The 72,089-nt window shown below is 41.3% G+C and overlaps 1 long non-coding RNA gene across 2 annotated transcripts; it reads left to right on the top strand.

The window, feature by feature from the left end:
- The first annotated feature begins 12,511 nt into the window (after nucleotides 1-12,511).
- Nucleotides 12,512-69,714, top strand: LOC147149867 (uncharacterized). Of its 2 annotated transcripts, none has more exons than XR_015086198.1 (5): nucleotides 12,512-13,660; nucleotides 20,620-20,721; nucleotides 26,771-26,904; nucleotides 44,709-44,799; nucleotides 68,271-69,714. It is a non-coding gene; the product is annotated as an uncharacterized LOC147149867 (long non-coding RNA). The 2 variants fall into 2 exon arrangements; XR_015086199.1 differs by having other exon boundaries at nucleotides 26,771-26,909.
- The last annotated feature ends 2,375 nt before the right edge of the window (nucleotides 69,715-72,089 follow it).

Here is a 72,089-nt window from a genome sequence, read left to right as displayed (position 1 = left end):
AATGTTGTTTAAAACCCCAAATTTGGCTTCAAATCCTAATCGAAGATTGAACCGATGAATTTAAACAGCAACCGCGTATCAAAATCCTAACACTGGCTTAAAACCCTCATTTGAAACCTTATCCTTTGTTTGAAACCACAATCCAGACTTGAATCCCTCATTTGAAGCACCATTCCTTTGTTAAAACACTATCTTAAAACCTAACTTTGAACCCTAATATGTGTTTGAATCCTAAATCTTAAAACACCATAATTGCTTTATTGATTGGTTTAATTATGTTTAGTAAAGTTGAACAATGTCAAAGTGACACTTGCTTACTTAGATTTTTCTCTAGGCGGCCCTCCAAGGAAAAAGTTTGGACAACCTGTCTTGAAAACTTCAATTGAAACACAAACCCTTTGCTTCAAAGCTCAAATTGAAACTCTAATTCAAGACCCTAATTTGAAACCATAACATTTGCCTCGAAGGCGAATTTGAAAAAACATCCGTCCAGCCACGTAACGACACAGCTTGTTTATTTGCTTGCGAGTTAGCCGAAGTGGCCACTATCTGTAGACACCGGTCTGAAGGTTTGCGGTGATTATCATCAGCCTCCAAATCAAAACCCAAGGACACATCCTGATGGCAGAAGCAACGGCAGCTTCGCTTGGTGGCGGTGAAGACGTGAGTCTCTCGCTAGCAAAGCCGGAGTGACGTCTTTTTACTGCCGTCTCATCCCAAATTCACTTTGAACAATTTGAAATGATAACTTCTCTTTTGACGCGGCGTCTCAACTCCTCCAAAAAAATAAATAAAAGTAAAAGGGAATAGCAATCACTTTAACCCGGACGTCTTGATGTGTCAATCAAGGCAGTGAAGCTGAGTAAATAGCTCATCATGTACATCAGTTATTCATCACAAAGTCACAACTCCTCCGCTTTCTTCCTGCCAAATACTGACATGTGTACTTCAAGTATGCATGCTTAAAGCCTCATTCAAAATTAATAACTTCATATTAATTAGACACCAAAGGAAGAGAGGGGGTGATCTGGATAGGACTGGAAATCGGCGAAAGGCATGAAAAAGGGGCTGCAGGAAAAAAAAACAGTGCTTTGTTCCAGGGCCGCTGTCCTCTTTGTTCATCAAGACTAATTTGCTCCTCGCCCAGCCCATATTTCCCTTTTATTGTATATTCATTTTTAGTGGCGGGGTTGCCCTCTCATTTGAAATGCTAATTGGACGCATTTTAATGTATGCAGCAGGCTGATACATCAACGTCCTTGTAACCACGTCGGACGTGATTTGTACTCGCAGGTCAAACTCCTTCATCCCTCGGCCCAGCAAATGTTTCCCTTTTGGGGGGCAAAAAAGTTAGCAAGATGCATTTAAATTCACACCAACAACCCGTTTTGTTTTTAATGTACTACATGTGAGTGACTGATGCAATTCATGTGGATGTATTTGTGTTATACTAAGCGAGTAATACACTCACACTTAATATAAAAGAGTAATGTCATCTACATGTGCGTAGAAACTCAAACAGTGTTTGTTGTAATCTATGCTCTGTTATTTGCTGAAAAAACGTTTTTATGTTGTTTATGTTGCTGTTTATGTTTTATGTATGTAAGCGCTAAGCAATTAAAGTGGTACTGTGGCACAATTTTCTGGCAGCTCAGCGCCAAGCAACTACGTTGGAGTGAATTGAGGAGTTTAATTTGGACAAAATGGTGGTTGTGTTGCCATCTCATGGTCATCTTGATGCCAAGTACCGATGCTGAAGTGAGTTGAGTCATGAATTGGAAAAATGGGCGATTTTGCTACCGTCTTGGGGGCATCTACAGGAAATGACTACTTAACTAACCCTAGTTTGAAACCATCGGCCTGGCTTGATATGCTAATTTTAACTTAAACATTAGTTTGAAACCCTAACCCCGTGGTGTGGAACACTACTTTGAACTCCGAATCAGGTGTTAAAACCCTAACCCTGTCTTGAAACCCCACATTGAACCCAACACAAGGAAATAAAAACTCTTTAGGCAGTTTTAATATAAGGTGCCAAAGATGGCAGCAAAGCGATACAGTATTGACCTGACTTGTGAGTTTTTCAGATACAATTTTTGCTTTTACTTGCGAGAAAATATTTTAGATTGGAGTGCCGAGCGCTGTATGGTAGGATTGAACACACTTTATAATCGCTTTGCAACAAGTAGCAGTTTATGAAAATAGAATCAGCGCGAGGGATCAAATTTTCTGATAGTGATAGGGAGCAATTCTTCCCTAATTCTCACAGGCCTATATTCTTTATCCTCTGCAAAGAATTACTGCAGCTTACTGATGAGTCACTCTTTTTTTCAGCGAAAAAAGGGAGGATAGGTTAAAAAAAATGTGAATCTGTGAGTATTGTCTCATGATGGGGAACATTATTGTTTATGCGTTTACTCTTTGCCACTCTTCAACCTGTTCTACTCTTTTCTGAATGTTCTATTTTTTTACTTTCCATGGTGACAGCAGATGGAAATGAGCTACAACACTCCAATTTGCCACAGAGCATCTCTACTTTTGAGTTTATTTTCTGTGTGTTTTTGTCCCTGACAAATTAAGGATAAACAAACCGGTTTTCCTGTGAAATTAGCATAAAAAATAACAGCATCGGTAACCCTGATGCTAATATAGTCTGAAAAGGGATGAGCGAGTGAGAACAATGAGCCGTCAGAGAGAAGCCTCTTCTTTTATTTTCATTAAAGCATTTTATGTTCATCCTGCCGCCGACACACTCCCACCCCTCCCACCTCGGTCGTGATTGGTGCCGTCGCCCAGCCGCGTCTGGCGTGGCTGGTGCCATTAACTTTAGCGCAGCTTTCCAGGTCACTAATTCCTCAGCCCAGTTCATTGTGACGCACGTATATAACCAGGCTATTTTGGTCTTATTACCATCCTGGTTGATGCTACACCTGATGGGAGGGACTACTGTGACAATCAATCAAAAACAGGCCATCAAGCACACGCACAAACACACAAGCTCTCACACATACTTGATTTTCTTTTTTAATAAGCACAAAATCGCAAATTATTGATATAATGTGCTTCAACGAGCCTGGAAGTGTATCAAAATGACCTAAAAAACATAGCATATTTCCTGGTTTTAAAATTCTGAATATACACTCGAAAAACAGTTGGGTCAAAATAACTATTTTTGGGTTAATGTTGACCCAACTGGTGTGTTAAAAAGGACTGACCCAGACTTGGGTCAATTTGAACCCAAAAATTGGGTTATTCAGTTTTGACCCAACTTTTAGGGTTAAATGAACACAACAAATTGGGTTATTCCATTTTGACCCAAAATCAAGGGTTAAATGAAATTGGGTCAAAACAATGCAAATAATTGGGTTATTCCACCATTTTATGTATTTATTTATTCATTTTATTTATAATGCTAAGGATACTGCCCCTTAACTAAAAATTTATAACAAGTGAAAGTTAAAAAACTGTATTTATCGTCAGGTACATCCCTCTTGGTGTTGACATAATTCCAGCAACAATAACAGTAGGGGATGATGGATAAAAAAAAAAAAAGAGGCTCAATTAAGCAAGGGCAGGTGTGGATTTTAGTACAGCGCACTAATCGGCCCTCACGCATGTGACATGGTCACAAGATAGGCAGCCAAATTTCATCTCAATTTATGTGGTGATGTTTTATGTTAACTTGGCAGGGAGGTCATTGTTTGTTTTGTGGTCCTCAGTCATGGTTTCATAAAGTAGAATGCATAGGTGTCCAGAATTGTGTTCAGCACATTCATGGTGGAAGTGACAACAAATCTAAATAAAGAAATAATGTTTAGAATTGTGACAAATTCATACATTTTGTGTCATGGTGCTTTTTAGATATGAATTGAATGAATAAGATACCAACGGGAGTCTGCAAAGTGGTATCAGTGACAATCACTCTGATTGACTGTCAGCCAGGAAATGCAATCAGTGCATGAGATAGATGAATTTGTAAAATGGTATACAATTTATTTCAGTTCTTTAAACCAAGCCTTGCTTCCTTGCGGTCATCACCAGACAACTGTCTCACACTTTCACACGGGCTGTGATGAGTTGTGGGTCCATCTTGAAGAGTGTGTTGAGATATATTGACCTCTTGAGGAGAGTTGCACTCAACAGTTTTCAATCTCCAAGCAAGGTAACCAGAACCACTCTGGTAATCATAGAAATGTTCCTGTGGATTACAGTAAACACATAAAGTTAATATGGAATATTATTTGGAGAACGCACAGTTCTTGTGAAGTGTCACATCCTACATTGGCGGCAGACTAATGCCTTTTTTTTTTAACTATTCCTGCACTCTTCCTGTCCAACACACATGCTCAGTTACAAACAACTAGTTTTCAAAAGATTACAATGTCTGAAGTACTTACCAAAACAGTGTGATAAATGAAGAAATCCAAATGTCAAAAGTGTCGTTGACTTGACCATGATGCCGCGTGTGTCAACATGAACAGTATGTCGGTGGCTGTCATGGCCGGCAGTCATACTTAATCCAAGTGTACATCTGGCACATCTGATTTTTGACCCAACATAAAACATTACTGGCATATAACCCAATATATGGTTGATTTGAATCAACAATTGGGTTAATTGATAAGAAATAACCCAGAATTTTGACCCAACACAAACAATCCAAAAATGGGGTTAATGAAATAACCCAACTGTTTTTAGAGTGTATAACTGGGAATCCAAATCTTGGCTTGAAACCATAACATGAAAAACCTAAAACTTTGTTCCATATCCCACTTTGAAACCCTAATTATGGGTCTTGGAATCCATGTTTGGAAACCATAATTTGATATGTTAACCCTGGCATGTAACATAACTCTGGATTGAAAAAATTGAACGTTGAGGTTTGAAACCTTTACCCGGATTTTAAACTGCCTCGCTACCTCACTTTTATGAGCATCCACACGTGTGCACATAAAATAAAAGAATATTGAATAATACAATTTCAATGGAATAAATATGTTGTACTATTATCACACTTTTTTTTTCATATTTTTATTTTTTTTATTTTTATAAAAATGCATTTATACGACTATGGCCTCCTAGTAAATAATATGCATGTTTCCTCTCTCTGAGGAACTACAGTACAGTATTGTTCGATATTATATGACATTGTTAATAAAAGTAACAGCATTTGAGATCTCAAAGTAAAGTAGAACAACTCAATGAATGTACATCACTGAGTTGTTCTACTCAACATGCATTCTTCAGATTGAACGTTTGTTATGAACAAACAGCATTAGACAAAGCATCAACAACAAAAACAGCAACATGTTCATTACAAACACATGCGCACATTGTATATCATAACACTTATTCCTCCACCTTTGTAGTCAGCACATTTAATGAGCTGATGTGCACACATTCACACATTTAATTGGCTTTGTCAACTTAAACGTGTGTTTGTCATTCTGACAACTTTTCATAGTAAGTCGACTTACCATTTCAAAGCACAGCCACCACTGACAGCCAGAATAGCCGATAAACCACAGCGATCAGCACAATAATCAATATATTGTCAAAATGATGTCGATCAAACCAAACATTATGATCTTTATATAGACAATAGTGAATGGCATTGAGTATTCATTAGTTGTCTGATTTTCTTTCTATTGAGACCAAGTAGATTATGCAGGGGCCGGCATTTTGTGCCTTACTCTTGTACACCTGACATAGCTGAATCACCTTGTGTGGGGTAAATTATTTATTTGGGGCTTTTCCTCTTATGATTTTATTTAAGTGTTGAAATTAATGTCTGTAATGTATGCTGAAAACACCAACAAATTGGTGTTATTATTTTCTTGGATTTCTTGGCTTGGTTGTAATCTTTCACTTGGCTGGGTAACGGGCTGCCGTTTGTGCTGGAATCTTGTCAAACAGGCATTGCTAGTCACATCAAAGGGTGAGACTTTTTGGGTTTATTATTATTTAACTGTAGAAATTATCAGTCATGATGTTACACACTGAAAAAGCATACTTAAACTAGTTACAGTGTTGATTGTTTACATTTCAAGACCAAGTGTATTTCAGCCTTATTGCTAATGAGCTGGTTTTTTCCAGAATCACCTGTGCTAGTTAAATGATTTAATTAAGGAAAGACTATTTCTCTTTACTGGTGTATTTCTGGTAATCTCCAGTATATGTATGGTTCATTATTTACGAATTCACCTATTTGCAACTTTTATTTTGTTTATAAAACACCCTAAGATGCCACAAGCTGCAACCAAAGTCCTGTCTAAAAAGGAAAGCAGTACAATAATTGGTGTCAAGGAAGTAGTTTGAAGTAAGACTTCTCGATTCTGAGCCAAGCTTTGTATGTGGAGGACGCAAATTTAATCTGGGTTGTTACTGGAAGTTATGGAGAGTCTTAAATACATGTATACGCACATTCCTGGCGCATGTTTTTAAAACCAAATGATCGGTAAGCTGTTTTTTTTTTTTTTCTTTTTATATTGTAATCCTAAAAATTAACTTTCATGATGTTATACACTGAAAAAAAACTAAAATTCATTTAGTAAATTCTTGTCTTGGTTTTAAAGACTAGTGCAACACAGGTGTTGCCGTTTTGTAAAACAAAACCAAAAAAACAAAAACAGCTCCTATGGTACTCTCTTGTCATGAATTGATTTAATGATGAAGATGGATGCTGGTCAACCTCCGCGTTGACACGAGAGAGTTGCGGGCGGCCACGGTGGCGAGAGTGGCAACAGAAGCCTATTAGCTGCGGCGCAATCAAATATCGCTAGCTTCCGGACATGCTCGTTATTTATGCGCGCTAATACGAGTATATTAAAGCAGCTAAACGGGGTTTTACCGCTCTATCACTCACAGGACGAATCAGAAGACGCATCCATCACGACCCCAGGAACTTCGCACGCCTGGGGACCACAATCAAGAATGAGAGGAGAAATTGTACAGTGAGAACGTGTGGTGTGCAATATAATCCCCATTCCCCCAGCCAATGTTTTGCTTGGACTTGTGAGCAAAAATCTGAGGCACGAGTGTTTTTTGATGGTGTTGAACTCAACTCATCTCACTTCACAACAAGCAGAAGTTTGGCATAAAGTGACCAATTCTTTCACACTGTTTATTGCAACTCACAGTTCAAGTTTTCTGTCAAATTAAACATAAAACAAAGACAATTACATGCTGTGTATTTAATACGTGACAAGATTTCCCCAAAAATGACAGTCATTCAAAATGGCAAGTTTGTTTATAATGGCCATTTCACCCTGATTTATTTGTTGTGGAGGATTTTGTAAATGTTCGAATTACACAAAATGGTGGCCACTTTTCACATTAGTATTAAAACTACCACATAGCGTTACCTGGTTAGCTTAATGCTAACAAATTATGCAAAGCTTTGAAGACGGCGAACAAATAGCATTGTGTGTCGGTGCTGTAAACCTTTAAGCAAGAGATATTTGAACAGGAACAGGCATATAGTCTTTATCCTCTCTGAAGAACGACTTTTATTAATTCTATTACTGCAGCTTACTGAGGAATTCTAATCGACTGTGTGTGAATCCATATGTCTGTTTTATATATATTGCCCTCAGGTGGCCAAGGCGTGCACACCAGCGGGAGTATGAATGTCCATTGAATTGAAGCAAAGTGTGTCAAAAACTGTTCAATTCTTGTCATTCTATTTGTTTGTCATGACTGTATGTTTTTATAAAGTGCAATATGGTTGAACCTACACCTTCTGTGTCACAGGTTTGATATTTTTTTTCCCACAAATCTTGGTCAGTCCAAACGTGAGTGTGTGTGTGTGGTGGTGGTGGTGGGGGAGGGGGGGGCGTGTATTTGTGTGGGGGTGTATGTGTTATTTTTACAAGTTATTGACCAATCTTGAGTGTTGAAAACTGCTTGCTCTCTTTGACAATGCAATTTTAATGGTTGATTAAACATGCTGGGGGTTTTTTTGTCTCCTGAAAAGCGATGACCATGATAAGGTGAGTGAGTTTATTTTAAAAAAAAGAACATGCAACAAAGTGTTGTGTTAACATTTGTATGAAACACATAGTTTATTGTCACTCGCAACAGGATGTTCAAAAGTAACATGTAGCAGCCTGTTCGATTACAAATTGTTCGTCCTATTTTAAATATGGTTTTAGTGAGTCAGTGCGTGTGTGCGTGTGTGGGTGGGTGTGTGCGTGTGTGTATGTTTGGCTATTAACAGTGCCTCCCGGTTCCCTGTGTCAGCCCATAAAAAGAGCAGATATATGATGTTTTAATACTCGCTTATAAAGGAAAACATAAAAATGCAAAATGCAATATCCAGCAGCTGTCACGTTGATAAACAAAGCTGAATATTGATACGTCTCTAAATTGGTGGATGGGAGGGGGAGTTTAGGCAATGGGGGTATTGTGGGGGTGCGCAATAATGTTAACATGAAATTACGTTGAACAAACAGAGTGCTCCGTGCTGCCGCCTGTCACCGCGCAGCCGCTCGTCGCTTTCTTAAAGGCAATAAAGCATCACCGCCGCGTAAACTCAAACGAGAGCAGCAAACGGCACGCATGTGACCACCGCAACTACACACACAATATTGCTAAGTGGAGAAAAGTTTCACTTGCGCTGGATTCCCAGCAGACGTCCCAATTCTGATTTAAGACCTATACAGTGATACCTTGACTCTTAAGTTGAATTTGTTCTGTGACCAAGTTGGAAAAACAGTGCGACAGTGTAAAAACACAAAACATGAAAAGTAGGGGAATAAAATGTAAAGAATTAAAGTGATTTTATAAAGTGTAATTACTGTATGTACTGCAGAATTTGTGTGTTGCGTGTGGGCCTTTGTGACGAAGTGAGTGACATCAGCAGCTGGAGTCGACCTGGCTGGATCGTCTGATTGTGAGCTTCCAGGCATGAGTTAAGGTTTACAGCAGCTCCTTGTGAGACACGAAACACAAAATGCAATTTTGAAATGTTTTTCATAAATAAAGTGTGTGTGTGGGGGGGGGGGGGGGGGGGGGGCAAATGGATCTGTATGAAAAAGTGTCTGTTAAAACATAACTTACCTTAATGTATGCAGTATATGTATGCAAATCAAACTCACTATGTCAACCCGACCACTGTAAAGTTACGTACATTAGCAGGCTTTTCAAATCTTACTGTTCTGACATTGAAACACTGTTTTGTTTTTTTGTCACTCAAAATATGGGTCATCACAACCGCTGTCACCTGGCACCAAGATTCATAGAAATGCTTGACCTCTGGAAGTTAAATCATGGATACATCCAAGAAAATAAAAGTTTCTGAAGAAAGCAAAATGTTTAACGCTTCATGCTACATGAACAATATTTAAAGCCAAACATGCTGACATAAAACAGAAGCAGACGGCAGTTTTGGGTCGCAGCAGGCATGTATGTAATGTAGTATCATTACATCCTTTTGCAGAAATAACATTTTGGCCTTCTCTGTAGCAGTTAACTGAAGTCATAAATTCAAAACACTATCGTTTTTATACTGACCATACAAGTAAAGAAAAACAACAACAAAAACACACCCATTATCCTCACTCCAGATTTGGAAAATGTTTTGTGGCTCCTGGTGTGTTTGTGTTTTTTTTCAGTGGGAGTTGCTCCAAATGGCTCTTTGAGTATTTAAGGTTACCGACCCCTGTGCTGCAGCGATGAGAACCTTAACGTGCGGTCTTCCCATTTTCACCTCGTCCAAACCTTTCAAACATTCGGGGAAGCTTTTAAGCGAGCCTGTCAGCGCGCTCGGCCTCAAACGTCTTCTTCCGCAGCAAACGTCTGATGGCTGCCTGAGTCCATTTGTCGGGCCGCTAACAAAGCACATGCTAACTACATCCCGCTAACAAGGCGCGCACCTTCCAGAGTTAGCGCTTCACGTCTTCGACAAATGGACTCAACACCTCTCCCGCGGCGGCGCTTCCATGGCTCTTACGTTTGAAATGCACCAATCAGGCGCTGTCAGTCATGCATCCCGGCTCGCGGCTGACAGCTTGGCAGGCGCGATACGAGAGCGCTTCATTCATTCATTCGTCCCGATGACACTCTGCCGATATCTGCCCGGCGGAAATGCGCCGACAGGAAGGAAGCGAGCGAGCGGCGCAGCCATGCGAGCAAAATTAAAAGCTTGGCCTGCAACTTTTCACATCGGGGCGCGCGTTACACCAGGCCCCCCGAATAAACAACACAATTATTTTTGTTGTATTATACTTTAATGAAGAAAAAATGGCAGTAAAGCACTACTTTTGTCCAAACGAAACTCTTCAAGTCTAATCAAGGTACCACTGTAGTGTGACTGTTACAGACAGGAGAAATTTGATCAGGAAAAGCGATGTGCTTTTTGATCCATGATGAATGTGAGAGTGCTAGATGTCGATGAGCCGCATAATGTATCGACGTAGACCGGTGTGTGAGCGAGGCTGCTCACTGGGCTTGAACTGTTACCGGAGGGGGGCCTCGAGGGCCCTCCGGACACGGCCAATAATCGCACACACGAAGATGACTCAGACGATTTCATTCGAACAAGAAAACACTAATTGTCTCTTTTGTCAGGAAAATACACAGTCTCCGTACTGTGGTTCATCCTAAAACCAGATTGATATTTCTCCAAAATATTATTTGCATTTAAAAAATGATTCAACTGGATGAAAACCAGTTTTTCTAAAATCTTACTTAAAAACGGTAAGTTGGATACAGGTCTGTAATTATTAAAAACGCTCGGGTCAGAATTGGTCTTCTTCAGCTGGGGCTTCACCACCGCCGTTTTAAAGGCAGCGGGGAAGACGCCCGTCTGAAGAGAGCAATTGACTATATTTAAAATTTGTTCCTCAAAAAATCCATAAAATGTCTTAAAAAGAAATGTGGGAATAGGATCCAAAAGGCAGGTTGTTGGGTTTACCTGGGAGAAAACTCGAACAAGTGTCCTTGCATCAACCAGGGCAAAACTTTCCAGTGTTTCCTCATGTAAATATGATTGTCCAGGTTTATTAAAACTTGTGTTTTGACGGGCTAAAAGACTGGATCTTATGTCATCGATTTTACTTCTGAAGTGGTCTGCAAAGTCCTCACAGAGAGCGTCTGTTGGTCTCTGTGGGGACTTATTAAAATCAGAACTAGTTAAAAGTTCAAAGGTGGAGAAGAGAACTCTGGGGTTGTTTTTATTGACTGTAATGAGGTTTGAGAAATAGGAAGATCTTGCCAGTTTGACTGTTTTATTGTAGGATTTCAGTTGTTCGCATAAAATTTCATAGTGAATTGTTTACTTTTTCTCCACCTCCTCTCTGCACTCCTGCATTTTCTCTTTGATGTTTTGATAGCATTGTTTCTCCACGGGGGTACAGTCTTTGTTTTTGTTGTTTTAATTAAAAGTGGAGCTACTGAATCTAATGATGATTTGAGGTGTAGGTTAAAATTGTCAACAATAAGATCACAGGGTGCAGGTAAAATGTCAGCAGGAGTGCTTTTTAAGATCTCGATAAAATTTGCAGCCACCTCAGAAGATAGGTAGCGTTTCTTCACTGTTCTCACCGGGACTGCTAGATGGTTAAAACTGGCGATGTTAAAATAGACACAGTAGTGGTCTGACACTGCCAAGTCAACAACAGAGGACACACCAGCAGACAAGCCATAGGTTATAACCAAATCCAGGGTGTGTCCTCTGTTGTGAGTTGGCTGCAAGACGTGCTGTTTAAAATCCAAGCAGTTTAAAAGGTTTAAAAAATCTCTGGATAGTGGGTCCGAGATGTTGTCCATGTGTATATTAAAATCGCCAGTTATGAAAATCCTGTTATAACTGGAATATAAAATGGATAAGAATTCTGAAAATTCTGTAATAAAAGAAGTGGAATGATGGGGAGGTCTATAAACGGTAATGCAGAGAATAGGGGGACTGCTAAAAACAAAGGCATGGTGTTCAAACGATAAATAGCTGCTAAAAATGATCTCCTTTGATAAAAGAGTATTAATAAAAATTGATGCAGTCCCGCCTCCTCTTTTGCCATCCCTTGTAGAAAATAAAAAGTTAAAATTCGGTGGGCAAGCCTCGGTGAGAGCAACTGGAGCATCTGTACCAAGCCATGTCTCAGACAAAAGTATACCATGTAAATTATTGTCTAAAATCAGGTCGTTTATGATAAAAGTTTTGTTTAAAAGGGAGCGCACGTTCAGCACGGCCAGATTAATTATTGTGCTGGACGTGCGCTCATGGTGGTATGAATGAGCAGTATTAACATATACTAGATTACCTCTGTTAAAACCACGTTGTTTGTGTGTGCAAGGGAAGCGTCTGCCGGTGATGGTTTCAATGGGAAAGTTGTCCGATAGTGGTAATGATAATGAGGGCCTGCAGGGGGAGCTAGTGATGGTGGTGGTACTGTGAGCAGCTGGTATTGGCCTGTAGGTGATGGTAGTGACATTGTCATTGCAGCGTTTATGAGCAGAAGAAGAAATATGATTGGTAAACAAAAGTCAGCTGGGAGTGGAATTGGTTACGACATGGTGGATGTTAGCGGCTAAAATCTTGCTACCAAGAGAGTTCGGATGAAACCATCCGGCTGGTAAAAAGACGGGCGATTCCAGAATAGGTTAAAATTGTCAATAAAAGCAAAGTCAAGGTGGCCACAAGTGCGTAGGAGCCACGTGTTCAAGCTTAAAAGACGGCTGAAGCGCTCGACTCCGCGAGACAATGCCGGCAAAATGCCACTCACCCAGACCGACAGACCGCAGGTTCTTAACAAGGCAAAGAGGGCGTGAAAGTCTCTCTTCGTCTGCTCAGACTGTCGGCGTATTGTCTCGTTTGTCCCTACGTGAACGATGAGCCGGGTTATGGATGATGGCAGAGAGTCAAGAACACCCGGCAGGATGTTAACTATGTCCATGACTTTTGCTCCGGGAAAACAGCGGGTGACGGAGCCGGGATAGTGAGTACGTCTAATGGTGCTGTCGCCAATTATAACGGTGGTCGGTGGGTGACGTGAGGAAGGAACGCCAAGGGACTCACCGCCGGCGGGAGATTCACGACCCCACTGTCCAGGATGGCTCCGCCGAGGCCGAGTGACGACGGTGATGACACCGGTGAGTGTCGCCGATGATGCTGGTGATGTCGACCACTCGTGTACCGGGACACCGCGTCCCGGAGCAGCCCGACGTGTGAGTGGACGGCCGGGTCACCGGCGGACCCGCCCAACATGGGGTTCCCGGCCGAGGTCGTCGCCGTGGGTGGCGGGGAATCCGAGGGAGCCCCTGGGAGCACAGCCCCAGCGTCGGACGCAGCAGTCGGTGTCTCCGACTGCTGTAGTGCAGTGATGGGAACAGGAGACTAACTCGCCAGGGCGGCGAACCGATTCCCCAGGACCAGTTGGGGGCGGTGGGGTGGCTCCCCGGCCCTCCGGCCGCGGGACACCACCTCGACCCAGGTGTCACTCTGCAGCGGTGTTGAGCAGGATGGTCCCGGGCAGGCAATCGGATCCCACCTCGCCGTGTCCGAGAGGCCAGCCGCCTCAGCCGTCATTGTCGCCGACAGGATTTCACGAGCGTGCCTCCTCATGACCACCGCGGAGAGTTCGGGGAAACGGGTCGCGAAGCAAGAGATGACCGATTCCTTCTCATGGAGCTCCTCTGAGAGACGACGAATGTCCCTTCTTAGGTCAGAAATTGTTTTATTTGCCTTCTCCAGCAGGCCATTGTGTTCGTCGCTGTCGTCTGAAGGCATTTTAATACACTAGCACCAAGCTAGCCCCAAGCTAGCCTGTTTCCGTCGCAAGCTAGCTGTATGCTAGTCCGCGAGATCAAGCGACCCAGAGATTCACAAAAATTTAAAAAATAAATAAATGAATAATAATAATTAAAAATAAGATAAAAATAGTCCCCCCCCCCCAAAAAAAAAGTAAAAACGCAACGCGCAGGTGAGGTAGACTCGAGGGAAAAAGTGCAGAAGTGCAATCGTTACCATCCACGTCCGTGATTAATCAGATGATTAATAAAAATCATATTTAATGAATGAAATAACATATTTTGGGACCCTTAATGCTTACAACAATAAAGATAAGAATAACAGCCATGAATTTGACTGTTTTACAATATTTTATTCTTTAGTGTTGATTTATCTGTCCAACAGAGAGAAAAATCAGCAATAATCTGCATCAGCCAATTTTTGTCGATTTTAAATGATTAATTCAGATTAATTTTTATGCAGTGCATTCAATTAAAAAAAAAAATTCCAACATATGCAGTGTTATCCTCACTTTAACTGTCCAAACGGTTTTGTGGCTCCCAGTGTTTTTTTTTTCCTTTTGTGGGAAATAGTCCAAATGGTTCTTTCCGTATTTAAGATTGCCGACCCATGCTTGTCTTTTTGCTTACTTCACATAACTTTTTGTGCAGAACCTTTGCTCCAACTTTTCCAAGGAACAATTAGAATTCAAGGGGTCTAATCTTGCTCCTGATTAAGTGTACAGTATATTCATGAGCTCTACCTCTGCCAAGTCAAAATGCTGTTTTCAAGTGGTCGACGACGCGTGTTCGTTAAGTAAATAAAGGCAATCAACACCTTTTGTAAAATGCTAGTAATTGTGTTTCTATGTTTTCAAAGTTGACTTTCTGGCCTTTTAATGAGAGGCCTGTCCCAAGTGGGGCCCGTGTTGTGGCTGAAAAGGGGGCTAATTAAGTGGCAATTAAGCAACTCTGTCTGCCAGCAAGCGAAACAGCCCGTTGCCGTTGCCCTCGTTAGTTCCCAAGAGGAGAAACAAAACTAGGAAGTAATCAAGTACAAATATTTTGTTACTCAACAAAAGCATTTTTTTTTCTTCTTTTCACTACAAGCATAATAAAACTATTTTGTGAGCAAAGAAGTTTTTATTTTGTTTTGCCAAGTTATTAATACTGGTATTATACACAATTGACAGTAAAAAAAAAACATTCTTGCGCTTGAAATTTAATACATTTCCGACCGAGTATGTACTCTTATTACAGTTTTTCTTAAGTTACAGGTGTCGAATTAGTGCTACTTTTGGAGTCTTTTTCACACAAATATTTATACAACTTTCACCACATCTGGTACAGTCATTTTTCCATTTAGGCCTGGATATAATTATTTCAAAGTCTGGACTTTTTTATATCTCTGTTAGGAGCTGAATTCGTGTTTATTACGAAATGGATGCATGGGCCACTTTATTTTGTTACACAAGTATCCGTACTTCCAATTAAGTACAGAGTGTGAGAACTTTTGCCACCTATATTAAAAGATAAAACTTCAATTTTTGAATACATCCATCTGCACTTGTTTTTACTTAGTGATTAAATAATTTAATTCAGTTCTTCTACTTATAAAAGGAGTATCTTTACTTCTACTTAAATACAGAATGTGAATACTTTTACCACTTATTGTAAAACAAAACAAAACTATATATGTATGTAAGTATCTATCTATCTATCTATCTATCTATCTATCTATCTATCTATCTATCTATCTATATCTATACACACTCATACACATACACATACACACGGATGGTGCACACACAGTTATAAGTTGTAATTAGCACAGAGTGTTTGTATTTCAACTTGAGTACAGTGTGAGTGAAATTCACTTTGAGATTCAAGTACATTTCAGAACCTGTGCTTTTTTAGCTCAAATACAGAAGTTGAATCGGCACTTTTGCACTTTTACCAGAGTACTTACTTACACAAGTATCTGTAGACAACCTCTACTTAGAATGTGAGGTGAGTACTTTTGCCAGCTTGGGTGACATTTTTTTTTTACTTTTGTCATGAAGTATATTTCATAGTCTGTTCTTTCTTACTTACACCCAGGTAAACATATTCAAACTGGACGTTTTACTTTTCCCAGATCATTTTTTGTTTAATAGAAGTATCTGTACTTCTACTTAAGTACTGATTGTGAGTACTTTAGTCACCTGCAGAAAGGTGATTCTTTCTTTTATATTTGCAAGGAATGAAAGGCAGGACATTGATCTGTGTTGAGATGACGGATGGTCGGCGAGGAGGTCAAAAGAGGACGCCGATTGCAGGAAGGAATGTGGCAGAGCAATGCATGAGTTGCATGTTGGCTCTAAAGTGGGATACATATGAGGCCTAACGCCAGCTGACAGGCCGTGTGATGTTTTCCTATCTTTCATTATCAGGCGGCAGGCCGGCCACCAGACATTACCTGTTGATGTCCGAGCGGGCCGGCCGGCTGATGGACAGATGGATGGGATGCTTGATGAGCGTCTGGCAGGTGCTTTGTCAGTGCGCCAGGCAATCTAACGCCGGCGGGGTCGAGCAGCAGAGGGGAGAAAGAAAGAAAGCACTCAGGCTCCGGGGGACAGCGCAATCGAATCAACGCTGGCGCTAAACGAGGCGGCGTGAGCGAGCTTTGATCACCGCAAACGGCAGCCGGTGTCACTCCAATATCAGCTGCCTCTAATTTAGAAGAATGCCCAAAGAGGAGGTCAATCTCCTCGCTCATATGCGATGACTGATAGATCCAATACCTCTGCAATCAGATAAAACTTTGACAAATGGCCCCGCGCCGGCCCGAGCCTGGGCAGGCCTCTGCCGCCGCGTCGGCGGCCGGCCGCGTCCCTCCATCCCATCGCCCCGACGGTGGCGTTGATCAATGGGGGCCGCGGTCCTGACGCGCAGGCTGCGAGACGGTGCGCTCGGCCCGACGTGGCATGATGAAAGGGCCCTGAGGATATTGCTTTCTCACAGCCAAAAGCAGAAAAACTTGATGAAACTGAGGCGACACTTTGGGACGCGTCACAACACGCCGGGTGACCACAACCTGCATTCACACACAGTGGATATGATTCCGTAAAATAGTCTCTTCAGTGAACCCCGTTTATTGTGGGGCATATGTTCCAGACCCACCTGTGATAGGTGAAACCACATCCTTAAAGAGTCTACATTAAAAATGTTTTATATAGTTCTCCAATACGCTTTAAACAAATTCAAACTCATTGAAACACACTTTTAAAAGTATTCCTAGTTCTCACTGGATAGCTGTCAAGAAATGGGAGACTATCATATAACATCACCTTAAAATGAAATGAAGACTCTTGCACAGTTCTCCAAATAAGAGGCGAAGCGTGCTTGCTTCAAGCTGTTTTTCACACCCACAAGCAAAAAAATGAAACAACCATCTCATCCATTTTGTGTAGCCCTTCTCATCTCTAAGGTTGTGGTTTAATGGGATCCTATTCCATTAGCTGGGTACACTCTGAACCCGCCAGCCAATCGCAGGGCCCATACAGACAAACAACTCACATTCACACCTAGGGGCAATTTATAGTCTTCAGTTAACCCAAGAAGCACATTTTTGAAATGTGGGAGAAAACCCATGAAAGCACCAAGAGAACATCCACACTCCACAGAGGCCGGATTCAGACCCTCGTTTGAAGACTTTAAGTCTGAAATTCTTTCCAATGATGTCATCTATTTTTTCATGTTGTCATAACATCCCAGATTGATCAAAAAGTTGTTTTTGCTCTCCTGCTGTGCCGAGGGAAAATGCCGTTATTATGGACCAGCTACCTGCGGCAACAGAACCCCCCGCCGCCTGAAACGTACTCATTCATGCATGATGTATATATGTATCTATTGATCTCCTCATTTGCATGAGTGCCAAAATGTAAACAAACGTACACAACATTAACACTCTGAGGGCCGTGCTGACTGCTCCTTTCCACCTCACTGCCTTTGCTCGTCTAATTTTCTCATTTCCAAATTCATCTTTTAAAATCCAATATTCTGTTGACATCAAATTATACCTTTTGATTCTATCATAGAACCTTTTGGCTAACTGAAATGCATAAACTTTTTTTTTCAAATATCCTTGTTATTTACTGTATTCAATTATATAATTTGGGTGCAATCGGTTTGATTCGAGACGAAACAACATTTTTACATTTTCTACCAGATTCTACTGGAATATGCATGGTCGAAAATACAAGTTAATGGTTGTTTTATACTAATGAGAAGAACTGATGTTAGTTTAAGACCATGTGTGGTAAAAAAAAATTAAAAAAAAAAAAAGCAAAAAAACATGATAAATCTTTAAAATGATCTTAAAAATGGCAAATTATGAGCAATATTGAACGGTAGTGAAAATCCAACAAGGCCCAATTGTTAAAATATTCTTCTTCCACTTCTGTTGGTGAGGTTACATATACAGAGGCTGTGTACATGTGTAGGTGCGCGTGCGGGGGTGTGCGTGTATGTGTGTGTGTATGGCAAGTTGGCAACATGTCACAAGTTTAAGCTCTTTAAATCCATGAAGAGCTTTTAAATTCCACTTGATCTTGTTCTCAACTTTTTAAATAAAGTTGTGCCATCACATTAGTACCACTGGAGGCATTTTGACATGTCATTAGTGAGGTTTTTAATATGGTTGACGCAAAATCATATCGTTGGACTGAACAACAGACTGTAAATTTCACTTAGCTTTGTGTATCGAGTTTGCTTTCAAATATGACTTTGAGAACATAATTTCATTGACTTCACCTTGACCTCTGTAGAACTTACGTTCCTTATGTCTAGTAGGTACGACCATTCCTTTGCCGTTTCACTATTTCACTCGTTACACTCTAAAAACTAAAAGTGCATATTCCTGCAGGAAACCTGTGCAAATGTGGTGGTGACAGACGGTTCTCACGACCGCAAGTGCTCTTATGAACATGAATAGGTTGTTCTGCAAAAATACACATCTTCAGTACATGACTTGGACTCTTTTCGTTTCAAAATCCCCCATGACTCTTTAAAGACCAATAGGTGCATTTTTCTGCAGGATCTTGTAAAAGGTGATGGAAACACAGACAGTTCTCAGGACTCTTTCAAACTCTCTCTTGAACACGTTTTCCACTGTCCCAAAAAAATACATATTTCTACACGACTTGGACTGTTTTACTGTTTCGAGATCTCCCAAATGACCCCTCAAAGACCAACAGGTGCCTGTTTCTGTGAGGCATTGGCTACATGTACATGTCGTCAATATTCAGGTTAAGGTCAAAATTCCAATTTCTGAAACAACCTGTTTACATGTGCGTGAGCCGACAGAGTTACTTCCACATTTGAATAACCCGATTTAAGCGGCGACACACGGACGCTGCGACGCAAATAGACATCTGCTTCTTACTTGTTATCGTCAATAAAACACAATATGTCCATGTCACTCAACGCGCGAATGAAGCAGACGGTTTCCTCCTCGCTCCAAAAGTGTGGTGTTGCACTGACTCTAGCTTTCGCCATTTTTGTTTATCACTTAACGTCTATTTCCGGTGGGTTGCACACCAAACAGCGTACATCCAAGCAATTCCTGCACTACAAAGACCAAGATTCCTTGCGGTTGCGCATGCACAGAAATACCCGTGCAATCATCGTATTCTGATTGGTGTACATGCGTACATATTCGGATTAGAAAAGGAGTAACCCAGGAGTATTTGGAATTTTAAAAACCCAAGTAGGGGTATATACGGGTTAGTGTGCGTGTTTACATAGCTTTTAAAAAGCCGAATACTATCAACATTCAGATTTTAACAGGGTTATTGAATGCATGTAAACGTAGTCAGTGTAAAAATTTGGATGGAACACAGGCAGTTCTGTGGGCTGTTTCAAGCTCCCTCCTTAACCCAAATGCACACATTTGTGCCATGCACAGTTTCAAGATTCCCACTAAATTACTTAGTATCTACACACCGGTACATCTAAAATGTATTTTAGTAGACACAGGTTCAAATTTTACACTTTATAGCACAAGCACAAAAGAACTACATTTTGAAATAATTTCTTGTGTGTGTGTGTGTGTGTGTGTGTGCGTGTTGTAAATGAATTTCAGGGTGAAATAATAACATTAAAGGTATTTTCAAAATTTGATCCGAATAGTATGTCAGGGTTGAAAATATTATGTGACTTAAAACATTTCCTGTGCAGTGATTTTTATTTCCGTTACTTGCCATTGGGTAAACTAAAACAAAACAACAACAAAAAACAGACAAAGCTTCCACTGCATTCAATTGAGAGCAAAAAGTGCCAGTCAGGCCGATCAATCATGTTGTTGTTTTCCTCAACCACAACATCTGCTCTTGCAGACGTCCTGCTGGACCACTGTGTGTGTGAGTGAGGAGGGAATCTGAGGACTTTGATCTTCACACACTCACAAATATACTAGCAATGATCGCATGAACACACGCACGCAGACACACACATCCTGTCATCAACAGTCCATACGGGCCTGATGATGTCATTTAGTTCTGCTGTGCCTGTTTTTCCTTTGTTATAAATAACAACAGGCCACCTGGTCTATGTGTGTGTGCGTGTGCGCGCGTGTGTGTCGAGGCCCTAATGATCCCTCAGGCTAGCCGGGCTGAGCTATAAGCCACAAAGCAGAGCACATGCATTCTGACCTAATGGGACAATGGAGGATTTGTATTTGTGCGTTGGTGTGTGTGTGTGTGGGTGGGTGTGCATATGTGTGTCATATTTCAAGGTTTTTGTGATTGTATGCATGGAAGGAAGGAAGGAAGGGAAGAAGGTGTTTTCATGTGCACACGTGTGCTGCCTGCCCATGACCAGTGGGGGTGTGCGTGCTTGTGTGTGTGTTAATAGGCCGATGGAGGATTGCATGGAGGACTGACGCTGGCATAGATGGATGGTCCAGGACAGAAAGTGTGCTGACAACCAGTGAATACGGGCCATCGTTGCAGAAAGGTCAACACACACACACACACACACACACACACACAACATAGATGCACACACTACACACAACACGCTACACTAATGTCAGGAGAGTAGGAAGAAAAAAGGAGGTGAGAAATGTGTGTCTCCACATTTACGTGACTTTGAAACTTTTGATCGCATGTTGAAAACACGTGTACTGTTTATTTAAGAAAGTGACTCAAAAGAACTTGTTAGGATTAAGAACTTTAAGCAACTGATGTACAGTGGAGAGGATATTTAGAGACTGCAGAATTTGGCCAAACAAATGTAAAAAAGGCCGCTAATTACCACAAAGACCTTTTCAATTTGATGTGACGCGTCTTTGTTGCAAAAGACTTGAGATACGAATTCTTTTTGGTGGCCGTGAACTCCAGTCACTTCACAATAAGCAGCACATTGGTTTCCAGATGTTTGTTGCCATACACAGTTCAAGTTAAAACAAAGAGAAGTACACCTTGCACAGCTATGTTCTAGCGGTGGTGCCCGTGGAAGTAGCTCAAAGTTGGTAGACGGAAATGCTAACGGAAGCCCGTTTGAAATAATAGGCGGACCAGCTTATAGGCGATTACTATTTGGTCCGGCCGGACAAAAAGGCGACTAGACGGACGGTGGAAGGGTACCTCGGCTGCAGGCGATAAACGAATCTGGAAATGTTAGTTAAAATGCCCAGCTCTGGAGCCTCCTTGTGATCACAAACATACCATTTTTACATGAGGCATATTAGAATAACCTTGAGTAACAAACCACATGCTGCTTCTGCTGTGGCAAAGTTGCAACAGAATAAAAGCACAGGGTTGGTAGTATGAAAGAAGCAAGGCGAGGAGTCTCACTTGTGGTCCAGCAGGTCAGATGTCCTCCAACCTCCGTGAAGGCTTTTCTCTCTTTTCTTTTCTCCTCATTTCTTTTCAGCACAAAAACACACTTTTCTGCAACGGACCGCGATTGTAATCTGAAATAAATGAAGGGGGCTAAGGTGGCGGACGGAGGGGGTTGGGGGTTCACGCCGCATTATCACCTTGGCTGAGCGCGAGGAGTTGGAAAACAACAACAAAGAAGAAAAGAAGAAGAGGAAGAAGAAGGTCCAGCAGGCAAATTCATCTTGTGCTGCTACAATCAATCTCTGGCCAAAAGAAATACACAATAACTAGGCAGGAAGAGGCCAAGATTAATGGGCCAGCGACATCTCCACTGACCAGCACCACCTCCTCCTCATCCTCCTCTTTCCCCTTCCCACACATACACACACATCAACACACATTGAGGCTGTGTGGTGATCTATGGCCACTGCTGACTGTTTTACAAGTGCATTAGCAGCGTTAATGAGAGCAGCCAGTCACTCAGCAAATGTATGCCAGGCCAAACTAGGCACTCACTAATCATTCAACAACACCCGTGCTGGGACCCGTCTTAAAACATGCTCTTTAGAGATACCCTGTATTTAGATACCGCACAAAATGTAAGAAAATAGTGCTTGGTAGATTATTTCTTTGTTGTGGCAATGATCTGGGGCAAAACAAAAATCTTAAACTGTTGGATAGCCTATTTATTGCCATTTTCAAAAGTGGCACATTTGTAAGGAAATGCATTTGTCGGATTGCATCCATGAAAGGTGTGCTAATTCTTCTCTGCCAAAGCCTAGTTTGCTGTTACCATTGACCCTTGTTTCCTGTTTGATGGATTGGACGACTGAAGTTTGAAGAAATAAGAGAAGACAATTTAACAATCATTTAACAATGTCCGTTCATGTATTTAACCATCAGGAGCCTCGCTGGCTTCGGCTATTCTGATTGCGACTAGTCTTAGAATATTCTTACCAGCAGGACCACGGCACTGGCAGCCAGGAACGAGGGCAACGGCATGAAATGAATCACATTTGGTTCATCAAGCCACATAAAATGATGTGGGGAGCCGGATCTGATCCCCAGGCTTTGAGTTTGACACATGTGCGCTATTGTGTTACAACACTAGTTCAAACTCAGTCATTCTTTAGCCAGCAATGCTACCTTTGGCCCCTCCCATCGAAGAGGCGGTCAGCACTCATTGGTGGAGAGCCATACATCAAAGAGAGTTTGTGTAACGAGCTACAGAACGCAAAGACGTATGGAACATGTCATGCGCCCACTTGCGATGCGTTTTGGCTAACAGATAGCATCGGCGTGTGTGACCGCTCACTTCGCTCTCCCCGTGCTCGCACCCTTTATCACACCCCATTCATACCCCCACCCGCCTTATATGTAAAAAAAAAAAAAAAAAGGGCAGAAGAGGGAGGAAAACAGACGATTCCCAGCCAGATAGAGCCCCTATATGTGTGTGTAAGTGTAATTAACAGTGAGTAAGTGCGATAATGTGCTGTTGGCGCACGCACATACACACACACGCACACACACGCACACACCCATACACACACACACATTCTGCATTGTGTACAAAGAATTAAAGAGTAATGTATTCCAAATGGGAGCGTCTGTTAGCGCTCTGTCTTAATCATGGCATGCAGGGAATGCTAACACTAACTCACTACCGCAGAAATGTGTGTTTGTGTGTGCTTGTGTGCGTGCGCGTGTGTTAGCACTCCATAGTACAGCAATCCCATACTTATTAGCAGTTTGCTATCACCAAATTCCCCTATCCTCATTCAGTTCTGTCACCTATTCGCATTTTTGTGCTCTTTCCATAATGCCCTGAAATGCCGTATGTCGAAGTGATCTCAACTGAGGAATGAAGATCTTTTTATGTTGGCGAGGAGCTATGTTTAGCCTGGGTTGTTAGCAGAAGTTGCAGAGAGTCTTCCCTACATATTTTTGGGGTGGCACATTTTATTTTTCCCAAAATCAAATAATCTGTGAAATATTTATTTGTAAGTGGAATGTTTTAAGATGAGTTTTAAAAGATATTAAAATGTTAAGAACATTTTGCGGGGCTGAGGGTGAGCAGTCATACATATTGAAAATACACTCACTAGCACCCGAAACCTGATAAAATAGATAATTTATTACAGGTAAAATTAATGACAAAATCCATGCATGTACTACAATTGTGATTTTTTAAAAAGTCCAATACATAATGCTACACTCTAAAAAGAGTTGGGTTAAAAATAACACAATTTGGGGTCAAAAATGGACCGATCCACTACTTGAATCAATTTGACCCAATTTTCTGAATTGTTTTCTTCAAAAACAACCCCAAAATTGGTAGTTTTGTACAAAACAACAGCAAAAATTGACTGTTTTGTACAAATCAATGCAAAAAGGTGGGTCAATTTGACCCAATTAGTGGATCAGGCCATTCTTGACCCAGAATTTTTAACCCAATTGCTTTTAGAGCGTACAGTCAACCTATGCTATTCATGGAGATTAGCCACCAAAACATGATTAAAATTTGCAAATACAGGTCGTAGAGACCCACTTAATTCACAAACAGTAATATCCAAATAAATTATTTAACCAGTCGTGCATCATTTATATTAAAACCTCTCTTACATCTATTTTACATCTTACATCATTATCCTTAACAATAAAATTCTTACAGATTATTTGAGTTTGGGGAAAAATTCATCTGAAGCCGAAACATACATGCATGGTAAATTTCTCAAAATGATGCAGAGAAAGTTCTGGAATGCTATTGGCAGTGCTGGAAGTTAACAGCTAATTAGTTGCTCAAGGTTAGCTGCTCAAGATAAGTACAGTAAGTGTCTAATAAAGATAGAGTCCTATGTGATATAAAAAAAAGAGAGTGTCTTTGTATCACTCTGTCATAAATACAATAACATGGCTAACAGGAAAGTAGCAGTTTTTTTCCCAGTTCTGTACAAGCAGTTTTGCTGAGGTCTCATCAAAATGAAATTTTTGAAATATATATATATATATATATATATATATATATATATATGTATGATGTGTTTTTCATTTTTTCATAGCATTTCAAACATTAAAGGCATCAAGCCTGCAAAGTTTGCTCTTCACCTGGGACGGTTCTGCCTTTGCCTGGAGAAAATGTGACAAATAAGAATAAACACGATTTGTATTTGAAAAATAGAGCGAGAGAATATGATACGTTGAAAGTAGTACTGTGAATCGATGAAGCACGCAACGGGAAAACAGCACTTGTAAAGTGCGATTACTGCCGACAACCTTTCACTTCACATGTAGCTCCGCACACACACACACGCGCACACACACACTCACACACACTTACGCTAATAGCAGAGAACATAGCAGGGTGTGGAATCTCATCAAAATATGAAACAGTGCATTGTTGGGTGCTAAAAGCATATTCACGTTTGTACCGGAAGATGTTGAGTTTGAAACATGCAAAAATGTGTCAATTATTTAAAAAAAATCTTGATAAAGACAGCATACATTGTTTGTCCTTTTAGCTTTAGTTATTTTTACGAATTATATTCATGTATTTATCCTATATTTTCTAAGTCATGCAGATGAATCATGCAATTTCATGTATACACAAAAGTAAAATTAACAGGAAATGCAGCACAAATTACGAGGAAAAGTAATCAGTTGAATAAAATCCCACATTCTATACCAAATAGTGGCAGAAATGCATTCAAATGCTTCACACAAAGAAGGTTTGGGAAAAACAACATGAATAACGTCAGCAAAAAGAACCAGATTTTTGAGGGCGCTCAAAAATTCTGTCATTTTGAAAGGTTCAACCATTTCATTCAGCCACAAAATTTTGTGTAATGCTGTTGAAAAGACACAAACATACACGCGCAAAGGCCATTAGTGCCTCGGTAGAGGTAATTACAGTTAGCACCCAAGGGTGTAACCTTCCTTCATCCCTGAATGCTTCACACCAGTTTGCCCCCAAATTAGTGTGTGAGCATGGCCGTTAGACATAAATAACTAACTTTTGTTTAAAAATAAAAGCGCAATTTTAAACATTATAATAAGTATTTTTTTCCTTTTAACTTAAACTTTTAAATCCTCAATGAGTAAATGAGCTGCTGTGAGCTGCAAAATTATGATCACAGTGAACATAGATCATTCTCATTTTATATTGAATAGCAGAGCTCGGCATTTTACTAAAAATTGAGCGTCCGTTATTCATCATCCGTCTGCAGCGTAGGTGCCCTTCTGTCATCGTCATTCGCCTTAAAAATAGTATCCGCCTATAGGCCGGTCTGCCTCTGATTTCAAATGGGCTTCCATTGGCGTTTCTAAAAAAATTTTTTTTTAAATCCAACTCCCCACATGCCTTTTGTGTGCATCGCTGGTCTGACTGGAACCTGGAAATGTAGTTGTGTGGCTTGATTAGCCGCTTGTCTGACAGGGAGCCTTTCAAAACTGCAAAACGCGTGTCCGTCATAAGCAGATAGAACTCGTCCATCACATAGACGGAATGCCCAGCGCTGCTGGACAGCATATACATTCTTGCTAAAATACTGATACATAACACTGAGCTCACTCCTTATGGTGACTGATAGGCTTTAAATGTGATCAAATAGGCCCTAAAAGGCTTAAAAAGTGATATGGAACTATGCTGAATTGAGTTGAGGAGTTGTATGAAGACAAAAGTAGTGTAATTTGTGTCCATCTTGTGGCATATGGGTGTCAAGGAATTATGTGGAAGTGAGTTAATGAAGGAGTTTCATTTAGACAAAAATAGTGCTTAGCACCATCTTGGTGTCAAGGAAACTATGCAGAAGTGAATTAAGGTGTTTCTTTTTGATTAAAAAAAATAGTTCTTTGCCACCATCGAGTAGCAGCTTGATGTCAAGGAACTATCTTGACGTGAGCGCAGCAGTTTCATTTATTTGTCTCAAGGCATCATTGTATAATATTGAGTGCACCATTGTTGTCATAGTTGTGACCAAAGAGGCCCTAAAATGTCTTTAAAGGTGGTAAACAGATACCTTGTGGTTTACTCCACGGACATGTCAATCACTTACGGGCTAATCACAGGTGCAACTTTACCGGCGGGAATCTGGACTTGCGAGGAGTCAAGAGTATCATTGTCATGTGTCCTCCTCAGCTTGTGACTTTTCTCTGTTGTGACGTGTCCACTCTGTGCCTTTTAGGACTTGTCAACATGTCTCCGCCGCTGATCGCGTCAAAGTGTCATCTTCAATCTGGCGGCTCGGCTCGGCGGTCTCTGCCACTTGAACACTCCTTTGACGTCCCCTGGCGACGGCGGTGCCGAGGCTGACGGAACGTAAGGTGACAGCATGCTGAGTGTGTGTGTGTGTGTGTGTGTGAGTGTTAGTGGACAGTGCTAACTACGTCAGCATGGCGCCTCGGACTGAGCACAGCGGGGTGTCGTCAAAGTGACATTGGGTCGTGGAGAGTGGGGGTAGTTCTCTTTGAAGTTATGTAATGTTCCTGTTTTTGTTCCCTTAGGTTTGGGTTTCAAAATATTTGTTTCAAAATATGGTTAGGGTTTGAAATTAGGTCTTTAAACTAGGGTTAGGGCTTCTAAAAATGGTTCCATATTAGGATTAGGGTTTGAAATTGGGGTTTTAAACTTGGGTTAGGATTTCGGGTCACAATTTACAACAGTGGCTATAAAATAATGTGTGGGTTTGCATTCACGTTTTAAGAAATCAAAGTCAAGCGATTTAATCAGAATACTGTCCCAGACTAAATGCATGTTTGCATCTGTAGAAGAGCGAGTGAGCCAGCTGTTTGTGTGGGGCGGCATGGCTCAGTGGTATAGTGGCCCAACCCAGAGATTGTGGGATCGCTCCTCGGCCATTGTGACCATGTCGAAATATCCTTGAGCAAGATACTGAACCCCCAGTTGCTTCTGATGCTGCGTCATCAGTCAGTGAATGTGAACTCAGTGTGAAGCGCTTTGAGGGCCTTAATAGGTGGAAAAGCGCTATACAAGTGACAGCCATTTGCCATTTACCATTTGTTAAAAATCATTACCAAGCAACGCGCCGCGCCACACGTGAGCAAATCATTTGTATGGATTTCACAATCGACATAGATGAAATAAAAAGAAAGGATTGTTGTGAGCGGCGCTTTCAGACAAACTCCAAAGCCACCAGCATGAGTCAGCAACCGCGCTGTCAGCCTCGGAGCACGGAAGCAAATGTGAATCAAAATGTGCAATTCGATGTCACACCTTCAAGTGGCCTCTGGAGTAGGAAGGAGAAAAGATGCTTAAATCTATGGGAGGATACGTGCACCGCCAGATTTGAAAATTTCCCCACTGTGGGATCAATACAGGCATTCTTATCTTAGATTTGACAGGGAATACCCTCATTTCAAGGTTGCTCCATCCAGATTGCGTACATTTCATGAAGGTGCGTAAGTGACACACTGAAGTTTACGGCAGGTTCTGACCAGCTAAAAAAAGTATGTAGATGCGTACCTTTTCTGACTTCAGCACACAGGAGAATGTGTTAGAGTTTGGCATTCCGTCTGACCGACAGACCAATCCGTCTCTCAGTCTAAGACGGACACCTGTTTTGTTGACATTAGATGATACATGGCAAACTTAAAAAAAAAAAAAAGAAAAGCCGGACTAAGCATAGACGGAAGTGGATTTTGATCCGTCTGTGTATTCAGAACTAAGTTGGTTAAGTCCGAACGGACATCACAGTCCATTATTTACAGACGTCCGTTTTGCTGAAGAGAGACGGAAACACGAGCCAGACTGCACTGACTGTATGTACAGTAGGTGGCGGTACGCACCAAAGAGAGAATCTTCCTCAGGATGAGTTTGTTTCGGCTTGAAAAATAGATGGCTTGACGGACAGCGGACGGGTACGGAGGATGCTGACGGCTGACGAATGACAGACCGTCAAACTTTAGTAAAATGCCCACCTCTGGTGTCAGTTGGTATTTTGGTTTGTTCATTCATCATTGGTCACTTTACCATGCATCCTACTGCCCCTCATAGGACTGGAGTTGAACAACATCACTTTTTTTTTTTTAAATAAAACAAGTCAGGCAGAAATATTTCGACTTGTTCGGCCTTGGCGAACGTCTACACTCCACTGAATGACCGTCCTGTTGCCCCTAACTTTTTTCAAGTTTTGGATTGCAGGATGGGATTGAGATGAAATCCAGTCCGTCACTACTTCAGGGCTTTTAATTTGGAAGGTTGATTTGGGCACGTACAAGTGCAAAGCAACAAACATGAAAGTCACAAGATCTGACAGTCCGTATAAAAGAACTTTCTTCGGGCAGCACAGCTCGGCTCTGTTTCGGCTCGCTCCATCCGTCACCGTGTGTATTCACAGCTGCTCTGCTGGGCTTCCCACTAAATTAACAAGCTTTAAAAACAAGCTTGACTTTTGATTTCCTGCCCTGGCTTTGCTTCGTGTTCATGTCTGGGAATTGTCCTCATGCTTCCATGCGTCTCATGTTTGGCCTGTAAGTCGTATTCCTCATGGACTGTTCCACTATACCTGCTAGTAATTGGATGTTGCTGCTTTTATGTGTGTGTGTGTGTGTGGGGGGGGGGGGGGGGGGGGGTCTGTGGGGTGTGTTGGGGTGTGTGTGTGTTAGGTTGGGAGGGAGTGATTGATTGATGAGGCGTCCCTTGTCCATTTATTTCCCGCCTATTCGGAGCTGGTTAAATTTTGGAAAAATGAGAGCATGCAGGAAAAAAGAGAGATGGCTGCAGATTACACTGAGGTGAGCTCGTACATCTCAAAACCACGAAGCTGCCGTGAATTGTCTGTGAACATTAAGTTATCTAAATGAAAATCAATAGTGTGTGCGTGCGTGCGTGCGAGTGTGCATGTGTGGTCAGTGCACAAGGACAGTGGCCAGTATAGAAGGGCAAGCAATGCTCTTGTACCAGTAGGGGATTGGTAGATGTATTGTGTATTTTTGATACTTTTCCCCCTCCCACATGCTTTAAACATACATCAACTTATTAAACACACATACACTTATGAATCATATTACATAACTAACAAACAATACAAATGACCATAGGGGCTAATAACTCAAATTGGTGTCGCTGTGTATAATTATCCCTTAAAACAACGGGAAACTGAACATAAACAGTGGAGCTACACCTGTAGCCAGATGATATAACAATACTCACTGGCATATGTTCTTTGTCCTCTGCGAAGAATGACTAATATTAGTGCGGCTTACTGAGGAGTAACTTTTGACTGTCTTCTTCATTTAGCCAGATCTGTAGCAGCTGTCTGTAGCAATAAATGTGTTTCGATTAATGGCATTTCGACTCATTTCAATGGGAAAGATGATTTGAGATATGGGTGTTTTACATTACGAGAGACCACTGTATAATCAAACACTAAAACATTCGCCCAAACAATCTATTCAATTAGCTTAATGCTGGCATATAATGTGAAATGCCATTGACAGGCTAATGGAAAGTATCACAAACGCTAGGGTAATTCTATACCTTTAAACATCTGTTACTCCGATAAACACGGCACAGCAACGCATACAAACAGAGTAAACAATACTTAAAGCCATATATTCTTGCTGCTCTGTGGGAACGAGGGCTAGGCTAAAATGAAGTCATTCAAACGTTTTGTGAAACATCAAGTCACATTTGTCCTGAAAATGTTGAATTATACAATTTGAGAGTATTTCTATACATAATGTCACACTTTCTAACCTTTATGAAGCAGTTGTAATCCCAGTCAAGCCCACAGGAAGTGATCCTTTTTCTACCTACACAATGAAAATGATGCTGACTCATTTGCATATTATCATATGCGTGCAAGTCCCAGCGCAGCTCCCACATCATTCCGGTTCGGCGGCCACTGGAGAAATCTTTTCAGCGTTCACGCTCGAGCAGCAACTCACTTGTCAGCGCTTGTAGGATCATCCCATCACGCTGGCAATTATCCCGACCCTAGAGCAACCGCCGCAACGATCCGGTCTCGTCGGGTCGGCAAACCTCGCCGAGACGTTGGTGGTGTCAAGTGTCCTTGGGTCGCCTGAAAGGTGCTATATAAATCCAACTTTTTGAAATTACTAAATTGACATTTTCATGGCTTTTCTTATCCAAATGTATCCAATTTGTACCACGTATACTAGACAGATGCAGAACTTCACATTTTACAGATGGATGATACTAAATTGCAAGCATTCTGAGTTTTTGTCATTATGTGTGGGCAGAGCATGGTGGCAAAGTTTGATAACTGGACCTAAAACCAAAAACGGTTGAGCCCCAATATTTTTTTTTCCAGCCCCGAAAACCACTTTCACTTAACAAAATGAAATTTCGTGAAACCGCAACTGAGTTCCCGTCTGCATTATTTAAATGAGTCACGTGGTCCCAGTTGGTCCTAGCCAGCCAAACGGTGTCGAGAACGGTGTTAACCTGTACCACGTCATACGTAGGCGCCGCACTCCTGACACGCGGCTGCGTAAGGAAAACAAATAAAACAGTGTTGTGTACCTTGCGGTTCCACAGACGGATGTGGGACATGTGCTCGGTATTGTTTTTATTTCTCCAATCACCACGCCGTGCGTGTGTGTGTTAGTTGTTTTTGTTTGACATTTTTTTTCTTTTATTTGGCGTCTTCTCGTGTGGTGCCTTTGTTTAACGTGAAGATTACGTTCTCGACGCTGATTGGCAGTCGCCAACGAGGGACGGACTTGGACCACATGGGTGGTTTAAATATGCAGATGGGGACTCTGTGGTGGTTAGGTGATGCCCAGCTCTGTTCATAGGCATGTCTATCGGAAGTAGACCCACCAAAAAATTCTCAAGTCATCATATCAGAAGAGACACACAAAATCGGCAATCTTGGTTTGAAGCAGCCATTTCCGGTTTATTTTTGGCCAGTTTAAAGACAAACTCCTTCTTGGGATTTTTCAGATTGCTACCAAATTTGAAATACCTACTAGACAGACAAATCTAAATTTGAAAGATGGACAGTGTTAAATTGTGAGGAGTCTGTATTGTTGTCATTATTTGTGAAGAGTGCATGGCAGCCAAGTTTGATGACTCACTTTAACACTAAAAAACAACAAAAGAAAAAAAAATGCTAACGCCACAAAGATTTATTTCAAAAGCTCTGCCCATAGATTCAGTCATAGGTCCCCCATTCTGGCAGAAATGGATGGATCAAGAATATTAGTAGTAGTTCTAATTAAATCATTGTGCCGTGGCATGTAGAGACATGTGTTTAGCCTCACAGGCAAAAGGTTCTGAGCTCTGGCCTTCCTGTGTAGAGCACATGGTGTACCCCACCTCTGGTAAACACCGAGGTGAAGCATGTACTTAAGGTAGGATACAAATGTTCTGCCGCTCCTCGCCTGCTTTGAGGAAGACATAGTGACTATTGCACTCGCCAGTTGCACCTTGTAATGTTCTCCTGTTGGATGGCGAGGGAAAAGGGAAGAATGAGAATTTCTCCATTGCTGAGGCAGTCAGGCAGAGCGGGAGAATAAATCAGATGCTCTCTGGTGACCAAACCGCGCTAACCCCCCACCCCATCTTGGGAATAGCCCACACAGATCCAGTGAGAATGTGGGAGGAGGAGACAGAATAACATGTGCCTACCTGCGCTCATTTCATGCCACGCAAACTCGACCCTCCAATGACCAGACGCACCAAAGTGGTCATTATGTGGTGAACCTGAGGGACGACAAGGGCGGGTTGCGGGTGGGGGAGTAGAGGACCAGGCACAAACCACCACATTACCACATTCAGCAGCATGAAAAGAGCTTATTATTATGTGATGAGAACGATCATGAGCTTTTGCTCACATAATCAAGCAGAATATTTTTCTTTTTTATTGAATGTAGTCGATTGCTGCCCTGTGATTGGCTGGCAACCAGTCCAGGGTGTGCCTCGCCTACTGCCCGAAGACAGCTGGGATAGACTGCAGCACCCCCACGACCCTCGTGAGGATATAGATAATGGATGGATAATGGATGGATGGATAATAGATTGTGTCCGTAATGAAATGGCCAGTGATTGCAATTTTTTTCCCGGGTACAACCAACATCCTCAGCTACCGTTTTTCATCCCACAAATGCAGGTTCCATGCAAATGTGTAGTAAGTCACTAAAGCCACCTAGCAAACACAAATTTCCTTACTTTTTGTGCTATGTTGGGAAGATTCTGACTTAGTTATGGCAGCATGCGTGCACAGTGTACCTCACAATATTTGTATATGATATTTACACAGCATGTGTGTGAATTTTCCTAACCTCATGATGCAACTCCAAGATACACCAAACACACAGCAAGTTGCAGGAAGTTGCATTTTCAAAGGCTTTAGCGTTACCATAGAGTCGACATATATTAGGTTGGCCTGTTGGTCTATCCGAGCCATTTAAAGAACTCTTACTAACGGGAATAATTGAAGTAATACGATGTACTTGTCAGACAAACCACCAAAGAACATCTAAGCTTTTACAAAAACGGTTTTATTTGGATTCAGATATAAACTTTCATCGCCGAGAGGCGATGAACACACTGGACTGGTTGCCTATAGACAGACAACCATTCACACTTACACTTATGGACAATTTCGGAAAGGAAAGGCGGCTTTATTTATATTGCACATTTTATATAACATTTAAAAGCATTTATAAACAAAAGAGTTAAAGCCATTAAAAAGCAAAGTAAATAAAAACAAAGCTAATTAAAATCACAAACAGAACGTACTGTGCAAGAACGAGATTTTGGAAAACATGATTTTAAAAATGCTTTGAAAGACCTTAATCATAGCTAACGGTGAATAAAAGCATTTACACTTTGGACTGAATTCACATCTGTTGGCATCTTATTGTAGTTGCGTGCACCATAACATCTAAATGCTGCTTCACCAAGTTTGGTTTGAACTCTGAGCTCCACTGGGTTTACAGTATATCTCATCCAATTTAGAGTCTTCAGTCTTTTGATATGTTGAAGTGGGCATTAGTAGAGATGTCCACATAAATTATGATGCCAATTGATTGCCGTTTTTGGACGTTACAAGCAATAAAAGTACAATGATTTCCAATGGAGGGTTTGGAATCGGCTCCTCCGGCCAAACATGGATAGAACGCTAGGGGGTGCGGTCATTCTCCTCATTAACAAGGGGCGTTATTCATGGAGTTACTTATTTACTAATTTCTCCAAAATGAATGGATAAAAGAGAAAATGGAAACTCTTTTCATTTTCCTGATCAAAAAATATATAAAATTAACTTGTTAGTGAATACGTGGCCATCCCGGCCCCACCGTCCCTTTAACTTTAATATTGAGAAAAATATATGTTATATACTGTACACATAAAAAATAAATATCATCTTAACTGTAGTATGGTAACCACTTAAAAAAAACTCAGTTGAAGGCCTAATACAAAGTCAAATGTGCTGCATATCATTTTTAATTTAGGATTTTCGGGGTCTTTTTTTTTTTTTTTTTAAGAAACAAAGTAAAGCGATGTTAATCTTAAAAGCAAAATAATGAGAACAATAATCACAAAACGAACTTCAAAATTGAATACATTTCATAGTATACATACTGTATATAAAATTATCAAAAAGTAAAAACAAAAGCAACTGAGTTTTGATAGCGTGACGGGTTTGTGTTGCAAACAACCTCCCAAACCCCCAAGAAAAAGTTCATGAATACTGAGCTGATTTCTTGTCATCAGGTTTTGCTGCGTTCACCTTGCACACTGAATTGACAACTTCTCACCACATTTTGAAAAAGGTAAACATCACTTTTGAGATGCTTTTTTGTCGTATAAAGGACGATTATTGTTTGCTGCATTTCATTTGTTGCCGTTTCCCGGCATTCACTGGCTTGTTGACTTGATTGGAGCCAATGAGTGACTTGTTCCCGAAAGAGGGATGAAAGGTACAGCTGGCCCACAGGATGCCTTTAGTAATCCTCCCAATGATGTCTGTGACCACTGACGCTTACCAGACCTACACACACACAAACACACAAACACACACACACACACACACACGTAGACAAAATCCATTTTTATTGTATTTGGGTCTGCAGCCGTGTGTTTCCTGGCCTCAAACACACACACACAGACACACACACGGACTTGAAAACCAAAATCCATATTATCGAGCGGCTGGTGTCACCACAATTATTCTTTTGAAACAGCCATTGAAAACAAATTACATCTGCACTGCTTTTCTTTTTTTTTTTTTTTTTGCTCCATCGCTCCGCTGGGTCAGCAACGCTCAGCTGGCCGCTCCTTTGCAGTGTTAGCGACCAGACGCTAACGACCGCTCGGTCCGTTTGGATGTCAGCGCATGGGTGAAGTTGTGCGGTTCTGGAAGAAGAAACAAGAGATCTGATATAAGTTGTTAAGAGGAAGAAAGGAGTCATAAAGGTTGACCTTTCTGTATTATCATGGAAGTAAAATGTACTTTTGGCTAATGTGTCACTGCAGGACAGTTTAAAATCATTTCATTTGTTTTAAAGTTTTCAATTTTCATGCAAATGGGAAATATCAGTCGACTGATTTTATAATGAATGATTTTATTTGAGAAAATACTGAAGTAAAAATTTAGACTGCACCTCACACCTTTTCCTTCTGTCCCTGCTGCAACACACCTGATTCAAAGATTATGATCGTTATCAAGCTTCTTCAGAGCTTGCTGATGAGCTGATCATTTGAAACAGGTGCATTGCATCACGGACAGATGGAAAATAGGCAGGCCAGCGGCCCCTGAGGACCAAGTTTGGACACCCCTGGGATGGATGGATGGATGGATGGATGGATGGATGGATGGATGGATGGATGGGAGGATGGATGGATGGATGGAAGGATGGATGAATGGATGGATGGATGAATGGATGGATGAATGGTTAGATAAATGCTATACTTACTAATATAGTAAAAGTATAAGTAATGATTCAATGCCTTTACTTATAAATACATGTACATAGATGGATGGATGGATGGATGGATGGATGGATGGATGGATGGATGGATGGATGGATGGATGGATGGATGGATGGATAGATAGATAGATAGATAGATAGATAGATAGATAGATAGATAGATAGATAGATAGATAGATAGATAGATAGATAGATAGATAGATAGATAGATAGATAGATAGATAGATAGATAGATGTGCAGTACAAGTCCACCATAGAAGCAGCATAATAAACACGTTGATGTGTGTCAATCAAAGCAGAGCATTATTGAGTGAATGATTGTGTCTGATGATGAAATAATGCTTCTTGTTGAGCGTAGGCGTTCATGGCACATGTTCAGCCGGATGATTCATGGTTTGGCCGTTTAAGTGCTCGTGTTGTTATTGATTACGGCGTGAAGCCGAGGGCAGCCTGATTACTGCGCCGCCGCCGTAACCTTGTTAGTCCATCTAACGCCATTAGCCCAGCGCGCCGGCCAATGGCGGACACCCGCCGGCAGCACGTGACCACAACAACAAATATCCACCCGACCCGCTCGGTAATGAATCCCGTCTCCGGGAGGCGGGGAGGACGCTGTCGGCTGCGCGACCGCACAAGTGGGCTCGGCCCAAAAATCTGTGCAAACGCCAAGTTTGGACTATTAAGAAAAGCAATAAGCTGCTTGACATCGACGCTCGGGCCCAAGCCTGCAGCTGCCTCATATGAAGCATTGATTTTACTGTCGCACCGCGCCACGATAACCATTCATTCTATACACACAAATCCAAACACGCACACACGTATACCCGCGCACACAAACACATGCACACAGTACACTAGCCCAGACATTTTTGAGCCGCGAAGCAAACACGCACAATTCTCCCTAACTAGCTTTTTTTCATCACTCCTTCCAGTTTTTGTTGCATTTACGTGCATAAGTAAATAATTAAGAAAAACCTTAAAGAGACGTATAGTGTTCCCTCACTTTATCGCAGTTCATCTTTCGCGTCCTTGCTACAGAATATATAGTGGAGTTTTAAACAATTGTTTTTAAAGTTTTTTTACAGAATACAGTCACGTGTAAGAATCGTTTACCTGCCTGTGAGTCTCGTTATATGCTCCAGACACACTACACAGATTGTGAACATTTTTTGTTTTTGACTTTTTTGGGGGCAAACACACGTTTGATGACTTGCCCCCAAAAACTATTTTGGTAGAGTTGCCTGGAATTTTTGAAAAATTCAGGTCCCTAAGCCAATTTCACCTAGTAATAAACTTTGGTAGTCACGTCTTTTTTGAGCAGAATCACAAAAATATCACAAGAAGCAGTGCTCGAATACACACAGGAAGTCTGCCGTTTTTACTTGAAGCGGCCAATTTAGGTTCAATTTGTCCATGTTTAGTGGTCCTCTAAAGACAAACGGCATCCAAATTTCGTCAGCCTGCTCCGGTTAAACCTCCCATACTAGAGAGAAGAATTTGACTTGTTGTTATCATATGGAGGTGGAGCAAGATTTGATGATTTGGCCCCCAAAATGATCCATTTATAGTCGCCTGGATTCAGTTTTTCAAATTCATGTCCAAAAGAGAATCTAATTGATCGCTTCTGTTCTGATCAGGGGATCACACTGCAGAAAAAGTGCAGATTGACTTTCGGTGAAGATCATTTATTTTCGGGCTGCTGCTGCTCGAGCGCGGCGGCGGCGGCGGCGGCGGCGGCGGCGGCGGCACTGGGCTCCTTGAAGGAAGCCACTCGTCAGCGTGAAAAGAACATGACCTTTAAGTTGGAATCAGCATGTTTGCTGGTGCATACGCTGTCTGTCGACGAGAAGGTTCAGTGGGCCGTCAGGAAAAGAAGAAAAGAATAGAAAGTGTAATTCACTCACAGGCTGCGTTTGTTTGAAGCATTGAACTTTAATGCCACGCGCAGGAGAAATTACATTTGTACGCTCTGAACGTTTTCCTTTTGATGTCGCACGAGCTGAGCTGCGAGAAGTGACAGCTAATGTACAAATAAACATTTATTTGCAAGACATGGAGATACACCACAGATGAAAATGAGAGGATTACCATCGACCAGGAAATTTGACTTACCACGGCGACGCAAAGTGCTACCATATTTTTGGGAAAAATTCAGCCCCGATAGCCAGTTTGACTGAGCAACATCAAATTTGGTAGGCTTGTCTATCACTAGTCAACCTAAAGAAAATCTCAAGATCCCATGCTCAAAAGGACATTGGAATTCTACCATTTTGGTTTGAACCTGACATTTTCGGGTCACCAGGCATGAAAATTCAGCCACCAAACAATGTTACTGTCTTTGGTGTTACTCTCTTTGGAACAACAAAATTTGCTATGCATGTCTTCCATAAAGTGACCCACAAAAAGTCTTAGGAAGTCATGCCTGAAAAGACAGAGGAAGTCTGCTATTTTGGTTTGAAGCAACCATTTTCAGTTAAATTTTGGACATTTCCTGGGGTCCTTCGAAAACGAACTCATCCTGCAGATTTTGTCTGATTCCTACCAAATTGGAACCAGGTTGACTACACCTGGGATGCCAAAATGCAAAACATTTTAGTTTTGTTCATTTTGTGTGGGCGGAGCATTGAGTCTGATTTGATGACTCCCCCCAAAAAACAAAAATGGCTCAACAGCATAATTTTTTGAAAAGTTCAGCCCTTGAAATCAGTTTCATTTAGCAGCTACAAATTTGGTAGTCATGTCAAATCCTGTGTAAAACCACAAAAAAAAGTCTCAAGAAGCCATGCCTAAAAAGCCATAGGAAGTCTGCCATTTTTGTTTGAAGCGCCATTCTATCTTCTGTGTGAATTATTACATAAAGTCTGAGTGAAATTAGCACACACTGAGAGGATTAAAAAAAACCCACATAAAAAAAAACCCTGTGAACGGCACTCCAAACTCTGTCTGATTGCCGTCACACAACTCCCGCCTCACGTCAGCCTTGTGAAGCGGGAGTCACGGCGTGTATCTCGACATTCCGTGCCACGCCGCGTCTCTCCGTAATTGTCGGCGAACGTCATGGCGGATTTTTGAAAAGGTTAGTGCGCTGCCAGCTGGGCCGAGGGCGCTCTTGTCGGTGTAAGAACAGACGCTCTAGGCGAACCCTTGGGCTGCCCTCGGGGCGGCGCACAAACACACATGCACCCACCTGACAAGTACACACCCACGCACACACCTACATACACGCACACACACAATCAAAGGCATACTAACACCACCCTTGTTAATGCCTGTTTATACATGCCACCTTCTGATCAATGTCATGTGGAGTTATGCCTGCTCTTTGACACACACTTATCTATTGTGCACACACACAAATGTGGCAAACATACTCACACTCTGTACTGTGAAGTACAGATACTTGTGTTAAAACAGACTGTAAAAAGCAAAAGTAGTGATTTGATTCCTTTATCAATTTAAAAAGTAAAGAATATCAAAAGTACAAAATTAAATAAAACAAAAATAAATAAATTTTAACTATGTGGCAAAAGTATTCACACGCCATACTTTAGACGTACAGATACTTGTGTAAAAATAAATAATAATAATTATAATCAAACTCAAAACTTGCAAACCATCTCTCGTCACTCGAATCTCAACACCGAAAACTGTAAGACACTTTTATATAATTTTCCCTCTTCAAGATTGTGTGTGTTTGACTCCTTTTGACATCATCAATGCAGGAAGTACACACACACAGAGACACATTCCTTCAAAGGAACACTAACACAACCCTTGTTAATGCCTCTACACCCACACATTCCCAGTTGTTGCCCATTCGGAAAAGCTGTATTTAACCCACACCGGCTTGGCTAGAGAGCGTGCGGCGTCTAAGTACAAAAGTAGCTGTTAGGTGAAGCTAAACACTCATTACTGGGCTCCCTCACATAATTATGATTATGAGTGATTATTTTTTCATGTTGTCGAGTGTCAGCGCGCTTAACGAGAAGCCCCCCCGCTCATTATCGCCGCCAGACTGACGCTCTCGCTGCAGGTCCTGTTTTAATCTCTCGCCCCGAGCTGTCATTACGCCTGTCAAGTGGGCGATGCGCGCTGAGTTCTTATGTATGCACATATGCAAAGTGGACTCATTGTGCATATTTATGGATTCTGGAGATAGGGATACATATAGTATATATGCCAATATACTGCCACAGTGGAACATCTTCAGCCCGAGGTAGTACCACTTGTAATTTGACCCAAGTATGCCTTTAAAATGGCACAAATCCAAAGGTTTGATCCAACTCTGCAGGTGTTTTGCTTTTTCTTCGGCTTTCTCTGCAACTCTTGGTAGAAAATCAGAAGGAATCTTCCATTCACATACATGAACGATCCTGAAAATCTGTTAAGTTAAAGACCAGGACCCTTTTGTTGTTTTAATATTAAGTCGCTCACTTCCATCCGTTTTCAAAGCATAGTTCCCCATGTTGTTTGCCATTTTGAAGCATTTTGACTGATTGTTTAAGACCCACATAATATTATGTTCTCTGAAAATATTCGCATTGAACTTAACAAAAGAAAGAGTAGACTCACTTCTTTAACTAGAAAAAAAAAAGTTTGTAGGTTTTCCGTTCTTTAGTGATCAGCAGTAGAAGATGGCTTGGTTTTACCAAAAATACTTGTTTCTGACCAAAAAGGTTTTTGGTGAAAAGAGACATGAATTTGACACTATCTTTTGCTTTTGTCACACATCAAGCTATGAAACAACAAAAACAAGACTGAGAACTGAGTTTTCTGATGGCAAAATAATCATTTAGAGACATACAACTAAGAAATGCATCTTGAACATTGACTCCCCGCATGGCTGGAGTTGAACATCAGTGGCTTTTTTACATGGTGTTCCTCCTTCACTCTATGAACTGCATCATCTTTCCTCACGATCACGACACACACTTTCTACTACCTGCTGTAAAACATACTTTGTTTATCTCATGCATACTCTGTTCAAGTGTGAGGTGACTGAACTTGCGAGGCTTCCGATGTGTTGGCATTTCTCTTGCTCACATTTGACAGGACAAGCCGAGATTCACTACCTTATCTTCATTTTCTACTGAGAAGCTGTGTTGAGATCAAATCCAAAGCGATCCATCGTCGCCATCTACAGAAATCTATTCGTCGTTACAGAGGTTTACAAACCTGAATTTCACAGACAAGCTGGGTGAGAACCTCTCCCATGCCTACCCGTTGAAAAACTACTAAAGTAACATACTTGACGAAAATAGTCATCGTTCGCAGTAAGAGGCTGGTTTCCAATTGACAAATGTTAACGTCCATGGCAATGAATTAGTTAAAAGTGTTTTACTTTTATTTGAGACATAAGAATGTTGAAAAATAGGAGCCATGAATAACCGTGGCTGGGATATCCTGAAATTACAGTCAGGTTCTTGCTGTGACACAGCGATATCAGCCTGACATTCACATATCTGTAAATTTCAGTGTCTTCAGTGAACCTACTAAGCATGCTTTTGGAAAACGGAAGGAAGCTGAAGTACGTCAAGAAAATGCACGCAATCTCGGGGTGATTACACAAACTCAACGCAACATTCAAACCCAGAACCCGGCAGACGTGCTAACCAATTCCTCCCCATGCTACCGATGGGGTTCTTGCTGAAACACACAAAACAGGCATCGTTCGATCATATGGAAGTCCAATCTCCAAAAGGAAAGATGTCGGATAGAAAAGAGAGAAAGGAATTGGAGCGGATCAAGGCGGCACGTGTCATGTCCAATCAAGGTTGAGGGTTACAGTATTGCCCGTTTTGTAAAATGGCATCGGGCCCACTCGGCCTTGTCCCACTCTCCATGGCTGTGACGGCAGGCCGGATCATTGTGGACAGCATCATTAAATACCATGTCATTACCCGTTACGCAGCGCCGCGCTCACTTCCCCTGCCTCATTTCCGTCAGATAGATATGGACGGAGGTGGCAGAGATATTCACGTGTTGTACTTCAATTGAAGTGTAGTTACTTGTGCGAAAAAATACTATACTTACTAATATAGTAAAAGTAGAAGTACTGATTCAATGCCTTTACTTATAAATACATGTACATTAGATAGATAGATAGATAGATAGATAGATAGATAGATAGATAGATAGATAGATAGATAGATAGACAACATGAAACAAAACAAAATCTAATCTAAACCACAAAAGTACAGATCATGAAACACTGTCACCTTAAAGTAAGTCGAGTCACCAATATCTCAAGGCGTCACTATATTGTTTTCCACAAAAGCGGTATGGCGTGATAAAGGTTGGGAACCACTACGTATGGAGACGTCACTCAAGTGTTTGAGGCGAGAAGGGGCGAGTGGAAACGGGACGGACGGGCAGGAGAGACAGAATTGACATTACATTTGCGAGGGTGGCGGCGGGGGGGGTTGACTTTGACTGTAGCGCACGGGGGCTGTTAGCTTCTCTTTAAGGCCGTGTTTGTCACGGTGAGGAGGCGGGATAGGTGAAGGCTCCCCGCTGGGATCGTCGGCAAGCCGAGCGGCTAAATTGAAGGTTTATTTGTCCAATTGGCTGTCAAGGTCGGCTCGTCGGCCAGCTGTCCTAAGCTTGTTCTCGCAAAATGCCAAAATCCGGATGAATTGTTTGAAAAAAAAAAAAACATGGTGTATTCGTAGGAGCGTTAAGGGAAGGAAGGAAATCAATGACCTTTGCTTTGCGTCAAAGCTTCAAGCTGCCAAGCAGCGCTTTAGGTTCTCCTTACTGGTCATTATGACCGCCTTTCACAACAACAACTGACACCAAACAGCAATTATCTGTAGATTTACACTCAACTTGCCTTGTCTAACATACAGCGAGTGTGAACCTCATATACGTACTTAGGCTGCGTTCCGGAGAACTTGCACATTTCAGGCCTCCAACCAGGAAATACGCATTCCAAATGAGATATATACATTCAAACAAACCACAGGTCAAAAAAATCATCCAGAAAATTTTACTTGCATCTCTAATTGAAACATTTTTGAAAAATTTGTTGACGGGTGTAATCGACTGACAAACCAAGTTTCACTGCCTAATCTAATCCAATTTAATGCAATGCTGCCACCTGAAGGAATCTTTTTACATTCGTTTACGAAGCTTAATTTGCAGAGGTGGACATTTTACTAAATTTTGCTTGTCCGTCATTTGTCATCCATCAGCGATCAGGGTAACTGTCCGGCGTTCGTCAGTTCGGCATTTTTCGTGATGAACTGAATTGTAATTGTCAGTCAGCTATCCGTCAGACAGTCCACCAGCTACGTCCGTCAGTTTGTCCGTCCGAAGTTCGTTGGTCCGTCAGTCGGCCCCCCTAAAAAAAATTCAGAAAACGGTGATGGACTAGTGGTTAGTGTCATTCATCAGTTCATCGTTTTTATGTCCCGTCAATTTTTAATCGTCAGTAAAATGGGCATCTGTCAGTGACGGACTGGTGGACCGGTCCATCACTCTGACGGAATGCCCACATCTGTGATTTTCACAGACAAGCTAGGTGAGACCGTCTTTCACGCCGACCCATTGAAAAACATACTTGACGAAAGTATTCGTCGGTGGCAGTGAACCGCTAGATTCCGTTGACCAACATAAAAGTCTGCAGCAGTGAATGAGTTAAGGATTGCCCAACACTGTTCATTACTTTTACACCCAATCCCTGCAACACAAAACTAACCACCATTTCCTAATACGATTTCAGATGTTCCTGAATTTACCAATCCAAGCCACCACGGCATCAAATCAGAAATTTCTTTCAGAACTTCCTGACAAATCCCTGCAGTTTGAAAGTAACTCCTACTAGTACTTCCTAAGGATTCCTAAGGCTGTCCTGCACTTTGCAAGTTCATCAGTTAATTACGTGGCGTGCACACACACAGTGAGAAACGGAGCGTGTGTATGGGCGCGCGTGCGTGTGTGTCGGAGGAGTCCCTGTGGCTGGTCAATAGTAGACCTCTGAACCTTGTTGTGGCTTCCAAGATGAGCGCCTCTCCAGAGAGTGAGAGAGCAAATCGGGAGCAACTAGATTGATTTGCGCGCGCGTGAGTGTGTGTGTGCGCGAGCGAGACACAAACAAGGCAATTATTCACAGCATGTCCCTGTTAGAGAATTTAGATAGTCGACTCTGTGAGTGGATCATTGACTCGCCACTTGTAAATATTGTTAACGCTTTGCTTGCCAACAACAGAACACTCACACACACACACACACACGCACACACAAACAAACACACATGTTCAATGGGAATCTACTGTGTAGTGCAGTACACATTGTAAATTGTGATAGTATGTCATATTCCCTCAAATACATCGATCCCTTCTTTGCACACCAAATAAATGAAGGGTTCTGTTGTACCAGCATCGCCTATGTTGGAATTGAATTAGGAGAAAAAAAGGCTGAATATCACCAGGCTAAAGTAGGGAAGAGAAAATTGTGACATTATGAGGAGTTGAAATTTTATGAGAAAAAACACTTTAGATTGACTGAAAAATTCCATAAATTTGTGAAACAACAAAGATTTTTGTTTAGTTGTTTGTGAATTCAATGTAATTTCATGGGGAGGGGAGGGGTTTGTTTCGGGCGGAAAATTAAGAAAAAAAGTACCCAAAAAATCTAGACTAAAATGAAAATAGTAATTGTTTGACAAGCTTAAAGTTACAATTTAGCAAAAAATACTTCTAGATGTATCAAATAGCACAGTAATATAAGAATAATAAGAAAGAAAAACATTTTTAAAAAAGGATATTTGTTATAATGGAGAAAAAAAAGTCTTACTCTAAGGTGAACACAGTCATAATTTGACCCCCCCAAAAAATGACATTGGTCCATGGAAATCTTTCAGTTTGACATCTTTAGTCAGAGAATGTGCACGCTTCATATCCTTAGGATGCGTTGTTGAGGAGGAGGAGGAGGAGGAGGAGAAGGAGGTGAAGATGAAGAAGCAAAGATGGGGTTGGGGGAGGCGGTGAAAGGCTGAAGGGGGATGGAAAAGTAAACTGGCGGTAATTAAGAGCAGAATATTCGCCATCTTTGCACTTTTTCGCCTCGCAAAAGGACCACTTCTGAAGATGTTTTATTTTTTTTCACACCTCCTCCCGGCCACACACATGCACACACGCGCTAATTTTAGCATGTCAGCCACTCCGAGTCACTGTGTGTGTGTGTGTATGTGTGTTGCAGAGGCCCTGAGCATCTTTAATGCCAATTAGGAGAAAGGCCACAAGAGCAAGAGGCCCACTGAACACAGCAACGATGACAGCCACGATTACAAGTAGGAAGAATATCTGGAAGTCATCATTATTAGCATTATTATTTTATTAGTTATACTAGTAGTGGTAGTAGTAGATGAAGAGAAGGAGTAAAGCAATGTATCGTACACGTCTCGTGTTGAATTATCTATTATGTATGGAATTAAATCCACCACAGGCTAAGCACTCATATTGTAAATCATCTTTCCCCATTTAAATGAATGGAAATGCGGTTAAGAATGTAAACAAAAACTGTAACATGTTTTAACGCAGTCATTGGTCTTGAAAGTTTTGGTCAAACTGCTCACAAATGACTGGCAATATGGGGAATTCTGCTGTGATATGGCTGGCAGTGAATGAGTGAAAGATTTGGTTGGAAGAATTGGGAGGATCTGAAAAATAAAGGTGCTAATTGTAGCAACACATCTGAATTGACACACGTGGGGCCCTATTTTGGTGCACAGCATGAGTCCAGCGCAAAGTACAGTCTAACTGTGTGCAAGGGCAGAATTTTCTTTCTTTTGGTATTTTCGTAGATGGGTGCAGTTACAAATGGGCATTTGCGCCATTGTGGGAGTGAATACAGGTGACGTGATTTCTTGGCCAAATCGAAGCGACTCCCCTCATTGCCTCAAATTCAGTGCATGAGAGGCACGCGATCTACATGGTGGAAGTATAACAGACTCGCTGGAGTCCGTGCAGGTCATCGGCCCACGAGATGATAAGGAATTGCAAGAAGATCTCCTCTTGCGGCTGATGTAAAGTTGGCCGCTGTGAAGTGGGCACCTGGAAACTGCCTTTCACACACACGCACACACGTCAGTTGTTCCTCAGTCATGGGGGTGTTTTTATAGTCAAGATGTTATTAATAATAATAATAATAATAATAATAATAATAATACTAATAATAATGCATTCAAGGAATTTATTTCTACAATGATTTAGACTAGGGTTTCATGCACGCTGATGCCATACTTATGAATGAAAAACGATAATATCCACCACACATATCAGTGGAGCACAGAATCTGTCTGCCTGCGCCTGGATCAAATCCACCAAAATCTGCGCCACAATTTAGGCCTGGTTTCACCTGCTTTACTTTCTGTTACCAAATTATCAGGTGTCCCCAGCGTTAACATCGTGTTTCCGTTTGAAATACTGTATTGCATTATTTCAATGTATTACAGCCTCCCCTACTGTCAAACTATTAGTGGAATAAACATATTGAAAGCTTAATAAACGCCGTGTTTATTGAGTGATGGTCAACACTCAGTGAGGCGTACAGTAGTGCGGTTCTCCAAATTCCCAAACACACTAAGTTTGACTTGCCGACATGAAAATGAAGATGCGCCAGTTTTGATGCCTAGCGCACGTGCGCCTGTCTACCTGTGAAGTTGAAAATTCCCTTTTGCAACAACAGAGGACAAATCCTCTCAAAGTAAATGAGGTTTTCTCTCCTTCCTGTGTTTTTCCTCATGAGCGTGAGCATTTATCAAAACCATAAAGCAACATGTGGTCAGTGTGTGTGTTTTCCCATCTGAATGCTGCTTTCCTTGGCACGGTGCGTATTCCTGACGGGGGGCAGAGGTAGAAATATTTGCCGTCCCCCCGGTGCGCCGGCCATGGTATTAAAGCCATATTTCGCGTCGTGGCTGGCAGATAGATGGCGTGTCTTAAACAATATGAACTACGTGTTAAGAAATAAATTGCTTACACCACCGGAATTCTTACAGGAACACTTCAATCTGGACCCCCAAGACCCTGCACATCATTATTTCTTGCACATTTTCCCCCGTGCAAGCAGACACGGGTACTGATTGTAATAAAACACTCGGGCTGGGAGGGAGGCGGTTGACAGCGTCGCTCTTGTACGCCATTCGTCTTCTTCATTTACGCTCCAGGATTTCTCGGCTTCGGCGGCGGCTCTAATCGACGCCGCCGCAAAAAAAAAAAAAAAAAGTCCATTTGAGGAGTTTGTGCGTCCCTCAGTGAGAACCGACGCCACCCCGTGACAGTTAAGTTACGGCCAGGCTCGGAGGCCCAGCGTGAGCTTGATACTAGTGCGCGTGTGTGTGTGTTTTCTTGGCATCCAGGCATAAATCCACTCAATGAGCGACAAACCTGGAGGACTTATTAAACAGGCGCTTACATTTTTTAACTCTTTCCGTCCTTTATGACACGTTGATGACGTTCCCACAGTCACTTTATGTTGTAGCAGGAGCTTTAGTGCTCTTCGGATACCAAATAAAAGACGACATCATGTCTATGTTGAGAAGGAATCACAATCTGTAATGCCATTTGTTCCCATTTGGATTTTCTCCCCATGGGAAATAATGGCAATAGGCCACAAACTGGCACCTTCTTACATCCTTTGCTAACTGTGCAAACAATGTTTTAAGGCAGGGTTTTGGTTCCAAGTTTGGCTTGAAAGCCAAGATTAGAGTTTGAATCCAATCAACACAATTGGGTTTTGAGTTTGGAAGACAAGTTGTTTCAAACAAGACATAGGGCTTCAAAGTAGGGTTTAAAATCAAAGCAGTGTTTCAATTTCTAACCAAAACACACAGTCATTTGGGATGAATGAAGTCCGATGAGCCGTAGGAAGATGATTATTCCCACAGGCCTCAAACGCAGCAAGACACGAGTGGTAGCGGATGTTTGAGGGCATACATTATTATGATTACTTTTTTAATCTTCCCAGGAGAGATGAGAGCTTGCACTCGACAAAACCACAGGTCACACACAAACATGGAAACATTTCCAAAACCAGAGCACACACTCTCTTGAGTGACGCAAAATTAATAAAAGCTGCGGGTTGTCGTTCACTTCCATCCCAGATACAATTCCTGCCTCAAAACTCGAGCCAAAACGTCCTTCTTCCTCTTCTTCTTCTTCTTCTTGTATTTTTTAAGACTCTTTGTGTGTCACATCTCATCATGGATGTTGTTTGTGGTTGAGCTCTTTATCTGACACCCATGAAAGGATGATGAAGGCCCAAGTGAGGAAGAACAACAAGGTGCTACTTTTTTTCATTCCCTGCTGCCAAAATTAAACAAGCTTTGGATCTATTCACACACGCACAAAAACGACACAAGGCTCGCCTGCTGTCTAACGCCGACGCCCACTCCACACCGCTGACTGATGTGGAACGCCATCCAGCGTGTCCCCAACGCTTTTCCGCCCTGCCACTTAGCCCAAATCCCTCGACGGGCGGCGTTATGCCGGCTGTCAGGAGCTAACAACAGCGTTCCTTCTCGCCTGCTCTTTCCCATCCCGACTGATGCCACGGATGAGGCAGGACGCTGTTGTGTAACCGCCGCGATTGCCTGTGCTGTCTGTCCATGAGAACTATTTTCATGACACACTTGTTGGACAGCGCTGATATTTTTTGTGATTTTTGAAAACTAACGCTAGCTGTTGAACTGCCTAAACCCTCATGTCAACCATCAGCAAATTTACCTGTAGCAGTGAAAATATGGTCTACTGTCGTGTCTGCTTGGACGTGCTAGTTTAGGCCTCTTCGGCACCTAAGTAGAGGAGGTGACTTGAGCTAGGTTGTTGTGTCGCTGAGACCTTTTTCTTAACACAGCATCTTCCCATCTATCTGCACCCTTGCAAACATACCAGTACGAACCTGACCATTGGGTCGCACATTGTCACATGGGCAAGGCAGAGCCGCCCTCCTGCATGTGGGTGGCCAAGACAGTATAAGAGTAGGAACCATTTGGGACAGATTAGACATTCTTCCGCATATGGCAGAAAAGGGCTCCACTGCTGTCTCCTCTATCTTTCTGGCATCCATTGAATACTTAAACTGAGAATATGCCGACTTCTGGTAGTTATTCTTACTATAATATTGCAAGTATTAAAGATGAAAGTTTGCTCAGAACGTTTCAATTGGTGCCAGGACCCGGATGAAAGACAAAATGAAGATAAGCGGTATTGAATCAATAACCTCTTTATTGTGAAAAACATTTGCTACTGTCGCCAATGCAGACAGACACTAAGCTCTTCTTCCTCCTTCCAGTCACCCCACCCCCCCGACTCACTTCTCCAATCACAAATCACACTCAAGACACACTCACAGACAGTCGGATCTTGTAAAACATTTGCAACAATCCATATAACACAACTGCAGGTTTGCTGCAATACATTATTGCAAAACATCGCCTCTGCCTGTGATTTTTTTAAATGATGTACTGCAATTACTAGTGGCAACCCTGAATTGATGTTAGTGTTTTACAAGTTCCGGATGTCTGCAAGGCCATGAAAGTATTTGAATGTGATTGGATGAGCGAGTCAGTGGGTGAGGTGGGGAACGTGAGTAAACAATCTTGTATTTGGAGGCGAACTCGGGCACAGTGACTTGAAAACTGAAAAAAAAAAAATCAATGCCATCAACTCGACTTTCATCACCTGAGTAGTGATCACAAAAATTCCAAAGTTGTTCAAACCCTTGTGTCTTCCACGCGGAACAGGAACACAGGAAAACCCTGTCAATTTGAAAGTAGATTTGTTATCGTTTTTGCACTGATTCCACATTATGAACAAACACTTACAGTACCTGAAACCACTTCATTTCCATCCCCTCACTATCACTTCCAAGACCAAACGAAGTGACGTTCTCTCCTGAATGCTAGCGCTTATTGTATTTCTTTCAAAAGCTGCCAAGACCCCATGTCTTTGGCCTATAAGTATCCTGGCTGTTCTCTCCATCATACAAGCTTACCGACATTGCGCTGGGATGTTGATGGTAGATGCTGTCTGACAGACGCAAGCAGTTGACTGATGGGCAGGGAGGCCCCGGGAAGAGCGATAGCAGAGCGACGGATAAGAAGCTGATGATTGACAGCACAGATGTGTGACAGATAACAAGTACCTGATTGACAACACACAGGTGTTTTTTGGCTCAGCTCTGACTGCTCCATCTTTTTTAACTTTATGCGACCAAGATAGGAAATTCAGTTGGATTAGCTTTTCGATTATGTATAAAAACCAAAGTAAGACGTCCAAAGAAGACCAGTAAATTCCAATTTAAGACCGTACATTGAATAATTATGACTACTGGTAATTGGTAATACATAGTAGGCTCAATATTGTATCATAATATTTTAAGACTTATTTGCAATTTTGTCATGGTCTATATGAAACATAGTGTTTACCAAATAATTTAGATTACTAGTCATATGGAGCAGAGCTTTTTTAAGAGATCTCTGCAATTCTATTTGATGGAAGAAACTTTTATTAAACTTTGTAAAAAAGACTCACACTTGGATAAAAACAACAGTTACTGCACTCCTTAACACCCCATATCACATGACAATCACTTTGGATCATCTTAAGACACTTCCTAAAACGGTGCTTTTACTGACTTTGATTGCAGGTGAGGGGAAAATGCTTAAATGTTTCCCGATTGTCGGTATGTGTGTGGCCAACTTTATAGGAGGGATTGATTATGTGTCAGTCACAAAGCGCAGGAACTGGATGACTTCCACGTCGTTTTCGCAATACAATTAAATACATCGTCAAGTCATCTCCCTTTATGGTTGTAGCAGGCACGATATCCATTGTTGTCGCTGTCTTTTTGAAGCGACGCCCCCTGACTTGAAACGCAACAAAACAACTTGCCTCTGCGAGTATAGTCAAGCTGCGCGCAGCACTCAAGTAAGACGCTGGCCTGGCACATCAAAGTGGAGTTCATGCACTTCTTCTGGAGTCTTCCCTACTTACAGAAATACGCCATAGCAAATATGCTGTGTAGTGGTTGGCTGGTATGCTTTTATTTTGAAGGCGTGACGGAGGGGAAGTGTGGAAAATAAACAAGTAACTTGTTGAATGCTTGCAGATTGGCGTCTGTTGGACCCAAATAATCATGCAATACGACAAAACCAACCCCAGGGCTCGCAATGGAAGTAAGCACACGCTTAATAGTCTAATAGTAGCTAGTAAACTATAATAAACTAATAGTAGACTGGTAAAATAGTCTAACCTTACATAATATATGGGGATATTTGCGCTTAATGGAGTGGACAGGACTCTGGAGTGGAGACGGGCCACTACTTGGTGGTCAAACTGGTCCAGCTGATGGAATTTAAGGCCTTTTGCACCTTTATCCTGTTTTCTGGGGAAGTTTCAAGTCAATGTCACGAATCATTTTTGTTCAATTGTGATAAAGCATGAAGTCATCACAGTGTTTACCATTGTACCGATAAGGAGGCAAAGCGTTTAAATGCGTCCAGACAAGGCTTCATGCAGCTCCTTTAGGTTGGAAGAAATCAATTTGGATAAAACATTGACCCGGTGGAAGATTAGAGGCGTAAACGGGACGAAGTGGGATATGCATAATCCTCTTTTTCATTCCCGTCTTTTTTTTTCTTCTCCTGCCCGCCTCTGTCTTTTGAATGCTAATTCCTTTCTGCGGCGGCACACCGGAGTGCACAATAGATAATCTGTATGCTAATAGCGCGGCTCCCGCTCAACTTAACACAGAAATGTGTCACAAAGTCGGTCGGAACACACAACGGAGCGGCGGCGGTGGAGCCAGCGAACCGAGCGTGGCATCAACTCCCGGAGACTAATAGCCCAAATTATATGTGCTAATAATTCATGCAGAGTGGACGGCCTTTGAGAGCCGGAGGGACCCGCTTCTCGTTCTTCAGACGGAATAACGGATCTTATCGGGCTGCTCTGATGTTTTAAAACATCACAGCTCATCGCGGGAACATGTTGCACAAAAAAAGCAGCAGATCATCCTTCACACACTTCATGGAATACATGCATGGGAGGTGGTTCTGAGCAGCCAAAAATTAATCACCAGGAAATTAGAGAACTGGTGAAAAATAAGGGTTAAGACCAGGCAATTGCCAAAAATATCTAGAGGGTAAGTAGTTGATTGGTTAAACACAGGTTGAAGACACAAGGGAAGTCAAGAAGACTGGTCGGACAAAATCTGGGAGACTTAAGGCTGGTCAATGAAATTTTGGTTAGACGCAGATAAGAGACTCAAGGGTAGGCAAGAAGGTGATAGGTGAGCTACAGGTGAGACACAATGACATGAAAGAAGTTGCTAGGGTATGGTTGGATAGATACAGTTCGGGAGACTGGTGACAGCATGAAGATGATTGGTTAGATGGAGTTTGGAGACAAGCTTAGAGAACGATATGATTTGTTTGATACTGGTGGGAGGCACAAGGGTAAGAAGGGAGATGGTTTTGAGAGAAAACTTTGTCGACACACATTTTGGCAGGAACTGATTAGTTAAAGATATTAAATTAAATGATTAATTAGACATAAGTGGGAGACATAATGCCTGGGATGAAGATTTACTAGGTGGGGGAGCAAGGAAACTCCAGTAAGGAGTTTATTGATGAAGTAACAGGTAGAAGAGAGAACTCACAGAAGGAGCCTGGCATTTCCAATATGGAGGATCTGGCTGGACACAGTTGGGCCACTAGGTCAAGAAAGAAGCTGATTCTAAAGAAAAAAACAAGAAACTGTCTGTGTCAAACTATCATTCCAGCCTCCCGCTGCATTTTCTGTTGAAAAATCAAATAATAGAATTGGTTAGCTGGTCTCTTAACGCAACTGATCAGATTTTCTCGATGAGAAGAGCAGGAAAGGGAGACCCTGCTTGTCCGGACGGAATGTTTGCAGCTGGGTATTCTCTGGTTTTCTGGAACAAGTGGAAGATAGTTTGCCCGTCTAAGCTTTCCGTCGAGGGTGTAAAAGACGCGTATTTTATTGGAATACTGATAACAGGCTTTTTGGAGCTGGTAGTTTCCTGCAAACAAAAAAAGACATGGGCAACTTTATTGGAAATGGGAAAGTGGTCGTCTATATTTGATGGGTTGTAGCAACTGATGAACACTAAGACTCAAGGGACGAGTGAACTCAGTCGCAGGTTGAATGTGATGTACCGACTTGTGGTACAATGACAACATTTTGACAATGACAAAATGGGAGACGCAAGAGAAGGCAAAGGGGTGATTGGTTAGACAGAGGTGGGAGACACATAGCAACGCAAGATGATGATGTGAGATGGGTAGAAGAAACAAAGGATGTTAAGGATTTGCTTGCCTTCAGAACCAAAGGCACAGGTGGGAGATAAGTATGACTGGCTGGACACAGGTAGGTGACACAAGGGAAGGCAATGAACTAATTGGTCACTCACAGATTGGGGAAGCAAAGACAAAACAGGATCTGAAAACATAAAGTAGCCATTCTTTGTCCTTTGTTCCGGCCTTTGAGGTCCCCTACTGCTGAACTTGCTATTCCAACAGCAGGGTGCCACAAAATGTTAGGCTATTGTTGTTTTCACTGAACTTTATTTCAACAAAAATGTAAAAATACGCCACAAAGCAGGAAAAAGACGAGTCGGCAGGAAAAAGAACGCATAGCAAAAAAGAAAAAAGAAATAGATCCCAATTAAACATGCACTTTGATCACAGCTACCAATCGGAGAGAAGAAAAGTAAGGACGCTGTTTTGATTGTAGTCTGCATTTAGAAGTGCTGCGTGTGTGCCTTACGCTTCCTCTGCAGCCTCTCGGCTTCACTAACTTCATCTCATTCAAACACAAAATGACTTAAAGGAGGAAAAGGGGGGAGGAAAGTGGAGAGGGGGAGAGGGTCACAGCCACCATCTACAAAGCCCATTTTCTTAATTAGCTGCTGCCACATCAGCATTTTTTCTCATAAACCTTTTGGATATGCCTCATCACAGGAAGATGTGCCGCTAAAGGCAACCACCTTCCCAGTGGGAATTCTGCCCCCGTGTATGGCCGGAGCAAAAGAACTTTCACAGTCATATGCAAACACACTTTTTTTGGTATAATGTTGATTGAACTGTTGATAAAAAAAACAATTATATATTAATAACAAAAAAACAATAAATGAAATTAAATACGATCTGTTCCTGTTGTGTGTGCTTTGGCCTCTTAGGGGCAGTGTGGTGCCGTGCATGCATGGAGTGTAGGAGAGTAGAAGAATGTTGCAATCAAGCTGTATATATGACTCATTTTCCACAGATTAGAAATAATATATGCCTTTAATTATTGTACACGTCTGGATGTGTTACTACAGCGTTTGTGTGAATATTCATTATTTGAAGAACTATCACTATTAGCCTTTAAATGGGATTTTACAGTGCCTGCTAGCATTGGCACTGACGATGTTTCTAAAATGACATACGTCTTGTATTTAAATATACAGTGTATGTAATTCTACTTTGTGTGTGTGTTTAGCTTTACAGTGAACTCCAATGAACAGTTAGCCACATGAATTGTTTTACTTTAATTAAAATGTTGTTATTGTCGTGAGAAGCCAAAATTAAGAATTTCGATTATTTGCCCAGCCCTACTTGTAGTGTTCCAAAACAATTTTTCATTTGCATGATGGCTAACCTGTTTTGTTTAATATATAAAAATCCCCTCTTAGTAATTAGGGAATGACAAATGATTCTGAACACAGCCTCTGTCGCGATGAAACAAGGTTTAGCAGCAACAAGCAAACAAACAGCTATATGTGCTGAGGTGCTTTGTGGGAAACAGGTGGTGCCAAATGCAGGCACTAAACAACGTGACAGCGAGAGAGTTAATTAGCGGAACAGCGCTAATTGCCAGCAATCATTTCTGTGATTACAGGCACGCTTAAGCAGTCACACATACAGTATGTACACACTCACATGCACACGCACACAATTTGTGTGATTATTTCATAAGTGTTGAATGTAAACACAAGAGAGAGCTAGTGGATTTGTCATTAACTTAAAATGCATTTTTTTACTATAAACAAATTCATTTACCTTATTGACAAATATTCGACCTCATACACGTCTTGTTCAATAATAGAACACAATACTGTGCAATAATGAAACAGTATATAAAATCTGTAGAATTTAATACATATGAATAATACTTTGTTCATATACTTGATATTTTCATTTGGTCTATTTAAATACTGTATTTGACATTTAAATATAGCCATGTAACTATTATGTTTTGAATATATATTTTAAATATTTTTGTCTTATTTAAAAATACTAAATATCATGCAAGATTAAATGAATAAAAATAGTACTGTATTATATCATTGGAATGATGTAATAATAATTTTAATAAAAAACATACAACAATCTGAAATATCCATGTCGCCATCATAGAAAAAATAGAAATATTCTATAATAACTTCAGCATTGAATTTCTAAGCAAATTTCATTAATATGAATACGTATAAATGTTCCATTCAGATGTAAAATATATGTTTTTTAAATGCATTGAAAGCATTTTTAACAGCGTTTGTCGTTATCGCACTTATGACTTGCCTTGATTTGAAATCAATCAATTTAGCCATTTTGTATGGTGTTAAAAAAAATCTTGATTAATTTTTATGGATTGTTTTTGTATGTGTTTATTTATTTGAACTGCTTTGTTTCAAGAAAAGATGTTTCATTCCTTTATATTATTATCAAAAGTAGACATATCAGTATGCTGTAGTACCATGAAAATATCGTTCAAAGAATTCCTCTCTAACATTAACCATTAAAAGTGAGCATTGGTGATGTTATATAGAATATGACTTCAATGTTATAGTGTAGAAATATTAATAATAAATATTTCTGTTGGCGTGTTGAAACATAAAAGCAATCTTGTAATTAGCATTTGATATCAACTCTTCAGATGAAGACTCACAAAGAAGTACATACAGTATGTATGTGTTTCTTTGTGAGTCTTCACTATAAACACAATTGTAATATTTTCTGAACACACGTATACACAAAAAACTCTCTCTCTCTCTCTCTCTCTCTCTCTCTCTCTCTCTCTCTCTATATATATATATATATATATATATATATATACATACTATGTATATATAAGAAAGCAAGGACAGAATATGCATGATGTGTTGACGTGTGCACTCGTGTGTGTGTGTACGTGTGTGTGCCATTTATAATTCATGCAAACATGTTTGAAATGAATACAGTTTTTCAAATGTGAGGCCTCAAGTGGGTGATGGGGGACGAGCAGCATTTCAATAATCATGTTTCATATTTGTCCAGTATTTTCTGGTGCTGTTTAGAATAATTAATATGTTAAAAACGTGGTTTTCGGCAATCTTTTGATATGGAATTACAGTCTTAAAATATCTGTGGGGGTTGAATTCCTTTTGGATTCACTTTTTTTTTTACACATGCTTCTAAATGCTCTTCCTGTTAATAATCAAACCATATTTGTATTTATTCTCTTTAAAATAAAAATGGAGGTCATGCAAATACATATACTATTTAGTATCACATACATTTTACCCATTGAAATGAATTGAAATGTAAAAACAAATGGAATCAAATAAACTAGTGTTTTAAAGTGTGTACTACATAAAGTGTACTGTATGTGCTGTATCATACATGTGCTGGATGTGTGTCTGTAAAGGGTCTGGCCTGGTGAGAGGTATCAGAAGCTGCAGAAGTTTTTTTGTTTTTTTCTTGCAGTACAAAACTGTTGAACACTAGCAAAAAATCTGCTGTAGGCCACAACTCACGCATAGGCGCTCACATGCAGACTAACCCAACCCAACTCCGGCTACTGGCATCATTCAATGGGCCACGCCCCTTTAAGGCACACATCCAGCACACAAATACAACAGTAATTACATTTTATTAAGCCAATTTATTTCTTTACATTCCCTTTTCTTACATTTATTATGTTGTTATACAATAGAGTGTTATTTTCTTTATGAACAACAAACAAAACAATCAGGGGCTGGAACGCATTACTGTAATGCCATTTTGATATACAAGGTCCATTTTCATATAATTTGATCAATAACGGTAAAGACAGTTCTCAATAAAAAAAAAAATAATTATAATATACATATTTTTTATGCTGCTCTGGTTTTATAAGTCTAAATGTCTTCTATGCTGAAACAGCCACGCTTGCAGTTACTTATGATTTAAACTTTTCGGCATTCATAGTAAAGCCAGTCCTTGCTGACAAAGGCAATGGTGGTGGCCCACTGAGAAACGCTCCTTTCATAACGGTAAAGAAAAACGTGCATAATGGTAAAGACATAAAAAGCTTCATATAAAACGAGTGACTTCAGATTCTGTGGATACAAGTGCATAAATGATCATAGCCACTCATTAAACCTATTGCGATGAACACTTGTCCTTATACAACTGTAATATCGGTGATACTTACGATCCTTTTATAAATTCACACATATCTCAGAAATAACACAATTTTTTTTCTGTCTGCTCTTGTGTAAATGCAAAATGGCTGCATCACCCTGGCATTTCAGCTCATAGGTCCCTCTGGTGTATTGCAACAACAATAATGAGGATCTCTAAAGTGGCATTTATGGTAAACACAGCTTGAGAGCGCTTGAGTCGTGGTGGGCCATTTATATTAAACAAAAAAAAAAAACTCTGACGATGCTAAATTTCTTGGAAACCGAATATTAACAACAGAAGAAACATCCTGTAGATCTGAAAATGCAACTAGCATTTTCAGAAAACATGTTGCAACTCATGAAACTTTGTTTGGGAAACATAAGAGTAAATAGTTTGAATAATATTACTTTAGAATATAGAAACAATTATTACTTTTTGGATGATAAATAAACTGCCAGTAATTAAAATACTCATATGAGTAAAATTAATTGATTTTCAAAAGAAAATTCAGTGTGATGTGTCTTTTCTGTTATTGATCAATTTATATGAAAATGACCCACAATTAAAGTGAGTTGCAAGCTTGGTGAGGAAGCGAATTAAACCGGTAGGTCAAGGTACCAGTGTGGCCATCTTACGGCAGCATCCAGCGTTGATGGAGGGGGCTAGCGTAGCAGTCATTAGGGTGTTTTATGTAGCCTGCAGCTAGCATGTCAGCTTCTCGATGCTAATGGGCCCTCGCCCTGGAAAAATGAGCATGGCGATCACTCTCTATGGGGCTTGCGCAGAGTTCACCTTGTTCCCGCTCCAGCACATTATTCTCATTAAACGCAAACACTCCTGTGGGCTTTTTTTTCTTTTCTTTGGGCTAAGCTGTCACACTTTGCTGTGACAAAACCACATCAGACTTTTACCTCAACGAGACCTTTTAACGCATTAAAATCGGCAATGCTTTCAATGACACACGTGACAGAATCAAAGAATAAAGATTAGGAAAGGTCATCAGTTTTTGCCAGGTAAAGAGTCTGTTGAGAATTAAGTTGGCTATATTTATTTTTAATTTTTTTATTGTTATTATAATTTTTTTTAAACATCGTGTTTGAAATGCCCCTGCCCAACAAAAAAGTAGCTCCACTTACTACTAAGTTATTCTTTTTCAATCACATTTGTGTTGGTGTAAATTTTGTAATTACAATAACAGGTCAGGATTGTAGCGCATGACCAAATTATAACGTGCATGGAGAAAAGCTAGCGGATGAAACTGTTTACCCCCAAATAATTTGAGAGAACTTCTCAGTTTCGCAGGCTCTTAACACGGTGGACAAAAAATACTTTTTTTGATTAAATGTTTTCTTCTTTAATCATATTTTTTTAGATTTAAAATTAAAAAAAAATGTTTTTCTTTAATTTGTATTGAAAAATCTAACTATAGATTAAAAAAGCTTTTCCTTTCAACATTTCAACAAGTCCTAATCTGAAGAGAAGAAAGCTGTATTTTTTTTAGACCCCAAAAAAATCATAATCTGTCAAGGCTCTTTTTTTATGAAAAAATTGTAATGTTACAAAGATTCTGTGGAATTTTCCAAAGGACATAAAATATTTTTTTCACGAATAAATATTTTTCTGAGCACATTTGAAGTGCTTTCTTAGTATTGTTCCCATCGTAACAACACTAGCTGCGATGGTTACAAAAGACTACCTGTAAACAAGAAACAAACAAAAAGTGATTTGAATAAACATTAGGGAAAAAAAGTGCTCGTCCACAATTACAATGGGCTCGTGTTTGTGTGCTCTCATTAATCTCACTTAAAGGTGACACGTGTGCTACAAAATGTTTTTATTACTGCAAGCCGACAAAACAAGCAAACGTCTGACACGTTATGAAGCGCCACCACAAGCGCGGCGGCAGCGCCGGCTGTCTTCATAACATCTCCCCCTGCAAACACAATCAGCGTCACATAAACTGGAGAAGCAACTTCAACTTTTTGGGCTGTAAACGTAGCTTCCAAATAATCCAAATGTAACACGATAAAAAAAGAGCTGAAGCCCAACACATTACATGAAGTCGCGCTCAATTTCCTTGTCTTTTTTTTTTCACCTTTTTGCAATAAAAGCTTGCCATCTTTCTTTCGTCGTCCTCCTCATGTCTTCATTAAAGTGTCACTCTCCATTATTTTGCTGCTATCTCAATTAGCGCAAGCTTTAATAAAGGAAGGGGTCCGTGACTCAACCTCATCCCCGAAACACTCAACTACAGCTCAAAAATCAACCTGAATGATAGACTATACCACTAAGTATTTATACTTCAAGTATTTCCCGTTAGTTCCCATACATTATATTATTTCCAGCACTTGACACCATTTCTAATAACTGCTGTTACATGATTTCCAATTTCCAAAGCAGTATTTCAACTACTAATTAAATGACTAAATGATTTACGATTGAACAATGACTCAGGACCGCTGATAGTGTAGTGGTACACACGCCTGAGTTGTGTGCGGGCAGCGTGGGATCAATTCCCGCTCAGTGACAGTGTCTATGTGTGCCCTGCGACTGGCTGGCGACCAGTTCGGGGTGTAGTCTGCCTTCGCCCATTGACGGCTGGGATAGGCTCCAGCAACTCCCCGCGACCCTATATAGGATAAGCGGTTTGGAAGATGACATGACATGACAATGACTCAGGACACATGTTAGTCTAGTCTAATTGGATCTCAGTGCAGTGTTTGATACAGTAGATCATAATATACTGTAAAACAAGTAGCAAACTTGGGTAGGATGAAATGGAACAGTGCTAAAATGGTTTAGGTCCTATTTGGAGGAAAGGAGTTATTTTATGACCATTGGAAGTTTGGAATCTGATCAAATGGCCATGACAAGTGGAGTCCCTCAAGGGTCAACCCATGGACCCCTTTTGTTCAGCATGTTTATGCTACACTTGGCTCAAATTCTTCAGAAAGCCACTGTTGGCTATCATGGCCATATGCATATGAGGGAACTATTCTGTCAATGTGCCCAAATGATAACTGTTCAATTAAGTTGTTGTGTCACTGTATACAACAAAATTGAGGTGATTGTTGTTGGCAATTTAGAAAAGAGGATTGCCATTGGTAAACACTTGGAATCACTGTCTTTAAAAAAAATCAAAGACCAAGTCCAAAACGTTGGTGTGCTGATAGATACGGATGTGACTTTCAGCAGTCACATCAAATCAATCATAAAACAGCCTTTTACTATCTTAAAAACATCTCCAGACTGAAGCAGACCAGGACAAGCTTATCCATGCTTTTACCTCCAATAGACTTGATTACTGTAAAGGTCTTCGATAAAGAGCATCAAATAGCTGCAGCTCAGGTTCTGACCAGAACAAAGACATCAGAGCATATTACTCCAGTCCTAAATGCTTTACAACTGCTCCCAATCACCTGTAGACTAGATTTCAAAATTCTGCTTCTGGTCTGTATATCACTGAATGGTTTGGGTCCTTAAAAATGCTGATTAAATAACAACCCAGTAGTGCTTCTGAGGTCTGCAGACTTGGGTCAATTAGTGGTGTGCTCAAAGCAAACATGGTGAAGCATCATTTAGCTGTTATGTTGCACGAAAATGGAATGAGCTGTCAACAGAAGTGAAGTCAGCCCAAAGTGTAAATGGTTTTAATCCAATGGATAAAAACTATGTGTCCATGCTATGCAGTGGTAGGGAGAGAGTTTAGGACCTGGGCCTTCAGTGGTGATTTAAGTCACCTAATCCAGAGGTTCCCTAACATTGGTACCTGTCCGTGGGAGATTCGGTACCAGGTACCATCCAGGAAAAGAATACATTATTCGTTTATTTATTTTTTATTTTTACTTTTTGCAGAGCATATACTGTACATCAGCCTTCTATTACCTGGTATTGCAGTGTTTCTCCCCATTTTTTGCTGCTTTCCCAGTTAGCATCAGATTTAATAAAGAGATCTAAGCCTTCCTCTCCTCTACGACACTCTGAGTCGCAAATCAGGCGGAATGATGGAGTCACCATGCAAAAAGTGATGGGCACGAATAGGAGGAATGCACGAGGGAGCGAAGAGGTGGGAGACAAAAAGGAGAAGGAGGAGAGTTCAATCTCAGCCAGTTTTCTGTTCAGCATCTGCTTCTCCTCCGAGAGCAATTAGACTGCTGTGCAAGTGTGTGTGTACGCGTGGGTGTGTGTGCAGGCGTGTGCATGGGTGGGTGTGTGCGTGTGTGAGACAATGTCCACGTTGTCCAATAATCACTACAGAAAGTCAAAGATCTTTGGAGGGTTCAGCAAAAATAAGTACACAATACAGACGCACACATGCACAAACACACCCCCTTACACCCCCCCCCCCCCCCACACACACACACACTCAATCAACATGGCCAACAACAGCGGTGCTAACAGGATACAAAATGATGCGTCTTTTGGTACCCGCTACTATTTTCAATACCTGAGAATAATCCACCTACCTTGTAGGATTTCTAGTACCTTGTGCTCTTCGTTGTACCTGGTACTGCACTAATACCTGGCTCATTTATCACACATTATCAAGTTCCAATTATTATTTTCACTACACATTAAAATACCATCTCAATTACCTGATTAATCACTTGTGGTACTAGCACTGTACTATTTCAAGTACCCAGTAGTAGTAGTAATAGTAGTAGTAGTTTCTACCAGGCTACTTGTTAGTTTTATTTAGTATCTATTACTGTTACTTCTACATAATACTATTTATACCACTTTTTCTAGCACTTAATACTATTTTCAATAAATGGTAATATTTCACATGGCTTGTAAAATTGCTTGTAACTGGTACTATTCCTAGTACCTGGTACTATTTATATCATAACATCTAGTACCTATTATTATTTCTACTATCCTGTACTCTATTCTCACTCATCTGATTATGATAGATGTAATACTAGTAACCTGTAGTATTTCTGGTACCTGGTAGTATCTCTACCACATGTTATTGTTCATAGTACAACAGATAATAATAATAGTAATAATAATACATTTTATTTTTATAGCACTTTTAATATCTCTCCTCACAACAAAAATAAGTGAATAAAATAAAACCTGCTATTAAAACAAAAACAGTTAAAACCAACAGAAGAAAAAAAAAAAGCAAAGTGGTGTTAAAAAGCATGGTGGAATAGATGAGTCTTGAGGAGTGTTTTAAAGGATGTGAGGTCTGCGCAGTTACGAATGTGTTGTGGAAGGGAGTTCCAGAGGGTGGGGCAGCAACAGAGATGGCTCGGTCCCCCCAGGTTTTGTACTTGGTCGGGGGGATGGCAAGGAGGTTCGCATTTGAGGAGCGGAGGGTGCGGGAAGGAGTGTATGAGTGGAGAAGATCAGAGGTGATGAAGGCATGAATGAGGGTTTAAGCGGCAGTGAAGGAAGGTGAGAGGCGGAGGCGAGAAATGGTCCTGAGGAAAAAAGAAAGCAGTTTTGGTGATTTGGGTAATGTGTTGATCAAAAGAAAGATTATTGCCAAAGAGGACACTAAGGTTGTGGCAGTGAGAGGAGCCGGACAGTGTGGGGTTGTCAAGAGTAAGGTTAAAGTTGGAGGCAGTTTGTGTGAGGGATTTTGGGCCAATTATCAGCAGGTGGGATTTAGAGCAGTTGAGGAAAACAAAGTATGTTTGCATCCAGGATTTAATATCAGAAAGACAGTTGGACAGAGTGGAGTGGATAGTAGAGGCGATAGATTTAGTGCAGATGTACAATTGGACGTCATCTGCGTCCTGGCGGTGACGGATAATTTGACCGAGGGGGAGAAGGTAGAGGATGAAGAGAAGAGGACCGAGCACAGAACCCTGGGGGACACCATGGGACAGGGGGGCAGTGGATGAGGAGCAGTTGTTGATGTGGATGAATTGTTTCCTGTGTGTGAGGTAGGAAGCCAGGTGAGGACTTTGTCGCTGATGTTGACAGATTGCAGGCGAGAGATAGGATGGAGTGGTTAATGGTGTCAAAGGCGGTGGTGAGATCGAGGAAGATGAGAATGGAGAGTTGGCCACAGTCAGAGGAGAGGAGGAGGTCGTTGGTGATTTTGAGGAGGGCGGTTTCAGGGCTGTGTTGTGTGCGGAATCCAGATTGAAATTGTTCAAAGAGTTGGTTATTGTCGAGGTGATCTTTGATGTGGGATGCGACGACACGTTCTATAATTTTGGACAGGAAGGGGAGATTGGAGATGGATCGGAAGTTGCTGAAGACGTCAGGGTTGAGTCCGGGTTTTTTTATGATTGGGGTAACAGCAGCAAATTTGAGTGAGGAGGGAATGGAGGAAGAGTTGAGAGAGGAGTTAACTATGTTGGTGATGAGGTGAGAAATGGTGGGAAAGCAGTGCTTGATGAGGGAGGATGGAATGGGATCCAGTATGCAGGTTGACGATTTCATTGTAGAGATGATCTTGGTGAGCTCGGCAGAGGAGACAGTTGTGAATTTAGAGAGGGGCGGATTGGTAGGAGGGACAGAGGTAGGTAGTAAGAGAGGGGGTGGACTAGTGAGGAGTGGAGGATATTGACTTTAGTTTGACAAAAGGATAGGAATGAATTGCATTTTTCAGTGAATGAGGTAAAAATGTTATCACAGGGTTTGAGGAGTTTGTTGACGGTGGAGAAGAGTGCCTTTTGGTTATTGGAATCGGTGCGAATGAGGTTGGAGTAATAGGCGGAACGGGTGGAGTTGAGGGCTGTCTTGTATAGCTGAAGGTGATCAGTGTGGACCAGGGGTCACCATGTCTGGTCCTCAAGGGGCACCTATCCTGCATGTTTTCCATCTCTCCCTGCTGCAAGACACCTGTTTCAAATGATTTGTATCGTTATCAGGCTTCTGAAAAGCTTGCTGATGAGCTGATCATTTCAATCAGGTGTGTTGCAACGGGGAGAGATGGAAAACATGCAGGATAGGTGCCCTCCGGCACTCCGGCAGGGGGAAGTGCTGTGGGGTGATGGAGTGGAGGAGGAGGAAGTTACAGGTGTGTGATTTGAAGATAGTCATGCGGAGTGACGAACAACGTGCTGGATGTTTGCTGAAAGTATGCTGCTGCCCAGTTTGTTGGGGTGAAAACCGTCCGCCCTTTAAGAGAGATGGACGACCCCAAAATAAATTAAAATTGTCAATGAATCCCACATTGTGCATCCTGCAGGCTGTTTGGAGCCAGGTGTGCAGGCTGAGGGGGCGCCTAAAAATGCCCATGCTTCAGTGCGGAGAGAGCGGGCCACTGATGAAGTTGAAATTCCCGATGGAGTTAAGAAGATGAAAAAGTTTGATGAAGTGAGTTTTGGATTTTAAGATACTACCTGGTACCCGATTTTATTTACATAACCTGTCCTATCTCGACTACCAGTATACGATACATGAATTTGCACTATTTCTAGTACCTGTTATTAATTCTACTAGTTGGTACTAGTTTTAAAATAATGGATACCACATGCTTAAAACATGTATTTTGCTGCATAGTGTATAAAAGTGTCTTGAGTGTTGTTAGTGTTGTGTGAGAGGTCCCGTTCATACTACATACGGTGCCGTGTGCTGAGATTGATAGGGCACAGGAGTTTTATTGGAGTGTCTGTCACATGGCCTGCAGCCTCAGTGTCTCTAATGGAACCTTCATTTCCTTCATTTCCTCTGCACGCTGCCCCCGCAGGCCACGTGTAACACTCGCGCTGACCCGCCGGATGGACAACACGGCACATTTGTCTCTCACACACACACACAGCACACACACGCACACGCGCTCGCACGTATAAGAGCAGATATGTCTCCTAATACCCCTGAATGTTGCCTGTAGTGACCACAAGGCACAAAATGGCTCTGAAAATAACACCCACTACTTGGTTGTGCACAGTTAGCATTAGCATTAACTAGCTGTTTCTATTTTCTACTACCAACACTTTCTATTACCTGGCATTATTTCTATAGCTTAGTAATACTTTAGTTCTGGTAATGTTTACTGTATATGGTACTATTTGTACTACTTCATTCTTCCTAGTGTTAGCTACCTAGTTCAACTACTGTCTACATTTCTACTACTAATGCTATCTATCTATCTATCTATCTATCTATCTATCTATCTATCTATCTATCTATCTATCTATCTATCTATCTGTCTATCTATCTATCTATCCATCTATCTATCTAGTATTATTTTTAGTACTATATCTAGTAGCCTACTTGTGACTATTTGTGGAGTATCTGGTACAAAGTGTACAGTAATACTATTGTTTGCAATATTTTCTTTTTCTTAATACCTGTTAGTTTTTCTATAATCCATTACCATCCATCCATTACTAGCACTTGGTACTGTTTGCAGTACGGTGCTATTTCTAGCACTTTGTACTAATTCGAATCATATTTCTAGGGACCAGTATCATATATAGTACCATGTGCTATTTCAGGTATCCAGTACAAATATTTGGCAATATTTCTATTCCATTTATAAGTAGTAGTTGTGTTGGTACCTGATACTGTTTCTAGTATCCGTGCTAGTAGTATTTGTAGTTGCTGGAACTTCTTCTAGCCCCGTTACCATTATTAGTTCCTGGTAGTACAAATGACTAAAAATACAAAACTTTTCCATCTGATGTAGAAAGAGTTAGCCATTAACATTACCATCAACCAGCAAGCATGATGACAGTACTATGATTTGAGTCCTGCACAGGAACCTGATGGTAGGAACAGAGTTGGAGGTGAGCATTAAAATTTGTTTCGCCAAGCAATTAACTTTAGCCAGTTTGCTCAACCATAGCACCAGTATTTGAATTTTATGCATTTACACATTTTTGTCATGGATGATCAGTTGCATTGGATTAGATTGCATCTACACTGTAAGGACGTTAGCGTTACCTTTAGCCAATGAGTATGACTATAGCCCTTCTTTTGAGTAATACAGAACTTTTCTTCTTGATGATAGAAATAGGACTGGACGTGAGTTGCATTTTTTGCATGGGGTGGGCACTTTACCCTTTTTTGCTAGTCCGTCCTCCGTCCGCGACTTGGGTACCCTTCCGTCCTTGTCCCTCCTTCCTTATTCATAAAAATGATTTCCCTGCAAGCATCCTCGTTAGCTGGTTAACATGGCCACATCATCATTATTTACCCCTTTGCGAGCAGTGATTCAAAAAAGCCCTCAAAAAGTAAAACTCCCTTTGAGAAAAGTAACTTTGTCTGTTTAGTACACAGTGGACTTTTTTTCTTTTCATTTGTGTTTGCCTTGTCTATAAAACTCTACACGGAGTGCCAATGGCGATAACATCAAAACACCTGTTATCCATTTGCCGTCGACACTACCGTACTTTTTTAAGCAAAAGCATGATTGTGACACTGCCGCTCCGTCAAAGTGTGCGCTATCTTGTCGCATTGGCTGCGTGAGCACATTGCTCATGTGCCACCTGGAGACATATTACCTTAGCGTAGCTATCTAGCTGATAGCGACCAGCAACGTTTTGATATTTATGAAGAGCTCAGCGGGGAATTGCGTGTGCTTGCGACCCCCGCCCCCTTCTTTAATCAGAGAGTTGAACACAATTCATCTGCAGGAGGAATGTTGAGCATGCTAACGTTAACAAAGACATTCTAAAACCATTGCAATACAAATTGCTAAGATAATAGCGTATATAGGGGCAAGTTCCCTTAATGTGCCATCAAGTTTTAGCTTCTACTACAAGCAGTTTTGGGGGGGCTTTAAGGTTTCAAAGTAGTATTTCAAGCTAGTTTTAGGGTTATAAAGTAGTTTTTCAAAGTAACCAGGTTTAGCTTTTCAAAGCAGGATGTCAACCCAGGTTTGGGCTTTCAAGTCTGAGTTTGGGGTTTGAAGTTAAAATTTTCAGCACAAGCCTGCCTTAAGGTTTCAAGTTATGATTTGAGTTTGACTAAGGTGGCATCTGTGAAGTCCAACTTTGAGATGAATGCCACACATATCACACGTGACAGTGTAGGACAAGAAGACGAGAGTATGAGTACACTATGTTCTATATAGTATATGATATCATATTGTGGAGCTCATCCATCACACGTGTCGTCAAGCCACCAAACAAAACACGTTTATTTTGGTCTTAAGTCCCAAAGCTGAGGACACGCTCATCTGTCTTCAGCTTACACTCGCCATCACTCACAGCGTACACACATCCCATAATAGAACACATCTTCCAATCACACACATTTCACACACATCACACAGTAGGAGATGGTCAAGTGAAAGTCATGCCAGTAAGTTTGATTTGGTTAATAAACATTCAAAGGTTGTACTAAGACGAGTCAAGTGTTTTGCCGGACCATTGTAGGAAAGAGGAACAGGGTTTAAGTCAAGGTTAGGGTTTCAAATAAGGGTTTCAAGTCTGAGATAGGATTTCAAAGTTGTACTTGGAATCAGGATTTCAAGTTAGGGTTAGGGTTTCAAATTAGGATTCCAAATCAGGGTTAGGGTTCCAATTTAGGCCTTCGAGTCCAAAGTAGGGCTTCAAATTAGGGATGCAAGTTAGTGACCAAAATTAGGTGTTCAAGCCAGAGTTAGGGTTTCAGGCCAGAGATGGGATTTGAAATTAGGGTGCGGTTTCATATTAGGTCTTTAAACCTGGGGAAGGCCTCAAAATTAGAATTTCAAGAAGTTTAGAGCTAGAGGAAGGGTTTCAAGTCAAGTTTAAGATTTTAAGTAAAGTGTTAAGGTTTAAATCAGAGTTGGGGTTTCAAATTAGGGTTTCAAGTTAGGTTTTGGCTTAGGGACTCAGGATTTCAAGAGCCATGCTTGCCTGATTGCTTGCCCACTGCCAGTCACCGTCTGCCTCCTGAGAGTTGACACGAGTTTGGTGTCGCTAAATGTTCGAAACACTGTATAAGCAGTCGTGGTTCGTGTGTCCATTCATGCTCTTGTCCACTTCAGCCCGTGTAAGTGGAAAAGCGATCGCCACAGTATTTTTTTTTTGTGGAGGTGATCATAATGAGATCACGTTTTATGTCAATAAATCCAAACTATTGTGCAGAACACTTTTATACTTTCACAGGTTGAAGTGGACAAGAGTAGTGATGTGCGTTTGCATTTTGGTGGCGATCGGTCGCCGTTTTAGACAACAGAACTGACAAAGCGAGCAATATTACCACGCTTGGCTCCCTCCCGTGACGTAGACTGCTGAGACTGAAAAACTAACAAGCCCAGCCCCAAAAAAGGGCCGGGGCAATTTGTCGTAAATCTAATAACAAAGAAAGCCATTAAATCACGACAGAGTCTTTTGAGGGGGGCATTTTAGTACTGATGTCCTTTTTACATGCAAACCTATTATATAAGTGCCAATGTTAAGCTCATCCAAGTGTCTCTCTTTAACCCGCAGGAGTCCTTGCAGGGCTTAAAGGTTGTCAGTGAGCCAGCAGCACCATTTATCATTTGATCTGCGCTACAACGGACAGGCCACTATCAGCAATCTCATATTGATCCAGCCGGCCTTTTCTACGTCTGCTGCCCTCCACTGGCACGCGGCTTTAATGGAAGAAACAATGCATAGCAAGCAGATACACCCTCAGCACCCTACCAGCAACACCCTCACTCTCAAAGACCCCTGCTGCCCCCTTCGACATGGTTGCCTTCTTCGCCACTTGCCAGGAATTAAGGAAGAAACAATCGATCAGATTTTCCTTTGGATCAAAATAAACAGATAGATACACTGTGCATATACGATTTCAACTTAGGGTTTCAAGTCAGGCTGAAGGTTTCAGCATTGGGTTTCAAGTCATGGTTAATGTTTTTCATTACAGTTTTGAACCTTTTCAGGGTTTGAAAATAGGGTTTGAAATCAGGGTTAATGTTTGACATTATGGTTCTTAACATGGATCAAGGCTTCAAGTCAACATTCAGTTTTCAAATTCAGGTTTCAAACCTGGGTTGGGGTTTTAAGGAATGAAAAGCCAGGGTTAGGGGTTCATGTTAAGGGTTTAAATCAAGGTGATGGACGAACCGATTTTCATCAATTTGGGTTTTAAGCCAACAGTGAAACAGAATGCATTTTGATATAGAAAGATGGGTTCTGCTCAAGCATACACACATATACACGCACACACAACTCGTCATCAGTCAGTCATCCCAGTGGGCTGCTTTGAGCGCGAGCTGGTTCTTGTGGGCAGATGGCGAGGCTACGGCCAATCACGTGGCTTTATGAGCGAGAAAGGACTTTCTGGACAAGCGACGGATGACTCGCGTTACGCCTTCCATCCAGAACGCAACAACAACTGCAAAAACGACAACATACACACAAAGACTTTGTTGTCACCTTGAACAGATCTGGACTCAAAGCTCTAATCCTGGCTTGACACTGCCGTTTTGAATATTACCACTTCATTGAAATGCTAATCCAGGCTTGAAACCCTATCCCCAACTTGATACCCTGATTTGAATCCATAACACATATTTAAAACCATATCTCGAAGCACTAACATTAACACTGCCATGAAAACGTCATTGCAAAAAGGGAAGCCAAGTAAAAGCAAGAGAAAGGTCACAATAAGATAACCTTAATTGGAACCATACCATTGGCTTGACATCTTATATTGAAATCCTGGTCCAGGCTTGATTCCCTAACTCTGTCTTGACACCCTAATTCAAAACCTTAACACTTGTTTGCAATCCTTACACTGTCATGAAACTTTTGAAAATGTTCAATCCTATACCCTTGGTTTAAACAGGCTCAAAATCCTACTTTGAAATCTTGACTCAGAATTGAAACCCTAACCTGGCAAAATCCATCTTGCCTGATACATTTCACATCTTCAATCTATGGTATTGTTGTTGTTGTTTTACCTTCAAAGTACTGATCTTCTTCCCGGTCTCGACTGTGATCAGTTGGAGAGCAGATAGTGATCGGGACTTTAGATGGATGTGTTAAAGGGCGGGGCGGGGTGGGGGTGCGGTTGGAGAAGGACACATTGCTGGGTGAAGCGGTGGGGTGTGGGGGTTGCATTGGAGGCGACAGCAGCCAGGAGATAAGACGCTTGTCGTGTAATTCCTCCTCCTTTTTGGCACATCCACCACTCTGGATCTCAGCTCAGTCCTGATCTTCAACACCTCTCCCTAGACTCCTGTCACACATACACGCGCACGCACCCTCACACACACACACACATATAGAAAGATGCTTTAGGAGGGGTGTGTCATGTTGGGGAAGAGGAGCTCATCCAGACTGAGGCTAAAGCCAGATAAGTTGTTGAGGGAGAGGATCAACACACAGCCAGTGTTCCTCATGTCTCCTTTCATGTGAACATGTCACCTTCTTAAAATGTCCCATTTGGACATTTTTGGATGAGGCTTTCACACTGAAAGTCTGCACCTGGCTTACTGGAAGGTGTCGAATAGGCTCCCCTCACATGCTGTTTGCAAACTTGGTCACAAGTGAATAGCAGGGAATATAAAGTCAAACAATGGACCTGCTGCCATCTTAGAATCAGGCCCGGGAGCCTGATGCTGGCCCGACGGGGCCACCAGTATAAATTTCATACTGTATATAAATGTGATGAAATCAACATCTATCCATCCATCCATTATCTAAACCGCTTATCCTCACATGGGTTACGGCCGTGCTGGAGCCTGCGCCAGCTGACGTCTGGCAGTAAGCGGGGTACACCCTGAACTGGTTGCCAGCCAAACACAGGCCACACAAATACAAACAACCATTCACACTCACTGTCATACCTTGCGACAATTTTGGGTGTCCAATTTACCGACCATGCATGTTTTTGGAATGCGTGAGGAACCCGGAGAAAACCCACACAGGCACGGGGTGAACATGCAAACCCCACACAGGAAGGCAGGGGCCGATTCGAACCTGCGACCTCTGCATGCGTGCTAACCAGTCCATGTTCTTGCTTTTTTAATATCTAATATTCAATATTTTGAGTTTTAGCAACTCAAACTGATCTTTGCTCATCTCCAGCTGTGCACATCCATCGCCCCCATTTGCTGACAAAGCGTGTACTTTGTGTACTACATACTTGCGCGCATTTAGGCCACTGAGTCTACACTATTTAATCCAGAGCTAGGCTGTATACTGTATAAATTTACTTAGCGAAAAATGAATTTCGCTAAGTATTGTTTTTAAATCTTGACTAGTACTCTTTCTGGCAAGGCTACTAAAACATGGCCTATGTCGAGCCACCATACAAAAAGGCTTAATGTCGGATCCTGCTGCATCACACTTATAATATAATAAATTGTCTACAACAAAATTCATGATGTACTGTATATTGAACTGACCTTTTAGGCCAGTTCACCATATATATATATATATATATATATATATATATATATATATATATATATATATATATATATATATATATATATATATATATATTTTTTTTTTTTTTTTTTTTTCAAAAAAGCTAAATTTCTAGTTGAGTGGCCCGGAAGGTCACTCAGATGGGGTTGTTAGATTAGGCCTCTTTGGCATATATGATTAGATAGGTGAATTGAGCTGGGCCGTTATCTTACTGTGACCTTTCTCTTGCTTTTACTTGGCTTCCCTTTTCTGTGACACTCTTGGCACACTTAATAGTTGATTTCAGTAAAGACCATAGAGTCAGACATAATCACGTGGGCTACCTCCACAGCTCCGTCTCAATATTTCTGGCACACTGCAATGGTCTAAATTTAGGACGACCCCACTTTTTGTGGGGTCGAAAGGGGGACGGGCACTTTTTACATTAAATTGTTTACAAATTGTTAAATTCCAAATTAAGTCGGCCTCAGTATTTGAGGCCAAAAGGGTCCTACAGTCCTACAGACACGGCCAGCCAGGGAGGAGACTAGCCCTTATTTGTTTAGATCTTGAAGACAGTATAGCCCTTATTTGTTTCGATCTTGAAGACAGTATAAATGTGAGGGCTGCATGTTAGACCGCACCTCTTTTCTAGCTTCTCCCGTTTCAGGTGAGAGCGTTCGCGAGGATAGAAAAGCCGCCCAGATCTGATGATTTTATGATTCCTGAACTTCAGAGATGGTTAAGATAACAAACGAACAAATTCAATCGACTTGTGTGAGTCTTTATTTTCATTGGGTGCCTTCTTGAAAGATAAAATGAACACGCATTGAGTAAGTACCGGGTAGTTGTTTTGTAAATTGCTAATTGAGCCTATGTCCTAGAGACCTGCTAAACATTCCAACA

The sequence above is a fragment of the Filicampus tigris genome, chromosome 3 (assembly GCF_054856515.1).
Source record: "Filicampus tigris isolate MCC_2025a chromosome 3, RoL_Ftig_1.0, whole genome shotgun sequence".
Lineage (NCBI taxonomy): Eukaryota > Metazoa > Chordata > Actinopteri > Syngnathiformes > Syngnathidae > Filicampus > Filicampus tigris.
The sequence above is the reverse complement of the archived record's forward strand: the minus strand, read 5'-3'. Positions and strand labels throughout refer to the sequence as shown.